The 60,948-nt window shown below is 42.8% G+C and overlaps 2 protein-coding genes across 4 annotated transcripts; both read left to right on the top strand.

The window, feature by feature from the left end:
- Nucleotides 1-1,496: 1,496 nt before the first annotated feature.
- Nucleotides 1,497-14,700, top strand: tmprss13a (transmembrane serine protease 13a). The gene is made up of 13 exons (XM_029714578.1): nt 1,497-1,631; nt 5,150-5,324; nt 6,820-6,933; nt 7,340-7,522; nt 7,731-7,857; nt 8,180-8,275; nt 8,538-8,581; nt 8,701-8,863; nt 9,545-9,723; nt 9,982-10,080; nt 10,545-10,687; nt 11,914-12,069; nt 13,488-14,700. The coding sequence occupies exons 1-13, from the start codon at nt 1,614-1,616 to the stop codon at nt 13,500-13,502; spliced, it is 1,512 nt and encodes a 503-aa protein (XP_029570438.1). The 5' UTR covers nt 1,497-1,613; the 3' UTR covers nt 13,503-14,700.
- Nucleotides 14,701-18,047: 3,347 nt separating this feature from the next.
- Nucleotides 18,048-46,323, top strand: fxyd6 (FXYD domain containing ion transport regulator 6). Of its 3 annotated transcripts, none has more exons than XM_029714576.1 (8): nt 18,048-19,871; nt 40,779-40,832; nt 43,942-43,962; nt 44,119-44,160; nt 44,271-44,363; nt 44,450-44,492; nt 44,589-44,638; nt 44,861-46,323. In XM_029714576.1, exons 2-8 carry the CDS (start codon nt 40,784-40,786, stop codon nt 44,914-44,916), a joined length of 354 nt encoding a protein of 117 aa, XP_029570436.1. In that variant the 5' UTR covers nt 18,048-19,871; nt 40,779-40,783; the 3' UTR covers nt 44,917-46,323. The 3 variants fall into 3 exon arrangements, with proteins under 3 accessions (XP_029570436.1, XP_029570435.1, XP_029570437.1); XM_029714575.1 differs by having other exon boundaries at nt 43,939-43,962; XM_029714577.1 differs by having other exon boundaries at nt 18,050-19,871; nt 43,939-43,962; nt 44,271-44,345.
- Nucleotides 46,324-60,948: the final 14,625 nt, after the last annotated feature.

The following is a 60,948-nucleotide window of genomic DNA, read 5'->3' as shown; positions in this document are numbered from 1 at the left end:
AAGTCTTAAAGTATTTGGTTTAAAATATACTTGTATCAAAAGTAAATGTAATTGCTGAAATATACTTAAGTATCAAAAGTAAAAGTAAAAGTATAAATAATTTCAAATTCCTTATTTTAAGCTAACCAGATGGCACCATTTTCCAGTTGTTTTAATTTACAGATAGCCAGGGGCACACTCCAACATTCAGACATAATTTACAAACAAAGAATGTGTGTTTAGTGAGTCCACCAGATCAGAGGCAGTAGGGATGACCAGAGTGTTCTGTTGATAAGTGCATGAATTGGACCATTTTCCTGTCCTGCTAAGCATTCAAAATGTAACGAGTACTTTTGTATGGAGTAAAAAGTACAATATTTTCTTAAGGGATGTAGTGAAGTAAAAGTACAAGTTGTCAAAAATATAAATAGTAATGTAAATTACAGGTACCCCCCAAAAAACGACTTAAGTAGCACTCTAAAGTGTTTTTACTTAAGTACTTTACACCACTAGGAGGAAGAGGTGTTTGAGGCCATGAAAATAAGCAGCATTCTATTGAGGCTTTCAATAATGAAACTAAGATCATTTGACTTTAAAGTGTGTGTGTGTGTGTGTGTGTGTGTGTGTGTGTGTGTGTGTGTGTGTGTGTGTGTGTGTGTGTGTGTGTGTGTGTGTGTGTGTGTGATTACGGGTGCTTGTCTGCATGCCTGTGCTTTCCCTAGTAGAAGGAATGCAGTCTGAGCTCATTTTTGTACACCGTGACATCACTAATTAAATATATTTTATCTGCACCCAAGGATGCACACAAACGCAGTTACACAAAAACCCTCACAAAATAAACACATTCTTCCCATAAGGAAGCTCTTGTTTTATGACAAAGCACTTTCTATAAATACTGTGGGCTCACAAAGGCATATTGAGTAAGACATCTAAAGTTCGTTAACTGCGCTGACACGGTGCCATTCTATTTGTTTCCCTAAGCGCTGTTCATTTCATGAACATCCCAGTGTTACCTGATTATGAAGATGAAGTATGTGTATGGGCAACACGATTTAGTTTTGTACATTTGTTTGAGTTTGATAGGTATTTCAACTCAATATTTCAATATAATGTCTACATATTTGATTGGATCAACTGCTATGTATTTGGAACAACTCTACATCACATGAGTTGTGACTACTGGCAGACAGAATTTTTCAAACTGAGGTCCTGAGAAAAAGATCTGCCACATAAATAAAATGTGGCTGTCTGAGAGGACGCCATTTTGGTCCCTGGCGCTGATTGCCCAGCTGGTGTCACCTGAGCCGGAATGGAGCAGGCCACACGGTGTGAATCAATCTTTGTCTCTCCTTGGCTACCTTGAAACCGGTCTGGCGGGTGGGAAAGTAGCGCACTGGGACACACCCATTTCAGTGAAGAGGAGATGAGAGAGGGAGGGTTGGATGGAGGGGGGCAGTCCCACCTGTGTGGCCTGGGTGGAGGGGTCCAGGGTTAGACAGTGAGAGGAAAGAAGGAGTGCCAAATGTGGCGTCAGCATGCTCTGATCACTGTTCTGTGACTGTTTGAGTGGCCCTGTGAAAAGCCCCTCCTACCAGGTCTCACCTCCACTCTTCTCACTGCTCCCCCAGCGTCCGATGGCAAAGCATGACCCTGTAAGTTCTTCCTTTATCCTCTCCTCCGTGTTCTCTGCTTCTCTGGTTCTCTATCTGTTTCCCATGGGCTAATTTCTGTCACCAGCTTCCAAAACAAGACTATTTTCTTTCTCATACACTGACCATACTGTACTCGTACTCTCACTTTCCTCTGTCAGAGTGGGTTATTTAACTAAAAGTGGCCTTTCCTTGTGTATTGCTGGATGCTCTCAAAAGTTGTACTCTTTGCCACATCATGGACAGATTGCAGGATATGTGAACCAATTTGTGTTGACATGTTACCAGGAGACCGAGGCACAGGGTCAAGCTGGTGTGTCGCTGGAGCCCCATATGATCTCATTGCGATCGCCTCTGTCTCCGATCTCTGTACTGTGTTGCTTCGCATGGTGTTTTGAATTGATGTTGAATCCTCCATGTGGGAAATATTATGTTGAAAGTCGGGGTTCTTCATCTAAATGGATAGTGGTTTTATGGCTCAAACTAGTCTATTCACCCAGTTTGTGGAACCAAAATACGGGGGCAGATTGTGAAATAAGACCTGTGGTGGTAATGAGCCCAATAGGCCTACTCTACCCTGCTACTGTGGAGTTCCATCTGTAACAGAGAGGATTTATCTGTCTTGATTAATGAATCAACAATCAATGTGGGCTGGTTTCATTTTACCTACAGATCTAGTATTGAGCTCAAAGGTACTCTTTGGAATTGAAGTTCAAAGTTACAGTATATAACAACTTCAATGTTTTATAAGTACAGTCTTCCCTTTGAAATGTAACTGAAACATAAAACCTGGAACAATGTCTATTGACCTATGTTGATTCAGTTGGGAATTCAGGCAAGCCGGCTCTTCCACCAACTGAATATAAAACTTGGGACAGCATTCTGGTTCGTTTGCGTTGGAGTTTGGTGCCTATGGTCATGAAACTGGAGCTGTTTACCAAAGAAAAGGTTTAGGTTATAAACTGGTATTATTACTGACTGTGCCCTGGAGGCTGCTCTCTGTCACCAAGACAGACAACCAGACAAACACTTCAATATGATCCACGTCTGCTGTAGACCTATAGGATCTAATGATCCTTGTGATCATCGCTACAGCCTAGGGCCTCTGAAATCACAACTCCACCTAAGAATCTTGCAATGTTGTGTAAATCTCCACCAATCCATAGCACATCCACTGTATATGTAGAGCAGAGCACACTTCTCATCTGTTGTGGTGTTGGGTACTAACTTCTGAACATGAAATAGGAAATAGCCTTATTCTTGTTACCGTGTTAGAACTGAGGGTATGGAAATCTACCGAGTGAGAAAGGGGAGTGCAGGAAGAACATGTTATTGTTACGTCTCAGGTGTCCTACGGGGCGGAGAAGGGCCACAGTCTGGTTTCAGTCAACAGATGAGGTAGGACTGCTGTGATTTGGGGAGGAGTGAGGAATTTGGGCCGAGGTCAGATCAGATGAAGTGAGAGAACAGTAATGACTGAAGTCCTGTCTAGCAACAGAGATGCATTGGCTGTCCAGATGTGCAAGGAGGAGGCTCAGCATAGGAGGAAGATGTAAATATGTGCTTGTGTAAACATGTCTTTGTCTTTGCAGCTGTTTGACCCAGTGGGTGAATAAACTTGGTTTGAGCTTTATCTAGTTGTCCGTTAGTTTTTATTCTGTTTATTTAGAACCAGAATCAGTGTGGAGGTAATTTATGTGTGTGCATGCGTGTTGTACAGGAAGCAGATTCTTTCCATGTCGGTCACTGCAACATAAACATCGCCATGCGCAGATCAGCCAAAGTCCCAACATCGGAACCAGTTAGGGAAGTTAAAAGCAATGTCATCCCTACAAGGAAACATGACTGGAATGCACCCCATCCCCCCTCCCCCGAATAAACACACAGCGTAAAGTGAAAAGGTGTCCATTTAGCGTCAAGGAAAAGAGAGACAGAACTCAAAGCCAGTGTTGAACCCTGGCTCTCTGTCACCCAGCCACAGGGGGAGGAAAGCACACTATCCGACTGACTGACCTGCACCTGTGTTTGATTGTGGGTTACAAATCACCTGTGTATGTGTGATACAACCTGGCAGCAGCCAGCCAGGGACAGGTGGACGACCACAACTTGATTTTGGAATTTGCTGTTCTGTTGTCTCCATGGCAGCCACCTTTCTTCTCCGTGGCAACAATAGAGACTCCTGGGGGGCAATGTGAGCTTGTCCTTGGCAACGTTGATTAGCTCTATTGTCTGAGATGCTTGAATGCGCTATGGGGAGCAGATGAATATAAAGCAGAAATGAGAGCATGATAAAGAATGGAGGAAATTAATAAGGGGCCAATTGGGAATCCCGGCACATTGTTGCCTAGAGACATGGGACCTTCCATTGTGCTTGAGTTGGTTATTCAGGTGTTGGGATCTCAAACTCGCTCGATGAGGATGATATGATTATGGCTGACAATGAGTTATATCTAACCTGTAGATACTAGAATGTGGTTGTTTTTCACCAATCATCAACCATCTGTAAGCCCTGTTCGCAATCAACATGTGTCCTCTTGGCAGCACCCCGTACACTGTTGTTTATGGAAGAATCGGGGTTCCTGCATGGAAGTTGTTTTACTGGGGATTATTAAAGGCCCAATGCAGCCGTTTAAAAAAAAATCTCAATATCAAATCATTTCTGGCAAACAATTCAGTGCCTTACTGTAATAGTTTTCCGTTAAAATAGTAAAAAAAGAAACAAAAATAGCTTTTTAGCAAAATACTTTCTCAAAAAATAATTTTGCTAAGATTGTCTAGGAGTGGTCTGAGTGGGGAGGAGAAAACTGAAAACTAGCTGTTATTGGCAGAACAGTTTTGAACTCTGTTATTGGTCTATTAAAAAGTCCAATCAGCATTTTTACCTCAATATCAAATCATTTCTGGCTAATAATTAAGTACCTTATTGTGATTGTTCTCAATTAAAATGATCAAAGGCAAACAAATAGCTTTTTAGCAAAGAGCAATTTCTCAAGCAAGATTTTTCCTAGGACTGTCTTGGAGTGGTCTGAGTGGGGAGGGGAAAACTGAAGAAAAGCTGTTATTGGTAGAGAGGTTTGGAACCCTCTTTCTTATTGGTCTATTAACTAATTTACCACCTAGTGATGTCACCAGGCAGTCCAAAACTCCACCCCAACAAAACAATGACATTTCAGACTGTCTTTTCCAACAGCTCTTACATTAAAAAGGCATTATCATATTTTGTACAATTTCAAAGTATTATTATATAAAACACAGGGAAATCACAGTTTTGACTGCACTGGACCATAAACCTATACCACCTAGCGATGTCATTTTGAAGGTCCTGTGTAGATTGTATTATCAACCACCAACTATCAGGAAATAAAACTGATCACTTTTTTTTTTACACTTTTACAATGTTAAATATATACAACATGATACAAAACACTGGGACTTTAAGTTCCCACATGGGTGTTTGATCCTGACTGCTTAACCTTTTGCTGCTTAACCTTTTGTCTTTTTCTCTGTGTTCTCCCCTGCAGTACGAGCTCCCTCCTCCATACTACTCTGTTGAGGTACAAACCGTCCCGCCCCTCCCGTCCTATGAAGAGGCATTCTATGGAGCGGGTCCAAGGCACACTCCTCCCAACCAGCTACACTACATCCCCCAGCACCCCCCACCAGTGGCTGCGCAACACATCTGCCAGCCCAGTATATGTGAGTAGTACTCTCTATCTACTGCCTGACTATCCCAGTTTTGTCCTAGTCCAGTTCCTTCCATTCCTTATTTGCTTTCAGGGGACTACAAACCACCAGTTAAAGTAGTGTAAAATAATAGAAGTTTCAACAGAATTGGTAGCAATACAAAAACATCCTTGAGAAGTGTGATTTTAACTCCCTAGTTATCTGTCTGCATTTGTCACGGTTGTCGTCTGTAATGGAGGAACAAGGCGCAGCGGAAGTGTGGATACTCATATTTTATTTCCCCAACAAAAGGAGTAAAGCATCCACCGGAAAACAAAAAAACCACGACAGCAACAGTTTGCAGGCTTAAAAAACACAGTGCAAAACAATTCCCCACAACCCCAAAAACAAACACACACACCTATATAGGACTTCCAATCAAAGGCAACTATACACACCTGCCTTCAATTGGAAGTCCCAATCATCAACCCAACATTTAACAAACACAAACCTGCCACGTCCTGACCCCAAAATTAAAACACTAGCTCCATCTGCTGGTCAGGACGTGACAGCATTATGTGGTGTCTATACACTGAGTGTACAGAACATTAGGAACACCTGCTCTGTCCGTGACGTAGACTGACCAGGTGAATCCAGGTGAAAGCTATGATCCTGTCACGCCCTGACCTGAGAGAGCTGTTTTTCTCTGTTTGGTTAGGTCAGGGTGTGACATGGGGTGGGCATTCTATGTCATTATATTTTTTTGTTTTGGCCGAGTATGGTTTCCAATCAGAGGCAGCTGTCTATCGTTGTCTCTGATTGGGAATCATACTTAGGTAGCCTCTTCACCACCTATGTTTGTGGGTAATTATTCTTTCTGTGAGTGTTTTGTGTGCGCCTCAGTTGCGTCACGGTCATTTCTGTTTATCCTGTTTATTGTTTTGTTCGGTTTCACGTAAAATAAAGGATGTGGAATTACCGGCACGCTGCGCCTTGGCTGATTTATGACAGGGAGTTTGAGGACAGTGAACGTGACAGATCCCTTATTGATTTCACTAGTTAAATCTACTTCAATCAGTGTAGATGAAGGGGAGGAGACAGGTTAAAGAAGGATTTTTAAGCCTTGAGACAATTGAGACAGATTGTGTATCTGTGCCATTCAGAGGGGGAATGGGCAAGACAGTAGGTGCCAGGCACACAGGCTTAAGTGTGTAAAGAACTGCAATCCTGCTGGGTTTTTCACGCTCAACAGTTTCCCGTGTGTATCAAGAATGGTCCACCACCCAAAGGACATCCAACCAACCTGACATAGCTATGAGAAGCATTGGAGTCAACATTGGCCAGTATCTCTGTGGAATGCTTTCGACACCTTGTAGAGTCCATGACCCAATGTGAAGGCAAAAAGGGAGTGCGACTCAATATTAGGAAGGTGTTCTTTATGTTTTTGCACACTCAGTGTCTGGTTTGTATATGGTCTCCTGGGGAAGATATATCTGTTTTGACGTGTATGTCGTGTGTGTTTTTCCAGCTCTTCCTGTCAACAAGAAGAAACACAAATGCTGCCACCGTAGTGCCAAGTGCTTTGGTGGGTCAGCAGGCATCGTTCTGCTGCTCCTCCTGGCCATTGCCATCTGGCTCGGAGGTAAGGCCAGGGTGGTCGTCATATTTATTCTTATGTTGTTACTCATGTATTTGTAAGCCTGTTTACTCATTTATTTGTAAGCTACTCTCTGATTCAGGAGGGGTCGGGTTCAATGCGGAAGACGCATTTCGGTTGAATGCATTCAGTCGTGCAACTCTACCCTTTCCCTTCTGTATTTGTACAGACATTGACAGTCTTCCTCTGCTACCACTTCCTCTGTCTCTCCTCTTCTCCCCACCCTTACACGTTCTCTGTGGCCCCCAACCTACCCCATCCAACCCTTCCTCCGCCTCTCTCGCTCTCTCTCTCTCTCTTATAGCTACATTATAGGCCTCGTGAAGGCTGTTTCAAATCAGCTGTGACCATGTTGCACATATTTCCTCTCTCTCTCTCTCTCTCTGGGTAGTGCGTTACGGTACCAGGTCGGCAACAGCGGCTGCCACCCTCGACCACCATGACAGTGAGGATGAGGGGCACCATGAGGATGAGAAGCAGTTGAGCGTGCCCGTTCATGACACCTGCTCCAACTCCACCGTCCAATGTGACGCTCTGCTGGACTGCCAACTGGGCACGGATGAGTCTAGCTGTGGTAAGCACACTCTCACACACAACACAACAGACAGACATACAGACTTGCGGGTAGGTGTACAGAAATGAAAGCCAGGTGTCTCGGTGTACACTCGACGTATGACAAGCAGAGAAACACAACCCTTTTCGTATCTTGTATGCCATCCCTCCTCTCTCTCTCTCTCTCTCTCTCTCTCTCTCTCTCTCTCTCTCTCCCTCTCTCTCTCCAGTGAGGTTTGGGGCGGACGGTGCTCTACAGGTCAGAACGTCTCAGGACGGTCGTTTTCTCCCAGTGTGTTACCAGGGATGGGACCAGAGCTACGCCAACCGAACCTGTGCCCAACTGGGCTTCAGAAAGTAAGACATCACCTTTTTTCACAACGGCCATTTCATAAGCTACCGTTAGAGAGCAATCACTTTCTCTCAGAACAGCCTTTTGTATACGCTACCTCTCAAAGCAACTACTTTCTCTCACAGGCATTTGCTCAGTGACGTCTAATTTCACCGCTGCCATTTTCATTATTTACTCTCAGATTGAATCTCTGCTCTCCTCTCTCTCTGGGGTTGGTGTGCCTGTGGCCAAATTGACTTTCTGGGAATGCTTCATGGGAGGGGAATTGATTTTCGTATTGCTTTGGCAGACAGAATCTAAATGTGTTTGTGTGTGTCGACCATGCAGGTCCTTTGCGACCAAGGCAGTGAAATCCCAGCAGTCCATTGCTCTAACCCTGAACAACAGATCGTCTTTACCCATCCAGGGCCAGGTCAATGTCAGGTAAGAGAACTTCTCTACAAACCTTAGAACATATGTATTTACTCATTTTAGTCCCAGTAATGTCGAGGGAATGATGGCGTTAAGTCATACACTGTCATTATCTGTCATGACTGGTTGGGATGTAATGGTATGTCATTATAGCTGCATTATAAGCCTCATGAAGGCTGTTTCAAATCAACTGTAACCATGCTGCACATATCCCAGTGTGGTTTAATGTTAGATCGTGAGTTCCTGACATGGTTGTGCTTGTGTTGCTGTGTAGCTCGTCCTGCCCTGACCAGAATACTGTCTCTCTGCAGTGTGTTGGTAAGGAGCTCTCAATCTGGTCATATTTCACCAGGCAGGTCTATATCAACCTTCTATTTGAATTTGACTTCTAGTTAAATTAGATACAAACATTTGATCACTTCTTCCCCTTTTCCGAGATTGTGGACGTCAACAGTTGTCCTCCCGGATCGTTGGGGGCAGTGTTGCCAAGCTGGGCCAATGGCCCTGGCAACTCTCTCTACACTTTGGTGGATCACACGTCTGTGGAGGGATCCTGGTGTCCCCTGACTTTGTGGTGACAGCTGCCCACTGCTTCCCCGGGTCAGTGACTAGAGGACAACAAGGCTCAGTTCCAAACGGATCCCTTGGTTCTAATTCTAAACACGCTATGTAGATCCTTGGTAACAGCTCCACAGCTTACCCTCTCCGCTGCGTTCATGTCTTGAACTCGTTGAGAATGCCAAGCTAGCTACTCCAACCGTAAACGGAAAGCACAGCGATAATGCTCGTAAACAGTGTAAAAAAACAACAACATATAAATGGATTGTTTTTGATAAGTGAAACAACAAGAAGTCCTTAGTCAGAGTTCAGCATGTCCGACAATACCGGAGTACTCGGGTGATGCTAGGGAGTATGACTTTTAATGACTCGTTAGAGGACAATTCAAATGGATTTGTTCCCACTCGGAAGCTTGTATTTCCGAGTTTCCGACAGGGTCATGAACGCACCATTAGCCTAAGGAGAATGTCAGTCCTTTTACTAACACATATCCATATAAAACACAGACTAGTAGTGAATCTGTGCAGCAACTTGCTCAGCGTGACTCAAGAATAAGCAGCATGACAACCCCTCATCAGCTCAACAACCCTCACTTTGACAACCAAACTCAATTATACACCTTATTACCATAATAATAACATAATCTGTGTCATAAACTACAGCCTTGGTTTGAGAAGTAAATTCATTATAATTTGATTGTATTTTTTTCCGTACCCATTGAAGGCCGCTCCCTCCGGTTCTTGATGCCAGTAAGTGGCGCGTGTACGGAGGAGTGGTGACACAAGACAAGCTTCCTTCTCCCTACCTCGTAGAGAAGATCATTGTGAATGAGAACTACAACAATGTAACCAACGACCAGGACATCGCCATACTGAAGCTGGCCTCACCAGTGGACTTCACTAGTGAGTACGGCTCTATTCCTTCTATATCAGGGAAACGCTAGGGAAACGCTAGCATCAATGTTGGTACAGCACTGTAAAAATGTTTGCCCTTTGAGCTCTAAATGCCTGGGATGCATCCACTCTCAGAATGGTAACCTCACATGGGTGCGTATGGGTGTGCGTACGTGTGTCATTTTTGTAACTATGTGTTACGAAAGTGTCTGAAGTCAGAATGCCCGCTCTGTTACTCTAACTTACTGTTTGTGTTGTTTTATTCAGATGCAGTTCAGCCTGCCTGTTTGCCAGCCTTTGACCAGACATTCCCCCATGGAACCAAATGCTGGACCTCGGGATTCGGAACAACAGATGAGGGGGCAGGTAGGAAGAGAGACAAGGGAGTGAGAAATGGACTATACGAAAGGAAATAGTGTTCATCTTACAGTGAAACAACAGGGACAGACTGGGACCAGAATTCGGACCGGGAATTTCTAACACACCGGCCCATTTCTATCATCAAGGCCCACACACCAGCCGTTTTTTTATCATTTTGCACAAGAAACAAAAACAATTTGGACAGGCCCACTGAGTTAAAAACGAACCCGCCCATCTGGCATTTTCCAGAATTGCCATATGGCCTGTCCGTCTCTATGATACAAAGAGAGTGATGTGGAGAACGGAAGCTACACCTGCATCATTCATCCAATCTTAGCGTCTTCTCATTGCAGAAAACACATGCTATATTCAGAAGAGCAACAGTTCACATAGTGCAACTAGCCATAGTGTCGCTAGCTGAAGTGTGTGTGTTTGGAGAATGACCGTGTACTGTATGTGTCCCTTCACAGCGAAACCCTCCAAGGACTTGATGGAGGTGGCCGTTGACATCATCGACGTGCGTGTGTGTAACAGCTCCAAAGTATACTCCGGCAGTGTGTCCAACAACATGCTGTGTGCCGGAGATCTCAACGGGGGCAGGGACTCCTGTCAGGTACATGTCTACGTATTGTAGTTGAATTCTTCTATTTACAGGGCTTGGGACTCATTTTATAAACATTGCGTACGTATAAAATATACCCCAAAACGTGCGTGCTGCAGTTTTACCACAAACGTTGGCTTTAATACAAACTGAACTCGGCGTGAGAATATGCTTATCTCCACGCAAACGTCAGTCCATGCCCACACACATTTTCTAGTGCTTGAAGTATTGTATTGCAAGCAGGCAAGTAAGTATTTTGTGCAAATAGGGGATATGATGACGCGCTTAATATATAAAAATATATATGTAAAAGGAAAATAAGATGCAGCCATTTGCCATTAGTGAGAAGAGGGAAAAATCTATGTTTTTTGTTTTTGGATTCTAAAATAATTAGACACATCTATTTCCTATTTACTTTATTATTATAACCATTGCAGAATAAATTCCTCACCTTTTTCTTTTAGAAACTGCCGTGGCCTAATTCCAATAGTTCCAAATTATACAGAAAATAGAAGGTGTTAGTCTTACCATAACAGTTAAATGGAGGGTGTTTTCCAGAGTTATAATGCTTGTTCACACGCGCAGTTTTACGTCAAGTCTGATTTATAACGGGAAACGTGTATGAACGGCGTACACCAAGTTTATAAATCTCAATATTTTTGGTGTGAAATTTACGCAACGGTTAGAAATGAGGCCCCTGGGGTGCTCTAGAGGTTTAAGCCGCTGCCTCTGGAGCACATGTACAATGTGCCGCTGTCAGCATGGGTTCCATTTCGGCCTACTACTCTTTCAGCACTCTTACTCCTGCCTTTCACCTCTATCTCTCCCTATTCCATTAACATACAAAAGACTTAAAAAATATGTTTTTTTTTTGGTTTTACAGAGCCATAGTTTGTCAAACTGACCTCCGTAAGGACACCAGACGTTCCATGACAGCAACATTCTAAATTCTTCCCAGAGTCTAACTAACTGTCTTAGAACGTTTGGTGCCAACATTACTCATTAAAATTCGGAACTTCGGTAATCCACAGCTGTCCTCTCCTGCTACTCACCAACTCTTGTCCTCATCTTAGACGCCTTTGGGCTGAGAAAATCGTCTCTCCCACTGCTCAAATTCCCTTCTACCTCATCTGCTATCCACGACATGAGAACATACAGTATATTGTAGCAGGTGCTTTCCACATCTTGGCCCCTCACTTCAACTGTTCATTCATCCATTCTCTCCTCTTCTCTCACAGGGAGACAGTGGTGGTCCTCTGGTGTGCCAAGCCAGTAACAACCTTTGGCAGCTGGTGGGCGTGACCAGCTGGGGCAGCGGCTGTGGGCAGAGTAACAGGCCGGGGGTCTACACCAAGGTGTCCAGCCTACTGCCCTGGATCTACAGCAAGATGCAGGTGAGATGAAGAGAAACTACCTGGATTGCTTGTGTTCCATCAAACCACACCATGCAATACACACCTAATACACAGCTCATCTTCCATTGACTTACACTACTTGACCAAAAGTATGTGGACACCTGCTCATCGAACATCTCATTCCAAAGTCATGGGAATTAATATGGAGTCCTCTGCTTTTATAAGAGCCTCCACTCTTCTGGGAAGGCTTTTCACTAGATGTTGGAACATTGCTGCGGGGACTTGCTTCCATTCAGTCACGAGCATTAGTGAGGTCAGGCAGTAATGTTGGGCGATTAGGCCTGGTTTGCAGTCGGCGTTTCAATTCATCCCAAAGGTGTTTGATGGGCTAGAGGTTAGGGCTCTGTGCAGGCCAGTCAAGTTCTTCCACACCGATCTCGACAAACCATTTCTGTATGGACCTCACGTTTTTCACGTGGGCATTGTCATGCTGAAACAGGAAAGGGCCTTCCCCAAACTGTTGCCACAAAGTTGGAAGCACAGAATCGCCCGGGAACAGTGGGTTAACAGCCTTGCTCAGGGACAAAATTACAGATTTTTACCTTGTCAGCTCAGTGATTCGATCCAGCAACCTTTTGTTTACTGGTCCAACACTCCTACCCGCCAGGCTACCTGCCGCCCCAACTAAGGGGCCTAGCTCGAACTATGAAAAACAGCCCCAGACCATTTTTCTTCCGCTACCAAACTTTACGGTTGGCACTATGCATTCGGGCAGGTAGCATGCTCCTGGCATCCGCCAAACCCAGATTCGTCCGTCAGACTGCCAGATGGTGAAGCGTAATTCATCACTCCAGAGAACGCGTTCCCACTGCTCCGGAGTCCAATGGGGATGAGCTTTACACCACTCCAGCCGACACTTGGCATTGCGCATGGTGATCTTAGGCTTGTGTGCGTCTGCTCGGCCATGGAAACACATTTCATGAAGCTCCTGACGAATAGTTATTGTGCTGACTTTGCTTCCAGAGGCAATTTGGAACTCGATAGTGAGTGTTGCAACCAAGGACAGGCGATTTTACGCACTACGCGCTTCAGAACTCACCGGTCCCGTTCTGTGAGCTTGTGTGGCCTACCACTTCGCGGCTGAGCCGTTGTTGCGCCGAGAGGTTTCCACTTCACAGTAACAGCACTTACAGTTGACTGGGGCATCTATAGCAGTTTAGAAATTTGACGAACTGATTTGTTGGAAGGGTGGCATCCTATGACGGTGCAACGTTGAAAGTCACTGAGCTCTTCAGTAAGGCCATTCTACTGCCAGTGTTTGTCTATGTCTGTGTGCTCGATTATATACACCCGTCAGAAACGGGTGTGGCTGAAATAGCCGAATCCACTAATTTGAAGTGGTATCTACATACGTTTGTATGTATAGCGTATGTTAACTCTCATTGTTCCCTCTGCAGCTGGAAAGTCCGTGATGCCACTTCCTTTCCAGTGAGCTCGCCGCATCCTGTCCCCAAAGACCGCTGGCGGCCTTCTTTGTCCTTCCCCTCTGAACATCGCACCATGAAGTCCTCTCAGAATGATACTAGATTGACAGATCAAGATGGATAGATCGAAGGGTCGACAGATGAAAAGATGGCCACTAGCTAAGGGAGTAGCAGGAAAGGCATACTGCACTTTAACACAAGACCATGGTTCATGTGTTCTTCTGTTCCTTTACTGTACCTTCTAAAATCACAGAATGCATTGTGTTTACGGTAGTTATGCCCAATGGATACTATAATATGTGAACCTAGGCCAATCCATTCTGGGCTCTGATTCCACTGTTGTTTGAATGATTTTAAATCCTATCTGTTTTTCTAATCTTACAGTAAGGATATTTATGATATTTACCTGAGATAGGAGGTTCTAAGATGGCTGGCCTTTCTCTTTTCTAAGTCTATGCAACCCTCATATCCACTCACGCCTCCCATCTCTTCTATGTTTAATTGTTTTTTTAAATCTAATATTTTGGGGGAGACTGCATGCTTATTTCTGTTGCATCTATAAGGAATGTAGAGATGCAATGTGCTTTGTGATTCATCTCCAGAAATGATTTCGTGTTAATTATGTGAAACTCATAGGAAAGAAAGGAGTATAACTACTGTAAGGGACTGTACATTGTTTATAATGAGGGATACCTGAAGAAAATCAGACCTCTCTGAAATTAAAATGGATGGCCCTCCCTTTAGTAAAATATATATTTACCCGACCCTCCCTGAACGCTTGAAAATAAACAAGTGACCCACCCCTATACCCAAAATAATAATGAATGACTTGAGACAAGCGGATACTTTTTTAATACCACAACAGAGCATGACAACGAATGAGCGCATGCTGCAGCACCGGAGACGTTTTGATTTCTATACAGGCTATTGTTAAAAAAAGAGTATAGTCTAAGTTTGAAACAGTGATAAAGTTGTCTATCAACTGTAAAAACGTAGTGCAACAGAACCAGTTACAACTGAAGTATCTGATCAGCAATGAATTCAAGAAAAATACATTTGTTGTTTAACACAGCAGCCACATATCATCAGGTATGGCCTATAAACACTTGTAACATGGCATTGTTGTTACAGAATAGATTTGTGTTGACTCTGGCATAGGAATATAAACTCAGCAAAAAAAGAAACATCCTCACTGTCAACTGTGTTTATTTTCAGCAAACTTAACATGTGTAAATATTTGTATGAACATAACAAGATTCAACAACTGAGACATAAACTGAACAAGTTCCTCAGACAGAAATTGAATAATGTGTCCCTGAACAAAGGGGGGTCAAAATCAAAAGTAACAGTCGGTATCTGGTGTGGCCACCAGCTGTATTAAGTACTGCAGTGCATCTCCTCCTCATGGACTGCACCAGATTTGCCAGTTCTTGCTGTGAGATCTTACCCCACTCTTCCACTAAGGCACCTGCAAGTTTCCGGACATTTCAGGGGGAATGGCCCTAGCCCTCACCCTCCCATCCAATAGGTCCCAGAGGTGCTCAATGGGATTGAGATCCGGGCTCTTCGCTGGCCATGGCAGAACACTGACATTCCTGTCTTGCAGGAAATCACCCACAGAACGAGCAATATGGCTGGTGGCATTGTCATGCTGGAGGGTCATATAAGGATGAGCCTGCAGGAAGGCTACCACATGAGGGAGGAGGATGTCTTCCCTGTAACGCACAGTGTTGAGATTGCCTGCAATAACAACAAGCTCAGTGCAATGATGCTGTGACACACCGCCCCAGACCATGACGGACATTCCACCTCCAAATCGATCCCGCTCCAGAGTACAGGCCTTGGTGTAACGCTCATTCCTTTGACGATAAACGCGAATCCGACCATCGCCCCTGGTGAGACAAAACCGTGACTCGTCAGTGAAGAGCACTTTTTGCCAGTCCTGTCTGGTCCAGCGACGGTGGGTTTATGCCCATAGGCGACGTTGTTGCCGGTGATGTCTGGCGAGGACCTGCCTTACAACAGGCCTACAAGCCCTCAGTCCATCCTCTCTCAGCCTATTGCGGACAGTCTGAGCACTGATGGAGGGATTGTGCGTTCCTGGTGTAACTCGGGCAGTTGTTGTTGCCATCCTGTACCTGTCCCGCAGGTGTGATGTTCGGATGTACGATCCTGTGCAGGTGTTTTTACACGTGGTCTGCCACTGCAAGGATGATCAGCTGTCCGTCCTGTCTTCCTGTAGGCGTCTCACAGTTCGGACATTGCAATTTATTGCCCTGGCCACATCTGCAGTCCTCATGCCTCCTTACAGCATGCCTAAGGCACGTTCACACAGATGAGCAGGGACCCTGGGCATCTTTCTTTTGGTGTTTTTCAGAGTCAGTAGAAATGCCTCTTTAGTGTCCTGAGTTTTCATTCCTGTGACCTTAATTGCCTATTGCCTCTGTAAGCGGTTAGTGTCTTAATGACCGTTCCACAGGTGCATGTTCATTAATTGTTTACGGTTCATTGAACAAGCATGGGAAACAGTGTTTAAACTCTTTACAATGAAGATCTGTGAAGTTATTTGGATTTTTACGAATTATCTTTGAAAGACAGGGTCCTGAAAAAGGGATGTTTATTTTTTTTGCTGAGTTTATGAGCATTTGCTAGGCTAAATGAATGGAGGCATGCATAGCTCACCGCATGATCCTCAAACGTGTTTCTTAAAGTGAATTCAAAGGCACTTTACAATGACTGTAATGCCAGAGAAGCCGCTGTTTGGAGGACCACAATTACCTCGACTAACCGGTACCCCGGCACGTTGACTCTGTACCGGTACCCCCTGTATATCTCCTCGCTATTGTTATTTTACTGCTGCTCTTTAATTATTTGTTACTTTTATTTAATTTTTTATGTATTTTTCTTAAAACTGCATTGTTGGTTAAGGGCTTGTAAGTAAGCATATCACTGAAAGGTCTACCAGTTGAATTCGGCGCATGTAACAAATAACATTGATTTGATTTGATATTGGCACTGGTGTGTCAAGGGCTGGCAAACCGTGCCAATAAGTCCTCCAAACACCGGCTTCTGGGGCATTATCATTTTACAAACATATTAAAATAATGATTGAAATATTTTCATAAAAAACATTATTTTTATTAATTTTAATTAAAATAATGATTGACATATTTTCATAAAAAACGTTATTTTTATTAATTTATTCATACTATTTCATCCTTCCACAAGATATAGGCCCGACACAAATCTAGGGTTGCTAACCAAGCTGGCTGGTCGTTCGTCCTATCGCTTCGGTTGCCAGAGACGCTACCCAGTCGCTACCAAGTCTTTTTGTTCTGTATCTATGGACGCGACCCAGTCGTTCATTCTAAATGTTCCATTGCCATACTTCCTGGCAACGTTCTCATCCCTTGCTTGCTAGCTAGCCAACTACGGCTAACTTACAGCCAGAATAACAGCAAAGTAGATGCATTTGCATTTGTTTAAGCTGTCTTGTGGAAATTCTACACATGGACAATCTTAAATTAATCATTGTTTATTAACAGTTAACTGGAGAGGTTCCAACAAACTTGATCCACCATAGTTCATGTCTGTCAGGAGCTCTATCAGGGAAGTCCTGTTAGATCTATTATATACTGCTTACAGATACGTTACATGATTTAGCTTATTCATCATTCATAGTTAATTCATCATTAATGTTTGATTCATGCATGTGATCGACTAATACTGATTCATGCATGTGACAGACCAATACTTCACAAGGCTTCATCTCTCCAAGCTGAGACCTTGAAACTGAGATATCCTTTTGTTCTCAAAACAAGGTTCTGGGCTTACTGCCAAATTGCAGTTACTGATAGTGAGGATTCGTTCAATCAGTCACTTGCATAAACACAGAAATGTATTATTAGAAAAGCACAAACTTAACATTTTCTATTACAGCTGTTTTCTAGTGAGATTTGGATACATCCACAACAATGAGCTAATGAGGCGTGATTTTGCCTGGCTTAGAAAATGTCCTCACTCGTCAGGGCACTTGTTCAGAGGAGCTAGCCAACAACACAGCTAACACAATCACTTCAAACTGAAGCTGGAAAGACTGCAAACTAGCTGTGTTTAATTTTGTTTTACCTTTTTTCAATTGACATTTTTTTGTATATATCCATAAAAATTATGCAAGTTGATTCATGATTTCGACTGGCTGAGAAACGCTGACTGCCTGTCTGTCTCGTCCCGACTCTCCGCTGTTAAACTAAATGTTAGCCTAAAAGAAATGTAAGATAATGTCTAGATGCTTTTTATAGTGGACATCAGGTTTATAAATTGCCTGGCTGGGCTGATGAGACAGTAGATTGCGCAGTCAGATGGAACAGAGTAAATAGGCATTTTAACGTCATAGATTTAGCCGGTGATAACTTGTGGAATAGACACCATCTGGAATGCGGATTTAACCAATCAGCATTCAGGATTAGACCCACTTGTTGTATAAAGCTTAAGGCATTTTCATTTCATTATTATTTAATTCTAAGTATGTTTTATTTTTGTAAAATCTTAAGCTAACAAGGTTACCACTGGCTAAATCTATGACGTTAAAAAGGCCTATGCTTTTAGCCATATTCTTTAACCAAAGCCAAATTACCCTCTCATACCCCCTCAATTCGAGCCCTGGTTTTAACTTAATACACCACGATCTTCGCTGACACTGGGATATTTAAGGAGTGCATGGTGACTGAAGGAATTGGCTGACAAAATCCAAATATATGCATAGTAGACTATAGTTTTGTCTGTCAAACAGGTAGGCCTACCTCTTATTCTTTGAATAGGAAGAAATAGGCTCCAACACAAAGCTCTCTTGTAAAATTAAATTGAAGACTGTTTAAATTAATTAGGACTTCTCGAAGCCTTTGACTCAACTCCTGAAGTGCCACCATACACAGCACTGTCATTGGTTAGGCATAACAAAAGGGTTTACATCCAGCTAGGTCACTGGTGATAGAAGTCAGTATTCGACATTCATCCATGTCTGAGGATGTCAGGAGATGACATGGAAACCAGACACTAGGGGCAACATTAAGCGGTGTTACCTTCAAGTAGGTAAGCATCTGCCTCTGGTTGCATGTTCTAATCCAGCGATAAAAAGCTGTTTTTGAGATTTTTGTTTTAAGCCTATTCCAAACCTTAACCCTTACTTTAACCATTTAGGGGTTAATGCCTAACTTTAAGATTTTGGAATAAATCTTATTTTATTTTAACCCTAACCTTAAAAATGTGGAGTTAGTGCCTATACCTAACCTTAATCACTTTGAAATGTAACGTTTGGAACATCTTCAAAATGTGAAGTTTGACCAGCATGGATTAACGTCTAATGGCTGATGTGAAACTGTGAGAGCTTGTTGTTCCATCAGTAAGAGCAGGGCAGGCTGGTGCTCATGATAGGAAAGGCGTGTCCATTGCCATGTGTATTGCAGCTTAGTTCTATATACACCATCCCAAGAGTGCAAAAACTCAGGAAGTACATTTTCTTAGAAATATAACTTTGTCCTGTGCTTCTCCGAGCACGCTTTTCTTATGGCTTATAGTATAGGCTATGGATAATTTTATTGAGATCACACTAGGCGCGCTTGATATTGCACACCCAGCAAAGAATCCGGGATGAGGGGCATCATCGGGCACACATCGAAATACTACAATAAGCAACTAATTCTCAAACCCTGAGCAATACCACATTTATTTTATTACAAATCACATGACCCTCCCCTGGACTAAATTAAATAAATACTAAACCCTCCCCCTGACTGAAATTGAATAAACATGACCCTCCCCCATTTTCTTCCAGGTAACAATTGTGTACATTTCCACTGCTCCCTAATGTAAATCTCTCTGTCTCTCTCTCCAGTCTCTAAATATTGATGGTTTAACACGGTAGCCTACATCTAAAACACAATCAGTGTATATTTGTAACCGGTTGGGTACACCATTCACCGACCGGGAGACGCGCGCAAAGCTACGGGTAGATGGCTAGATGCTCACGAACATCATCAGTGGTCGTGTGTGTGAGGAAGAGAGAGTGAGAGACAGACAGACATAAAGTGATAGACATCAAGAGACAATTTGGAATCAATAAAAACAGAAGAAACATTGAGATTCTTCAACAAAGACTTTGGCAAACTACGTTCATGTTTTGCATTCTTAGAGCGCGACTCGACCAAGAACCCTTCGTGGACTGCAATTGAACAGTGAGAAGGCACAGATTATACAAATTGGAACAATAATAACGCTTTGAGAGAAGAAGCTGATCATTGTCGTTGATTGGATTGTGGTCAATCAATTTGTAGCTTAAAGTCAAGATAATAGAAACAGGTAAGAAGATAAATTGGGAATGTTTGTTTTTCGACATAATTCTAAAGGGGCGTGTGCGTTTTTATATCTACAGTGTGTTGTTATTGTCTGCCTAGTTGGAGCTACATTTTTGGAATGTGGTTTCTGGTTTCTTATATAATCAATCGAGTGCTAGGGGGAAAAATGCATTGTTTCTTAGATGTGAGTTTTACTGTGAGTAGGGTGTATTTGCTAATCAATAATATAGGCAACATTTAATTTCCTGAAATATTGATGTGAATCATTTATTAAGAAAACTTAAACTTCTCGCAATGTGTATAGGCCTATGCATGCCTAATATAAATTGCATGATGGATATAAAAAAAAATATTCACCCAATGCATTTTATTTTACTTCGCAAAAATAACGTCTGTACGAGCATCATATTTGTTCAAATAGGCCTTAACTATGTTGTGTCGAGAGTTCTTTTTGGATGCCATCTATTCTAGTGCCATGAGGGTGTGTCCTTTTCACAGTGGCAGTGTATGATGTTAGATTAGCCAAATCGTCTCGTGCAGTGCTGCAGAGCAGACACAAAACATGCAACAGTTTGTATAATTAGTCCTAGGCTAAGTAGATCTAAATGGTATGTAGAACGAATTATTTGAAGCGCTTGAATACTCCTCTGTCTTCCACAATACTGGCAAGTCTAGTGGTAAAGCCACAGGTTAGGATCAGAGAAAGTGGCAGACTCGCGGAGCTCGCGCCAGACAGTGTCCATGATGAGCTAGACTTTCTCGGCTATGCACATTCTAAAACATATTTAAGCACAGTTATGCAAACTACGGCTGTGTCGTAATTTAGGTAACACCAGAGACATACTAGGCAATGTTATAATATACCAACTGATACAATTATTCGGGAATTATTGTCCCTCCATGTCTCCATTTGGGCAGGGACAGAGAGCGGTCGGGTGAGCGAAAAAAAGCTTATCTGCAAATGATGGATGTGGTACAGTAAGTAGGCTACAATTATAAAAACGGAGGCACTTGTGTTAATCTGGTTGTCATGAGCTGTTAGGTCATTCCACCAAACGAGTACCTTTTGGGTAGTGTAACTTAGTATATTAAAAATATTTATTTCACCTTATTTTAACGTTCTTTCATGAATAACAGGTTCGATTTAATAAAAATGTTTTAGCATCTCAAGAGGTTAAATTGAAAAATGACTATAGTAAGTGCCTATTAAGTGCCAACAGGGTTGAGCATAACATGGTTGACTAACGGGATTGATGATTTCATTCGAAATCAGCCATAAATCCCCTTGCGACAGGGGGAATGGAAGCATGTTGTGTGCAACAGGGAGGGGCAGTTGAATGCAAGCTTCACAAAAACGTTCATGTTAGCCGGTCTTTCTGGGTAATAGGGTTCATTTGTTATGGTAGACCCGCATACTTTCCCACCACAAAACACCAGGAAAAGGCTAAAAGGAGTAGAACCAGATCACCTGCTTTAACACTATGATTTGACTATTAGATGTTCAATGTTTCTTTAGAAAAAAATATTTTGAAAAGGAATAGTTTCACCATTTTAAAACGAGAGTTCAGTTCACGTAGCAGGGTAGATCTTAGAATAAAGGACGAGCATTTCATGAGATTGGATGGATCACTAATCACATTAAGTAAATTATAATCTTCAGAAATGACTTTGTCAAAACAACAAAATAACTAGGGCTTTACAATGATGGGGAAGACTCGGATAAATTTGAGAGTTAAGTGGGTTAAAATCTCCCTACAAGTCAGAGGGTGCACCAAGGAACGTATCAAAATGCAGAATTTTGGCACTTTAGCAAGTATTTTTCCCGAATTAAAATCAGATTTATAGAATTCTCCGTGTGGTCTGTATTAATTAAAGCGCACTTAATGTAATAGATTTTTCAAATTAAATATTGGTGCACAATTTCTACTGAAAATATGAAACGGCACTCTTTTAGTTGAACGACCCTGTTGTATAAAGGCTTATGTTCAGCGTGAACACGCATGAATGAACATTTTGAATCTCATCACTGCGCACTACCTCTTTCTCCTCTCCTCATGTACTAGTGTTTCTTGACGCTACCATTTCCAGCCCACCTCCCTCCCCTCGGCACACATTCCTCACCGACAGTATTTGGTACTTCTAATAGGAGTCACCTGATGGAAACAGTTGCCATAGCAATACCCCGGCACCGTGACAGGAGGCACGTCCAATGTCTTGTTGTCATGGAGATTTACCATCATCATGATGGCAAAGATGTTAAGCCAAAAGCCATGAGTCTTGCTCCAGAAAGGATCTTGATGACCTGTATTTTGTCCTAATTCAGGATTTGCTTGTTCTGTTTGAGCAAGTTGTAATAAAGCGATAGATGAGACACACACACACACACACACACACATCTGAGAGCTAATCAGAGGCAGTTGCATTGTGAAGAGCTACAGGTAACTGCCAAAATAAAGGAAACACTTGAGTAAATTAGGTTCTGGCAGCTCTGTTATGGTGTGGAGTGCTTTTTCCTGGCATGGTTTTAGGTTCTCTCAACCCCTTAGAAGGGCAAGGCAAATGTCAATAAATACACAGCCATTTTGGGTGATCACTTTCAACCAATGGTGAAACATTTATATCCTGATCGGGGTCTCTTCCAGGATAATGATGGCTATGCCCCATAGGATGACAATGCCCCCCCCCCCATCCACAGGGCACGAGTGGTCACTGAATGGTTTCATGAGCATGAAAACGTTGTAAACCACATGCCATGGCCATCTCAGTCACCAGATCTCTACCGAATTGAACACTTATGGGAGATGATGGAGCAGCGCCTGAGACTGCGTTTTCCACCACCATCAACAAAACCCCAAATTATGGAATTTCTCGTGGAAGAATGGTGTCGCATCCCTCCAATAGAGTTCCAGACACTTGTAGAATCTATACCAAGGCGCATTGAAGCTGTTCCAGGGGGCCATGGTAGCCCAGCACCCTATTTAGGCACTTTATGTTGGTGTTTCCTTTATTTCCTCCGTTACATGTATCTTTCATCAGCAGAGAGGCACTCTAAAATCATATTGTCAGTAATAGTGGGGTTTGTCTCAGGTAATAGCAGCTGTTGTTGTAGATAGATTCTCATCTGCACTCTCCAAATGCCAATCAACACCTGACCTACCTCCCAAACGCCTAGATATGGGAGCTTTTACATGAGCCTGGGTGTCCCAGAGAGATAGCGGTTAGTGTCAAACTGGCAAAGAAATATCCACAATGGGTAAGATCAAGAGAGAAAACAAGCTCCACTGATCAGATCACAACAGTCCCAGATATCATTTCACATACCCATATCTACACACAGAAAATGTTTTGGTCCTAGGTATAAGCCTTTTGAGTTCCATATAGAACCCTTAACCCAGAGGGTTCTACATGTAACCCTAAAGAGTTCTACCTGGAACCAAAAAGGGTTCTATCTGGAACCAGAAAGGGTTCTCCTATAGGGAGAGCTGAATAACCCTTTTGAGTGTTTGATCATGGCCTACACTCGCAAACAAAGGTGTGAGTGTTCAGGTGTGAAAAGATTCAGACAGAGAAGGAAGATAAACAATGGGTCACAACACACAACAGCATTTCCACTATGATGTTTATTTCTATGTTTTTCCCTCCCAGTCTGTTTTCTCCCATATGCTTAATTCATAATTCATGTCTTGGGCTTGAGTCATAGCTCCGTCCCTGGGTTTGTTGCTTCTACAGAGGGTACCGCTGCTTCTACTTCATTTTCTGCCTGCCCTTCCCCTTCTCCCTCAGACAAAGGGAAGTGCTGGCAGCACCATGGGACTGAATCACGGCACCGACAAACAACGGGGTGACAAAAGTGGTTTAAGGAGAGGCATAGAGGCCAGTGCAACGGGTGGCACTTCTCATTTCTAGCGAGGGAGGTGAACTTGAGGGTCTGTGTCACTAGCACTGGCCTGGCTGGCAGTGCCATTCCCCAACAGCAGTTTTCCCATGGGATTCTGAGAGATACGGCCAACTTGGCAACCTGATCTGAGAGGTTGAACTGGTTGCATTGCACTTCTCCACTGCGTGGAATTTCAGACTATTAACATTGTGTTTTTCTTGCCAACTGGTCCTGGTCGTTAGACAGTAGACAGCCGGTCAATCCTCACTCTGTCAGTTAGGGCTAGGTGATCTATAGAATTAATTCAATTAATTGTAATTCATGTTTTAGCGCAATTCCAAATGCCTATATCGCAAGAATCACGTAATTAAAAAAAATATATATATATATATGAGTTTTTATGTCCGCTTGTTCTCATGTTGTCTTTTTGGTCTTATCTCCTTTTCTCCTTCTGTGTTGTATGCACCTTCCCATGTACACACACACACACACACACACACACATACACACACACACACACACACACACACACACACACACACACACACACGCACCAAGCCCCTCCTTTTGCTACTCACAACAACGAAGATGAGAGATTACTTCTTCCTCACTGACAAGCAGTTTCAACTCGTTATTTGCATTTGAGGTTTGGTCCAACAGAATCGGCCATATGGACACCAAAACACATTGAGACAATATTTTACCATAATATAGGAGAAGATAACCTTTCTAATGAGACCCTTTTTATGTCTCAACTCCTCAAATTGTGCGCAGAGCAGACTACTGAAATAGGAGTATCAATGAACATTGATTCTGGTAAATGTAGCCTAACATGCTGACCCACACTGCTCGCGTTATGTGTACGGAGCATTGCAAAATACATTTACACGTGTTATTCAACTAGCGTCTGCGTAGCCAGGCACTAAAATAGAACTTGGTTTTATTTGTAATGCTTAGCATGCTGCAAGTCCTGCCTCTCCCATCTCCTCATTGGTTTTACCCACGTGGGTGATTGAAAGATGAACTGAGGTCCACACTCCAGTTCGGTTGGTGGTGGTAATGCACCTTAAAGTTGTTTGCCAACCACCATATAAAGTCCAAAGAAGAAGACTGAAGGAGGACAGGTTACTAGATTACTCAGTTTACCCTTTTATCTGTGGATTAATTGTCGGAGTAGAGGACCTTGTGCATTTCAGGTAAAATAACAACTCAATGTTTATATCCCAGGACAAATTAGCTAGCAGCAGCAGGCTAGCTAGCTAAATTATCATAAATGTTTAATGCTTTTCGACCTGTCCCCAAATTAAGATAGTTGGTTTATATTTCGTTTTGATATTTCCACCTGCGTGTGCTGATCGCATCTCATGTGGATGGACGAAATCAACATGTGCATGCTGAGGCACGCGCGCACCCGGTCTAGTCAGCATGTAAGTATAATTTCAAAAGCCCTGAATTCATTAGATTATTGCTGACTCTTTGAAATGAAGTGTATTTGACCTTGAATTGTGAAACAATGTTTATTTAGAGAAAACATTAAAAAAAGAGATATACAGTTAAAGTCAGAAGTTTACATACACTTAGATTGGAGTCATTAAAACTCGTTTTTCAACCAGTCCACAAATTTATTGTAACAAACTATAGTTTTGGCAAGTCAGTGAGGACATCTACTTTGTGCATGACACAAGTAATTTTCCCAACAATGTTTTGTAGACAGATTATTTCACTTATTTCACTGTATCACAATTCCAGTGGGTCAGATGTTTACATGCAATAAATTGACTGTGCCTTTAAACAGCTTGGAAAATTCCAGAAAATTATGTCATGGCTTTAGAAGCTTCTGATAGGCTAATTAACATCATTTGAGTCAATTGGAGGTGTACCTGTGGATGTAGTTCAATGCCTACCTTCAAACTCTGTACCTCTTTGCTTGACATCATGGGAAAATTAAAAGAAATCAGCCAAGACCTCAGAAAACAAATTGTAGACCTCCACAAGTTTGGTTCATCCTTGGGAGCAATTTCCAAACGCCTGAAGGTACCACGTTCATCTGTACAAACAATAGTACGCAAGTATAAACACCATGGGACCACACAGCCGTCATACCGCTCAGGAAGGAGACGCGTTCTGTCTTTTAGAGATGGACGTACTTTTGTGCGAAAAGTGCAAATCAATCCCAGAACAACAGCAAAGTATCTTGTGAATATAAGTAAAACAAGTCGACATAACCTGAAAGGCCGCTCTGCAAGGAGGAAGCCACTGCTCCAAAACCGCCATAAAACAAAGCCAGACTACGGTTTGCAAATGCACATGGGGACAAAGATCGTACTTTTTGGAGAAATGTCCTCTGGTCTGATGAAACAAAAATAGAACTGTTTGGCCATAATGACCATTGTTATGTTTGGAGGAAAAAGGGGGAGGCTGGCAAGCCGAAGAACACCATCCCAACCGTGAAGCACGGGGGTGGCAGCATCATGTTGTGGGGGTGCTTTGCTGCAGGAGGGACTGGTGCACTTCACAAAATAGATGGCATCATGAGGAGGAAAATTATGTGGATATATTGAAGCAACATCTCAGACATCAGTCAGGAAGTTAAAGCTTGGTCGCAAATGGGTCTTCTAAATGGACAATGACCCCAAGCATACTTCCAAAGTTGTGGCAAAATGGCTTACGGACAACAAAGTCAAGGTATTGGAGTGGCCATCACAACGCCCTGACCTCAATCCCATAGACAATTTGTGGGCAGAACTGAAAAGGCGTGTGCAAGCAAGGAGGCCTACAAACCTGACTCAGTTACACCAGCTCTATCAGGAGGAATTGGCCGAAATTTACCCAACTTATTGTGGGAAGCTTGTGGAAGGCTACCTGAAACGTTTGACCCAAGTTAAACTATTTAAAGGCAATGCTACCAAATACTAATTGAGTGTATGTTAACTTCTGACCCACTGGGAATGTGATAAAAAAAATAAAAGCTGAAATAAATCATTCTTCTACTATTATTCTGACATTTTACATTCTTGAAATAAAGTGGTGATCCTAACTGACCTAAGACAGTGAATCTTTACTAAGATTACATGTCAGGAATTGTGAAAAACTGAGTTTAAATGTATTTGGCTAAGTTGTATGTAAACTTCCGACTTAGACTGTAGATTGTGAATCGGCCATAAAAAATTGAGGTATGATTTTTCGGCCTGATCACAGAGCCCTACTGTCAGTATAAAGATACTACTCTGAGGTAAACACTACGAAATGGACCTCGTGGGTTGTATTTGCTATCATGCCCCAGCCTCCTCCCTCGCCCTATTCGCTGTCATCCTTTTCCTATCCCTCCTTTTCGGCCTGTTAAATCGAAAACGTTAAAGCTTGTACTGTACTCCTCTGTCCTGTGTTTTTTTGTGTCTAGTATACAATGCATTCGGAAAGTATTCAGACCCCTTGACATTTTCCACATTTTGTTACATTACAGCCTTACTCTAAAATTGATAAAATAAAAAAATCCTCATCAATCTACACACAATTCCCCACAATGACAAAGCAAAAATAGGTTTTTAGAAATTTTGGCAAATCTAAAAAATGATGTAAAACCTTATTTACGTAAGTATTCCGACCCTTTTATTTGAGAATCGAAATTGAGCTCAAGTGTATCCTGTTTCTATTGATCATCCTTGAGATGTTTCTACAACTTGATTGGAGTCTCCCTGTGGTTAATTCAATTGATTGGACAGTTCGCAGTGCATCTCATAGCAAAAACCAAGCCACGAGGTCGAGATCAGAGATAGGATTGTGTCTAGGCACAGATCTGGTGAAGGGTACCAAAAACGTTCTGCAGCATTGAAGGTCCCCAAGAACACAGTGGCCTCCATCATTCTTAAATGGAAGAAGTTTGGAACCACCAAGACTCTTCCTAGAGCTGGCCGCCCGGCCAAACTGAGCAATCGGGGTAGAAGGGCCTTGGTCAGGGATGTGACCAAGAACCTGATGGTCACTCTAACAGAGCTCCAGAGTTCCTCTGTGGAGATGGGAGAACCTTCCAGAAGTGCAATCATCTCTGCAGCACTCCATCTAGCAGGCCTTGATGGTAGAGTGGCCAGACTGAAGCCACTCCTCATTTAAAACCTTTTTGGGCTAGGTGGGACACTAGCGCCCCATCTCGACAACATCCGGTGAAATTGCAGAGCGCGAAATTCAAAATACAAAGATCGTAATATTAAACATTTATGAAAATACAAGTGTCATACATCAAAAGCTTAACTTCTTGTAATCCAGCCGCTTTGTCAGATTTCAAAAATACTTTATGGCAAAAGCATACCATGCAATTATCTGAGGGCAGCGCCCCGCATACAAAAGCATTAAAAAAAAATCCAAACCAGCAGAGGCGTCACCAATGTCAGAAATAGCGATAAAATAAATCACTTACCTTTGAAGATCTTCCTCTGTTTGCAATCCCAATGCTCTCAGCTACACAACAAATGGTCGTATTGTTCGATAAAGTCCTTTATATCCCCAAAAAGTCAGTTCATTTGCGCATTTGATTCAGTAATCCACCCATTCCACTCGTTCAACATGCATACAAAGGAATCCCAAAAGTTACCAATAAACTTCGTCCAAACAAGTCAATCAATGTTTCTAATCAATCCTCCGGTACCCTAATATGTTAATAAACTACAAAATTTAAGACGGAATGTAGTATGTTCAATACTGGAGATAAATAACGAAGTGTGCTCCCTCAATCAATTCGCGCCACAAGACTACAGTCCAAAATGAGAGCCATCTTGAAAAACTACAATTACAAACTCATTTTTCAAAAAACAAGCTTCAAACCCTTTCTAAAGACTGTCGACATCTAGTGGAAGCCATAGGAACTGCAATCTGGGAGGATTTCCTTTGAATATCCCATAGACAAGCATTTCAATTGGTGGTGACCTCAACCAAAAAAAAACTTCTGGATGGATTCTCCTCGTGTTTTCACCTGCCATATCAGTTCTGTTTTACTCACATACATTATTTTAACAGTTTAAGACACTTCAGAGTGTTTTCCATCCAATGCTACCAATTATATGCATATCCTAGCTTCTGGGCCTGAGTAACAGGCAGTTTACTTTGGGCACGTCAGTCATCTGAACTTCCGAATACTGCCCCCTAGCCTTAAGAAGGCTAAAGACTCTCAGACAGGCTTCCAGTTGAGCAATGTAGAAAGAAGTCACACAAGGTTTCTTCTCCGACAAATTTAGCCTAAATTCATACTTTTCATAACCTCAAAAGCCTAATTTTAATTACCCAGTAATAGGGTGCACCTAAGTTAGCATTAGCAAACCAGCCACATGGTTTGCAAAATCGACGGAAAAAACTTCACATTCCAACAAATCAACCTCAGCTAAAACTGGCGGCTGCACTGGCTCCAATTCAGGCAACTGTGGAAACCCTCCGGGGTTCTGTGGCATCTCACACTACCAAACTGGCCAAAGTTGAGGCCGGGCTCTCCAGCCACAGCGACCAACTCACTACACTGGAAACCAGGCTTGACGATGTGGCTGCCGCCAACAAGTCTCTGAAGCTACAAGTGGAAGATTTGATTTCACGTTCAAAACGCCAGAATATCTGCGTGTTTGGACTGCCGGAGGATTCTGAGACAGGATATCCAACCCAGTTCATGGCGGAGCTGTTCAAGGAAGTTTTGAATGATGAGGCTTTTCCCAATCTCCCTGAACTTGATAGAGCCCACCGCAGCCTTGCACCGAAAGCTCGCCCAGGTGGCCGACCACGTCCCATCATAGTGCAGTTCCATCGATACAAAGAAAAGGAGCTTGTCCTTCGGTGGGCAAGGGAACATGGCGAAATCACTTTCCAAGGCCACAAGATCAAGTTCTACCAGGATTTCAGTTCTAGCCTGGTGAAGAAATGGTCCGCATTCAATGACATCAAGTCCACTATGTTCAAGAAGGGAATCCGCTTTGGGCTGATTTATCCTGCCCGACTCCGTGTCACCTTTAACGGCGAGGTCCATTTTTTTGAAAATCCTGAAGCAGCTGAGTCCTACCGACAGCACATACATTGAATGCCTGAAATACATTGAATGCCTGAATTGGGATGATTTCTTCCTGTATTATGTGAGTAACGTTAGTTCTAGTGACCGTGCGGACAACAGGCTACATATGTCTATGACCATCTATTGATCCGTTTCTCGTGAAATAATCCTATGCTAAAGCTTGTTGGCTATAGTAGGTATGTTTGAAGCAGCACATAACTCCTTTCTGTTGTTGACAATGGCATACTATACTGTCTCACTGCTCTTTAAACTTTCATTTGATCTTGTTTAGTTTCTTAATCAAAGACAATCGCTGGTAAAAGCACAGCATTTTGATATCTTTCATTTTACTAAGGCTTTGAACTTGCTGCTCCACTAATGGCAATATATAGCCTACATTGTAGTTTGGCAGCCTTTAGGTCATTTTGGATACTTGCTAGTTAGACACAGATCCTGTCCACCAATATCTGTGTATATACATATATATTTCATTGGGGTCTGCATGATATATACCATTTTTTATTGTATTTTTTACTCTTTATTTTTATGGACACTGAACTACCGTGGTTTACTTTGGCCATGATTGGTGAGGTTGGTCACTGATGGTCCTCAGTTACATTCACTTTATCTTGGACTCCACTACGACATTGGAGTCTAATACCATCGGTGCTCTCTTCCAATTGTACTCTTGTTTAATTGTTGCACTAGCTGAAGAGTTTAGACCCACGGTTCATTTGCGTAATTGTACATATCCAAAATGCTAATTGTCCATTTGTATAATTTTATTGAATTATTCCCTCCTATCGACGTTTAACAATTTACCAATACAGGGGCTGACCCTTTTCATAGCCTACTGGTTAATTTCAAAGGTTTCTCATTACTCAGCCCTGTGGCGACACCTAGTGGACTACACACATTTTTTGGCCATTGAAATGCCACCAATCGCTGTTAACATTTTAATAACTGAAGCTGAAGGTTATACTCATTGTTTAAAGTGTGACCGAAACCCAAAATGTACACTTGCCTATTGACATATTTTATTTTTTAATTTCAATGGCGTATGTAACTTCTTTCCTAGGTCGGTTTGACATCACTGCACATGTAGGGTAATCAACGGATGCTGAGTAACAGAGAATTCCTGCTGCTCGTCTCATTCATAAGGACGAGTTTAGGATTTGTATTTTTCCTTTTTTCTTTGAAGGGTGTTGTACTATCATTTTTATTTTTGTGTATGTTGGGGGTGGTGGTGGGGGAGGGGGGGTTACGTTGGCATTATCCAAAGATTCTTGTGCTCTGCTTTTTTGGGGGGATTTTATAAAAAATGTATTCAGATGTTTTGCTCATGCTGCTCCTCTATCAATCTCTCTTTTCCTCTTTTTTTCATTTGACTTCTCTTATAAGGATTAATGTCTAGTTCAACAACAAGTCAGGATTGTACTTTAGGGCTTCCAGTCAGACTGGTGACATGGAACATTCGCGATTGTGGGTGGAAAATGAAGTGCTCCAGAGTATTTTCACATCTAAAGAGCCTGAATACTGATATCGCATTTCTTCAAGAAACGCACCTACGTGTTAACGACCATACTAGATTGCGTAAAGCATGGGTTGGTCAGGTTTTTCATTCTAATTTTAACGGCAAAGCCAGGGGAACAGCACTAGTGATTCACAAACGAGTACAGTTTTCACCCTCACAGATCATTTCAGATCTTGGAGGATGTTATACAATAGTTAGTGGCACCCTCTTCCAAACCCCTGAAGTACTTGCGAATGTTTACGCCCCTAACTGGGATGTGACTAGATTTATGACATCTCTTTTAGCCTCTCTCCCTAATCTTGACACCCACCACCTCATCTTCAGCGGAGACCTTAACTGTGTTATTGAACCAAGATTTGACCGGTCTAATCCCAGAACACTTACTCCTTCCGGGATGGCAAAAGCTCTTTCTACATTCATGACCCAAATGGGTTGTGTTGATCCATGGCGCTTCCTCCAGCCGGTCACAAAAGACTTCTTCTACTTTTCTCATGTTCATCAAGCCTACTCACGCATAGACTACTTTTTTTTAGATAGAGCCCTTCTCCCCTCAGTTAAAACTACAGTATATTCTGCGTTGGTGATTTTGGACCATTCCCCCCACATTTTGGACTTAGCACTTACTCTGAATGCAAAAAAACTGTTGAATTGTAGATTTAACATGGCCCCATTGTCTAACAAAGAATTCTGTGACTTTATTTTGACCAACATAGATGTATTCATTCAAACGAATAAAAATGATGACACCTCCCCTTCTCTTCTTCGGGAGACTTTCAAAGCTGTATTATGGGGAAAGATCATTTCTTACAAAGCTCATTATGTCAAACAAAGAAAACTGAAACATCAGGAACTGGTGGACTCAATTCGGGCAATAGACCGGCAATATTCAACTTCACCATCCCCTGAATTATACGCAGAGGCTGAAACTTCAAACTCAATTTAATCCGCTTTCCACTGATAAAGCAGAGTTTCTGTTGCAACGAACTTAGTACTACGAATATGATGACAAGACCAGCCGCCTTTTGGCACACCAACTTAAACGCCAGTCAGCATCTCATCTTATCTCTCAGGTATATGACTCCTCCCATAATCTTACAAGTGATCCCTCTAATATTAATTCAACTTTCGTGTCATTTTATTCTAACCTCTACAAATCCGAACCCCCATCAGATAATACGGCTATGAACAACTTTTTATATAACTTGGATATCCCATCCATTGATATGGACATGAGTAAAGTTCTGGATAACACTCTGCATCTTAATGAGATAACAAAGGGTCTAAAGTTAATGCAAAGTGACAAGGCCCCAGACCCTGATGGCTTCCCCGTCGATTTTTACAAGAAATTCTCAGACAAACTCGCCACATTACAATTAGATATGTTCACCGACTTGTTATCCCAGGGCTCGCTCCCCCCGACGCTAACCCAAGCCTCTATCTCTCTTAAGAAAGATAAAGATCCGGCAAAATGTGGTGGATATAGGCCCATTTCACTTTTGAATGCTGATGTTAAATTATTAGCTAAGGTTCTAGCGTGCCAGTTGGAACCTTGCCTTCAGGATGTCATATCTGATGATCAAACGGGTTTCATCAAAGGGCGACAACTGTTTTCCAATGTACGACGGCTTTTGAACATTATACTCTCTCCTATCTCTCCAGACCCTGAAATTATTGTTTCTCTTGACGTGGAGAAGGCTTTCGACCGGGTGGAGTGGGATTATTTATTTAATATTTTGGGATGATTTGGTTTTGGGTCCAATTTCATCTCATGGATACGTCTGCTCTATTCTGCTCCGACGGCTAGCGTACACACCAACTCTCCACATTCAAAATACTTCCCCCTCTCCAGAGGGACCCGTCAAGGGTGCCCTATGTCCCCACTCCTTTTTGCTCTTGCGATAGAACCGCTTTCCTTGGCCTTAAAATGATCACCATCATTCACTGGAATCCACCGAGCTGGTGAAGAGCACAAAGTGACACTGTATGCAGATTATCTACTATTATATATCACTAACCATGTGAACTCTGTCGATAACATAATGCATATTTTAAACACATTTGGATCATTTTCAGGTCACAAATTGAACATTCAGAAAAGTTAATAATTTCTGATCAACCCTGCTGCCAAGCAAATTCCCCTTGGAGCCCTGGCTTTCCATCTTTCGCCCTCTGGTTTTTCCTATTTGGGTGTGAATATAACACACTCCCTGGCTACCCTCCATAAAACTAACTTTGCAAGCCTAGTCACACGAGTTAAAGCAGACTTACAACGCTGGGATAGTCTGCCTCTCTCATTAGCTGGCAGAATCCAATCTGTTAAAATGAATATTTTACCTAGGTTTCTATACCTTTCCAATGTCTTCCAATCTTTCTGCCGAAATCATTTTTTTACCAAGTTGGATAGGCTCATCAGTCATTTTATCTGGGCAGGAAAATCAGCTAGGATACGTAGAGTAATACTTCAAAGAAGGAGACAATATGGAGGATTGGCACTTCCAAATTTACTGCTTTACTATTGGGCAGACAATATTCAAAAGATTTTGGTCTGGTGTAATGCTCCAGCTACCAACTGGTGCTCATTAGATGCGCAATCCTGCCAATCATCATCTCTTTCTGGTCTTGCTTGTGCCCCACTGTCCTTGTGTCCTTCAGAGTATACGGGAAAACCCATTGTGTGCTCTACTTTGAAGATCTGGAGATAATTTTGTCAACATTTTAGACTTTCTGCCCCTTCTCTTCTAGCCCTATCTTTATCAACCACCTATTTTTACCCTCCAAACTCCACCAGGGTTTTGTTTTGTGGCGTGAGAGAGGTTTGGTTTGTCTCAAAGATGTATTTTTAGATGGGAAGTTTGTCAGTTTTAATGATCTCGTAGCTAAATCTAATCTAGCTCATTCTAATCTTTTGTGCCTTTTTCGAGCCCGTAACTTTGTTTGCTCTCATTTTCCCACCTTTCCTCAACTACCTCCCAAGACGTTGCTAGAGGAGATTTTGTCCCTCCCGTGGAATCGGCAAGGTCTGATTTCTAGATTATATGACATTATGCTGTCCTCTAAACCCTCTCCAATTAACAAAATCAAGACAGAGTGGGGTAGTGAACTTGAACTTGACCTTGCAGATGACTGGTGGGAGGAGGCCCTTCTTAGGGTTAACTCCACATCCTCGTGGCTCGGTTAAGTTTAATTCAGTTCAAAGTCTTTCACAGAATTCACCAAACCAAATAAATACTTAGTAAATTCCTCCCAGACACGAATGACACATGATAGATGTTCATTTACTCCGGCAGACCACACCCATGTGATTTATTCGTGTTCTAAGCTGTCTGAGTATTGGTCATCCTTTTTTAATACTCTCTCTAAAAGTCTAGATATTGACCTGCAGCCTTGTCCTCTAATGGCAATGTTTGGAGTTCCATCTTTGTTGCATAGTCTCATTAAAAGGGAAGTTGACGTTGTAGCGTTTGCCTCCCTTATAGCCTACCGCCAGATCTAACTTAACTGGAAATCCTTCAAACCTCCCACTGCATCATCCTGGTTGAAAGATCTAATGTCTTTTCTACACCTAGAAAAAATGTAATACACTCTAAGTGGATGTACTGATAACATTTTCTTGAGATGGCAGCCTTTAATTTCCTTTTTTGAACAGTTGCCTTCTATTGATCAGGAGTAAGAATTTTAGCCAACGGGATACAGGAGGGTGTGGGAAGGAAGGGATAGTATGTTGTGATATTTTTTATTTTTGTGTATGTATGTGTTCAATTTGTATTTTGGATTTCTTTATATGTCCAATAAAACATTTAAAAAATAAAACAAAAAAAAGACTCCCAGACCATGAGAAACATGATTCTCTGGTCTGAGGAAACCAAGATTGAACTCTTTGGCCTGAATGCCAAGCGTCACATCTGGAGGAAACCTATCACCATCCCTACGGTGAAGCATGGTGGTGGCAGCATCATGCTGTGGGGATGTTTTTTAGCGACTGGGATCGAGGCAAAGATGAACGGAGCAAAATACAGAGAGATCCTTGACGAAAACCTCCAGAGTGCTCAGGACCTCAGACTGAGGCGAAGGTTCACCTTCCAACAGGACCATTTTTTGATTTTTTATTTAACTAGGCAATGACCCTAGGCACACAGCCAAGAAAACGCAGGAGTGGCTTCGGGACAAGTGTCTGAATGTCCTTGAGTGGCCCAGCAGGAGCCCGGACTTCAACCAGATCGAACATCTTTGGAGAGACCTGAAAATAGCTGTGCAGCGACGCTCCCCATCCAACCTGACAGAGCTTGAGAGGATCTGCAGAAAATAATAGGAGTAACTCCCCAAATACAGGTGTGCCAAGCTTGTAGCATCATACCCAAGAAGACTTGAGGCTGTAATCATTGCCAAAGGTGCTTCAACAAAGTACTGAGTAAAGGGTTTGAATACTTATGTAAATGTTATTTCAGTTTTTTATATTTATTCATTTGCCAAAAAAATGTCAACCTGTTTTGATTTCTCATAATGAGGTATTGTGTGTAGATTGAAAAAACCCCCAGAATTAATACATTTTAGAATAAGGCCGTAACATAACAGAATGTGAAAAAAGTCAAAGGGGTCTGAATACTTTGTGAATGCACTGTAGTGTAGACTAGTAGAAGTCCCCATAGAGGTCATCCAAGGTGTCACTTAGCCTTTAGTCTTTACCGTCGCTGTGTTAATGAACTATCAGTACCATTAACAAGGTAGCAATGTGCAAGAGTTCTAAGTGGGCTCCTCTTCCTCTCTCTCTCTTTATATCTCTATGCCTCCATCTACCATCCATCCCTCTATAACTTTCTCTATATAATAAAGGGAACAATAAAATAACACATCCTAGATCTGAATGAATGAAATAATCTTATGAAATACTTTTTTCTTTACATAGTTGAATGTGCTGACAACAAAATAACACAAAAATCATCAATGGAAATCCAATTTATCAACCCATGGAGGTCTGGATTTGGAGTCACACTCAAAATTAAAGTGGAAAACCACACTACAGGCTGATCCAACTTTAATGTAATGTCCTTAAAACAAGTCAAAATGAGGCTCAGTAGTGTGTGTGGCCTCCACGTGCCTGTATGACCTCCCTACAACGCCTGGGCATGCTCCTGATGAGGTGGCAGATGGTCTCCTGAGGGATCTCCTCCCAGACCTGAACTAAAGCATCCGCCAACTCCTGGACAGTCTGTGGAGCAGCGTGGCGTTGGTGGATGGAGCGAGACATGATGTCCCAGATGTGCTCAATTGGATTCAGGTCTGGGGAACGGGCGGGCCAGTCCATAGCATCAATGCCTTCCTCTTGCAGGAACTGCTGACACACTCCAGCCACATGAGGTCTAGCATTGTCTTGCATTAGGAGGAACCCAGGGCCAACCGCACCAGCATATGGTCTCACAAGGGGTCTGAGGATCTCATCTCGGTACCTAATGGCAGTCAGGCTACCTCTGGCGAGCACATGGAGGGCTGTGCGGCCCCCCAAAGAAATGCCACCCCACACCATGACTGACCCACCGCCTAACCGGTCATGCTGGAGGATGTTGCAGGCAGCAGAACGTTCTCCACGGCATCTCCAGACTCTGTCACGTCTGTCACGTGCTCAGTGTGAACCTGCTTTCATCTGTGAAGAGCACAGGGTGCCAGTGGCGAATTTGCCAATCTTGGTGTTCTCTGGCAAATGCCAAAAGTCCTGCACGGTGTTGGGCTGTAAGCACAACCCCCACCTGTGGACGTCGGGCCCTCATACCACCCTCATGGAGTCTGCTTCTGACCGTTTGAGCAGACACATGCACATTTGTGGCCTGCTGGAGGTCATTTTGCAGGGCTCTGGCAGTGCTCCTCCTGCTCCTCCTTGCACAAAGGCGGAGGTAGCGGTCCTGCTGCTGGGTTGTTGCCCTCCTACGGCCTCCTCCACGTCTCCTGATGTACTGGCCTGTCTCCTGGTAGCGCCTCCATGCTCTGGACACTACGCTGACAGACACAGCAAACCTTCTTGCCACAGCTCGCATTGATGTGCCATCCTGGATGAGCTGCACTACCTGAGCCACTTGTGTGGGTTGTAGACTCCGTCTCATGCTACCACTAGAGTGAAAGCACCGCCAGCATTCAAAAGTGACCAAAACATCAGCCAGGAAGCATAGGAACTGAGAAGTGGTCTGTGGTCCCCACCTGCAGAACCACTCCTTTATTGGGGGTGTCTTGCTAATTGCCTATAATTTCCACCTGTTGTCTATTCCATTTGCACAACAGCATGTGAAATGTATTGTCAATCAGTGTTGCTTCCTAACTGGACAGTTTGATTTCACAGAAGTGTGATTGACTTGGAGTTACATTGTGTTGTTTAAGTGTTCCCTTTATTTATTTGAGCAGTGTATATACCAGATGGGTAAAAAGGACAGGATATGATGATTGAATAAGGAAGAGGATAAGAATGCTGTATTGAACAACGAGAGGATGTAAAGTTCACGGCCAAAAGTCACAGAGCGGAGCTTCAACGGTGTCAGGATCTTCTTTATTGAGGTTGTAGCAGCGGTTAAGACTCAATCGCCACGCAGATTAACCCTTTCCTCTCTCTTAGAAGACCTCTGGCCACATCTGTAGATGTCTATTAGCCTTCACAACACATCATCATCCACACTGTAGACGTCCTCCCTGCCTGTGTATCTCCTGCTAATGAATAGCCCAGGGCTATAGGGTCGGGACGGGCGGTGACTGACTGAATGAGAGGATCATGAGTACAACACTGTCCTATTTAGTGCAGCTAGGGAGGGTGGTGGGAGTAGACGCAACATCACAGAGCCAGACATAACAACCCACTTATGTCTGCTCCATAGTGACTGGCGGTTGAGTGCTATTGTCCCAGTCATAACCCAGAACCTGTCTGGATATAGACAACAGCAGGCATATAAAGCACACATACTGTAACCGGGTAGAATAGTGATAACATGCAACCAGGTAAAACATGCAGCTAGTTTACAGACAAAAAATTCATCCACATAATTGTGTACAGAGACTTTCTGTGCTAGACTGAGAGGTCAGTTTGGCTTTTACATGCAATGCTCTTAATGCCATGAATGACATGTAAAATCTGTAGCTCTGTGAATATTTGCCCGGATTCAACATGACAACATAATGTGTGCTGTGAGGCCACTCTCCCAGTTCAATTAGGCCATTTGTTGCTCAATTACTATCAAGTGCCCTATCATCGAGCAAATGACCTGCCTCCTGAACATGATTCATCCTAAGAAACTTCAACGTTTGGCCATGGGGCTGGGCTCGCCACCTAAAGCTGTTTCAAGGGCAAGGTCACACCTCTTATCCTTAAAGATCGGACCCTTTTTTAAAAAAAAATTAATTTTTACCTAAAATGACATACCCAAATCTAACTGCTTGTAGCTCAGGACCTGAAGCAAGGAAATGCATATTCTTGATACCATTTGAAAGGAAACACTTTGAAGTTTGTGGAAATGTGAAATTAATGTAGGAGAATATAACACATTAGATCTGGTAAAAGATAACAACACAAAGAAATAAACATGCATATTTTTTTTCATCGTCTTTGAAATGCAAAGAAAGACCATAATGTACTATTCCAGGTTAGGCACAATTTAGATTTCGGCCATTAGATGGAAGCAGTGCATGTGCCAAGTTTTAGACTGATCCAATGAACCATTGTATTTCTGTTCAAAATGTTGTATCAAGACTGCCCAAATTTGCCTAATTGGTTTATTAATACATTTTCAAGTTCATAACTGTGCACTCTCCTCAAACAATAACATGGTATTTTTTTCACTGTAATAGCTACTGTAAATTGGACAGTGCAGTTAGAGTAACAAGAATGTAAGCTTTCTGCCCGTGTCAGATATGTCTATGTCCTGGGAAATGTTCATGTTACTTAAATCATAATGCTAATCACATTAGCGCAAGTTAGATTAACCGTCCCGTGGGGGGGACACAGCTCCCGTAGAGGTTTTAAAGGGAGTTTGGAGCTGTACACAGCACACAAACAGCATCTGGACTGTGATGCTAAGCGACTATGCTAATGACTTAGGTCCTGTCTAGCCAAATGTATTCTCTCCCCCACAATCTGCATTTTGGTATCAGTAAAGGATTTGCTCCATGGGAAGTGGGGCACATAACTTGGAGGAGATAGATGGATAGAGAGACAGGAAAATCTGGGAGAGGAAAAGCAATGGAGGGATTGTTGTCATCTCTTTGCCTCGAGGGCTAATTTCTTTCCATGAAAAGCCTGAATCCAAGTAATCTACTGCAGTATTGTAACCTGTCTTTTGTCTGTAATTATCTCATCTTCAACCCATCACTCTAATTTCTCCGGGCAGCTTGGAAACTTTTACATCTAGTATCTATTCCCATCAAGATGTCTGTGTAGTACTGGTTTGAGAATGTAACTGAAAATGAGACACTTGATTGGTATTGATCCATTCATTTTTTTACCCACTCTTTCTGCAGGTATCACAGCTGCCTGATTAATGCCATTATCTATCTACCAGTGGATGTTTCACGCCAATAGAAATAAAACATTCCTCTGCAGAGCACCCATTTGGAGTAATTTCTAAGAGAGAACCGTACAGCCTTGAGATGAGTGGACTTCCAGTAGCAGCTCAAAGTCTGAAGGAGAGAGAATCATTCTCTTATGAGATTCTCTTATGATTTCCTACAACATAATTCAGAATGATGATGGTCTTTATTGGCTCATGTTTGAACTACAGTATGTCACATACAGAGCTTGGATAGGGCTCTTGACAGGTTACAGTATTCACATCCAGTTGTGCAATGGCACTGGCCTTGTGGATTATTAGTTGAATGGATCGCCTCAGTTATCTCCCGTCCTCCTCCTCCCCTATTCTATTCTTCCAACCCTTGCTCCCTGTTTCAGTTCATTTCCTAAATTCCCATCAGCAAACGCTGTCTGGCCCATTGCGCAAGTTTGTGTGTAAAATTAGAGGTATCCACCATTTTAAGCTTGTGGTACTTGGAACCTGAAAGACCAATACTGGACTAAAGAGAACATTTCTCTGAGATTGCACAGTCGCCATCTCTTGACTTGTAATGAGGGCAATTAGTGGGCGCTGCCTGTGTGTGGTCCTCTGTGACGTTGTGGTTTTGTGTATATGTGTGTGCGTATGTGACATATGGGGAAGTAGGCCAATTCACTGTGGCCTCCATAGGGAACTAGGAACAATCCAAGAGTGTCCATTCCAATATTCTATACATGTGATGTTATGTAAGAGGAATAAAGGTTAGTAGGGTTACGCAACAGATTGGTTCAATACAAGAGAGATGATTGGGGAGGGGGGGGCATTTTCCAACCTTACCTACTGTATGTGTCTGTGTGAACATGTGTGTCTTGGTGTGTATGTGTGTGGCATGTCACCCACTAACACGGTTCTCTCTCTCTCGCTCTGTTTCTCTCTCTCTCTCTCTCTCTCTCTTTCTGCAGTTACCATGGAAACTATTCTGTTCTTCCTCTTTTCACTCCTGGTGTACGTGGCTGGTAAGTGCCCCCTCCTCCCCTCAGCCACTACCAACACCACTACCACTAACACCAGCACAACGACCGCACTATCCACAGGGAGGCAGGAGATACAGGGGATGGCCGTGGCATGACATGGCAGGCATGGGGTTTTGACTGAACATTAGTGGACTGACTTAATATGGAGCCTGAGCCTTCCTTTGCATGTGTAGTACAGTGTGTGTGTGTGTGTTATGTATATCCCAAGTATAATGTAATATACTGTGTATCACAAGTATATTTAGGCCATGACACACATACAGTAATTGTTTAACTCTGCCACAGGTCATAGGTTCAATACATCAGTTGAGAGCACAACTGAGCCATCCATGTTTTTTATTCTTCTACACCTCTCTTCCTTTCACATTCTTTTCCACCTCCCTCTTTTCCTGCCTTCCTGTCTTTTTTCCTGACCCCCATTCTGTATCTTCTCCATTCTTTCATCTGTGTTTTGTTCACACTGTCTGTTCTGGTTTCTCTTTCTTTCTTTCTTCCTTTCTTCTTTTGTCTCCAGACTATACATCTCTCCTTTTCCCTCTTCCCTTTCTCCATCTCCAGATGTACATTTTCCTCTATCAATCTCCCTCCCACTATAATTCAGTGTTTTTCATACACGCACTCCCCATTCTGTGTGACTCCCTGTCTGTCGATATGAATACACATGCTGAGTAGAGTACACACACACACACACACACACACACACACACACACACAATCTTGTACAGCTAACCTTGTGGGGACACACGATTCAGTCCCATTCAAAATCCTATTTTCCCTAATTCCTAAACCTAACCCTAACCTGTACTCTTACCCTAACCCTAACCTTAACCCTAACCTTAACCCAAAAACCTAACCTTAACCCGAAAACCTAACCTTAACTCTAACCCTAACCCTAGCTCCTAACCCTAACTCTAAAACTAACCCTAGCTCCTAACCCTAACTCTAAAACTAACCCTAGCTCCTAACCCTTAACCCTAAACCCCCTAGAAATAGCATTTAACCTTGTGGGGAATAACAAAACATCCCCAGTTGGTCAAATGTTGTTCCGCTTGGTCCCCACAAGAATAGTTAAACACGTCCCCACACACACACACACACAATGGGGGAGTGGAGCAGAAAGAAGGTCTGTGGTTTGTGCAATGGGCCGGACAGTGTTTGCTGATGGGAATTTAGGAAATTAATTGACACAGTGAGTGAGGGTTGGAAGAATAGAATAGGGGAGGAGGAGGACGGGAGATAACTGAGGCGATCCATTCAACTAATAATCCACAAGGCCAGTGCCATTGCACAACTGGATGTGAATACTGTAACCTGTCAAGAGCCCTATCCAAGCTCTGTATGTGACATACTGTAGTTCAAACATGAGCCAATAAGAATTCTGAATTACAGTGCATTCAGAAAGTATTCAGACCTCTTGACTTTTCACACATTTTCTTACGCTACAGCCTTATTCGAAAATGCATTCAATTGTATTTTTTTCTCATCAAACTACACACAGTACCGCAAATGTATAAAAATAATAAAAACTGAAATATGGCATTTACATAAGTATTCAGACCCTTTACTCAGTACTTTGTTGAAGCACCTTTGGCAGCGATTACAGCTTTGGCAGCCTCGAGACATTCAGAGACTTGTCGTTGTCTTGTCACCCCAGTCTGAGGTCCTGAGTGCTCTGGAGACGGTTTTCATCAAGGATCTTGCTGTACTTTTATCTGTTCATCTTTCCCTTGATCCTGACCAGTCTCCCAGTCCTTGCCGCTGAAAAACATCCCAACAGCATGATGCTGCCACCACAATGCTTCACCGTAGGGTGGGTGCCAGGTTTCTCCAGACGTGATGCTTGGCTTTCAGGCCAAAGAGTTCAATCTTGGTGTCATCAGACCAGAGAATCTTGTTTCTCATGGTCTGAGAGTCCTTTAGGTGCCTTTTGGCAAACTCCAAGTGGGCTGTCATGTGCCTTTTACTGAGGAGTGGCTTCCGTCTGGCCATTCTACCATAAATGCCTGATTGGTGGAGTGCTGCAGAGATGGTTGTCCTTCCTTCTGGAAGGTTCTCCCATCTCCACAAATTCTGGAGCTCTGTCAGAGTGACCATTGGGTTCTTGGTCACCTCGCTGACCAAGGCCCTTCTCCCCGATTGCTCAGATTGGCCGGGAGGCCAGCTCTAGACAGAGTCTTGGTGGTTCCAAACTTCTTCCTTTTAAGAATGATGGAGGCCACTGTGTTCTTGAGGTCCTTCAATGCTGCAGAATGTTTCTGGTATCCTTCTACAGATCTGTGCATCAAGACAATCCTGTCTCGGAGCTCTTCCTTCAAACTCATGGCTTGGGTTTTGCTCTGAGAACTGTGGGACCTTTCGAAACACGTCCAGTCAATTGAATTTACCACAAGTGGACTCCAATCAAGTTGTAGAAACATCTCAAGGATGATCAATGGAAAAAGAATGCACCTGAGCTCAATTTCGAGTCTCATATCAAAGGGTCTGAATCCTTCTGTAAACAAGGTATCTTTTTTTCTGAAAACTTGTTTTTGCTCTGTCATTATGGGGTATTGTGTGTAGATTGATGAGGGAAAACATTTATGTAATCCATTTTAGAATAAGGCTGTAATGTAACAAAATGTGGAAAAAGTCAAGGGGTCTGAATACTTTTCAAATGCACTGTATGTTCTAAATGTTGGGTTCTAATTATTAGAGTAAGAACTCGATGGACACTGTGAAAGCTTAAACCAAGTTTATTCTTCCCAAAGGATCGAACAGCTGAATCGACAAAAACATATTCACCCAGGCACTGATATTTAACCCTTTCTCCTACGCTAAGTTTCCTCCACATCTGAACAGCCAATGTATCTCTGTTGCTAGACAGAATGTTAGTGATATCTATTGTTCCTCACTTCATCTGACCTGACCTCTGCCCTAATGCGATTACTCCTCCCCAATTCACGGCTGTCATGGTGACTGGTACCAGACTGTGTCTCTTCTCCTCCCAGAGGATCCCTCCCATATGATCCCTGATGGCTAACAATAACATATCCTGACATAATCTCTCTCTCTCTCTCTCTCTCTCTCTCTCTCTCTCTCTCTCTCTCAGCAGTAGCAGACCCAAGTGCCGAGGGTGAGTAGCCTGTGTGTAATCAATGTGTTTAGCCATGTTAACCCCAGCCCCGTTATACTCTTTAGTATGTACAGCATTGAAAACTGCTATGATTGTTAGATGTCTGATCTGGCTAGTATCGCATTGCCTTGCCTTTCCCTGTGCCTGTATTTTCAGATGGTAAAAAGGAGAAGAAAGAGGTGGACCCATTTGTCTATGGTAAGTAGACCACTGTTAGTGCATCTTAATGCTCTTCCCCCTTCAACTGACAGTGTTCCGATAGCCAAGAAAGAAGACTTTCTTAAGTAGACGTCTGTGTCTCTGTGTAGACTATCATAGTCTGCGGATCTGTGGACTGGTCTTTGGCGTGGTACTCTTCGCGCTGGGCATCCTCCTCATCCTTAGTAAGTCTTCATACTTCAGTAAGTCTACCTACGCAACACATGTACTTTATGGTCCTTCGATTGTTGATTTTAAGATCGTGATGATGGTTTGTTGTCGGTTCTAGGCCGAAAATGTCGCTGCAGTTCCAATCAGGAGAAGAAGCCCAAGTAAGTCAGAAATTGTTCCTGATCCGTAGACTGCATTTCTGCTCTGTTATTTTTGGGCTGTGTTCTCCATCTCTGGTCACTCTGGTTCTGTTGCAGGGCCCCTGGAGACGAAGAGGCTAAGGCAGAGACCCTGATCGTGTCCAAGGGTGAGAGAACTGTCACTGCCCACGCACCCCTTACACACACACCTTAGAACACCCTTGACACCAGTCCATAGTCGAGTTCAACCTTTGGGAATGATTTTTCGTAGTCGATGCCTAGGTTCCCCCTATGTTACGGCCACTGTTTGAAATGACTACCCCAACCTCACTGGCTTTTCATGAAGTCATGTGAGTTTCCTTGATTCCTCCTCTTCTAACCAATCACAGCTAAGGAGCCAGAGCCAGAGCCAGAGCCAGAGCCTGAAGCTAAGGCTGAGAACTGAGTCAGCCCAACCAGACTGACCCCCACCTGACCGAATCAACCATTTCTGCCACTGAACCACTACCTAGCGACCAACACAATAACCGTGACGATGATGACGACGGCAACAAAGATGATGATGCTGAAAAAAATAATGATGACGAATGAAGATGATCATGAAGAATGAAGATGATGCAAAACGAATACTGTGCGACCACTGGGTAGAGGATAGGAGTGTGTAGAGGCGGATGGGGGGGATAATGCAGATGTAAATAGACCTCTAACCTATTGTTCCGTGTTCTGTGCCCGTATACGTGTCTCGGTGATCTCGTGTGTACCTGTGCCTTTCTGCGACACTCTGTCTCCAGTTTGTTGTCTTAGCCAGTGACACCTTTCAACAGATCGTCTTTACCCCAGTTCTTAATAATAAGAGATTTGTCAAGAAATGTTCTTCTTGTTTGTGTTTAGCTTAAATTCTGTGTTTCTATCGTCTTTAGATTCTAGAGGTTACTGTTTGCTATATTTTTGTTGTTGTTGTTATCACCACCACTCTTGTAACAATTGTCCTCAATGCTGTTTTTCACATAGTAGATTCCATACTATATATACATGCATATATATTAGTATAAATAGTCTATACACAGTACACAGTTATAGCTATATATATTTAAATATATGTGTGCCTGTGTGGATACATGAGTTTGGGTGTGTGTGTATGTGTGTGTGTCTGAGAGGTTGTGTGTATTTGACTGTGTTGCGCCTTACACATGAGAATCCAACTGCCACAGTTTGCTTACCAAGCACAAGAATGCATCAGAGTTAACTAGGAGCTCACCAACAGTACTTACTGTAGTAAAGTGAGCTCCTACATCAGCTGTATCACTGCCTTGTCCTAGAAAAACCGTCCAATCTAGTCTCCTCCTCTGCCATTGGCTGAGCCGGGCGATACCGCCCTCAGAGGCAGGGTAGGATTGGCCGGTTCCCACACCAGTGCCGCAAATCTGTGTCCTCTATCGTTTATTTGAGAAGTTACAGTAGCTGATTGCAAAATCAGTCTCTCAACCAATGGCGTTTCGCTGTTTTGTATTGTATGATTGATTATGCATTTAGTTAATGAGAGAGCGGGCCTGTGTGTGAGTGATAGAGAGTGTGTGTAGATACTAAGTGTGCCAGAGTCATAGTTTTAGATGCCAAATTAGCTTAAGAAAATAAAAAGGAAAATATAATTTGCTCTGTATCAGATGTCAGGTAAAGCTTATGTTACGCAGTCCGATATATGGAGTCTTATGCGGAGTATCATTGTTACAACAACAAAAAAACACACTGTCACGACAATAAGTAACTACTCTGTTCATTCTGTGCATGAGGTTGTATTGTATAGCTGCATTTTGTGCTTTTAGCATAGAAATAAAGTGTCTATCACCAATAACCTTCACGTATTTGTTCATTTATACAGTTTTAACTGTGATGTTATGTTATGGTTTACTTGTATAGTTGACTTATATGGAGAAAAATAGCCACCAACCACTGCTTCACCTGTGATTCTGGTCCTAATTGTGGTAAGCTACAAAGTCACACTACCAAGAACTACAATGCAATGCAATAAACCTGCCAATTTCCAAACTCAAAGTCACTCAAGGTTGTATGAGTGCTACTTCAAAGGTAAGGTACAAAATGGTGTGCATTTCCTCCTAGGTTAGTCACAGTAATGTGAACACCGTGCCTCAATGATTCCAAAGGTTACCATCTCACACTATTTATCGGGTCTGAAGGCCACGCTTTATCGGCCCGTAAACATGCAAATGGCTGGCTGATGGGGTAGGGCAAGCCGGCAGGCTGAATTATGGGGGAGGGAATGGGGTAGACGGGGCAGGAGGTGAATGGAGTGCAGCTGCCTACAGAGACAGAAGGAGACACCTGAGAGGATCTCACACAGCCAGGGGAGCCTTCCAGCACCACGGGTGAGTCCAACCTGGTTCTACCGAACGCTATGACTAGAGATTGATAGACCGTTGGTACTTCAAACACGTAATAAGAGCACTTGTTGGATAAATGTATACCTACTGAATTATTGCTTATTTAACTCAAGGAACTCATAAGCAATCACAGCCAGCTAATCATGTATAGTTGGGAAATACTGTGTAAGGGTTGGGAAAAGGGCCAGCTTTTCATAAATCATCAGATTTTGATCCCAATCTTTATAATATCAATAACATGGTGTATTACTCTTCTATACACACATATTGATCAGTGGAAGGGAAAACTGTACTGGTCTATAATTACACTGAATAATATTATCGAACTAGCAATAAGCCTTTATTGATGTTGACTTTCTCAGGGTGTTCTACAAATCACATTAAATTTGACTTGTCCCATGCGCTGAATACAACGGGTGTGAACTTGACCGTGAAATACCATATTGAGTACATTTTACATTGATTAAAAGCAGAAGCATTCTTGTCTCATATGAATGCCTTTTAGAGGGTGATTGCAGGGGGTGTCAAGGTTAATGAATTAAGCTGACATTTAGGCAATAAATAACTTTTCTATATGCTAAAGTATGTCATCCATTCATTGAAAAATCACACACAGAATACTGAAACACATACAGTAAATCAAATCAAATCACATTTATTTATATAGCCCTTCTTACATCAGCTGATATCTCAAAGTGCTGTACAGAAACCCAGCCTAAAACCCCAAACAGTAAGCAATGCAGGTGTAGAAGCACGGTGGCTAAGAAAAACTCCCTAGAAAGGCCAAAACCTAGGAAGAAACCTAGAGAGGAACGAGGCTATGAGGGGTGGCCAGTCCTCTTCCGGCTGTGCCGGGTGGAGATTATAACAGAACATGGCCAAGATGTTCAAATGTTCATAAATGACCAGCATGGTCAAATAATAGTAATCACAGTGAACAGGTCAGGGTTCCATAGCTGCAGGCAGAACAGTTGAAACTGGAGCAGCAGCACGGCCAGGTGGCTGGGGACAACAAGGAGTCATCATGCCAGGTAGTCCTGAGAGAGAGAGAGAAAGAAAGAAAGAGAGAATTAGAGAGAGCATACTTAAATTCCCACAGGACACCAGATAAGACAGGAGAAATACTCCAGATATAACAGACTGACCCTAGCCCGCCGACACATAAACTACTGCAGCATAAATACTGGAGGCTGAGACAGAAGGGGTCAGGAGACACTGTGGCCCCATCCGATGATACCCCCGGACAGGGCCAAACAGGCAGGATATAACCCCACCCACTTTGCCAAAGCACAGCCCCCACACCACTAGAGGGATATCTTCAACCACCAACTTACCATGCTGAGACAAGGCCGAGTATAGCCCACAAAGATCTCCGCCACGGCACAACCAGTCAAAAGTTTGGATACAACAACTCATTCTGGGGTTTTTCTTAATTTTTACTATTTTCTACATTGCAGAATAATAGTGAAGACATCAAAACTATGGAATAACACATACGGAATCATGTAGTAACCAAAAAAGTGTTAAACAAATCAAAATATATTTTATTTTTGAGATTCTTCAAAGTAGCCCCCCCTTTGCCTTGATGACAGCTTTGCACACTCTTGGCATTCTCTCAACCAGCTTCATGAGGTAGTCACCTGGAATGCATTTCAATTAACAGGTGTGCCTTGTTAAAAGTTAATCTGTGGAATTTCTTTCCTTCTTAATGTGTTTGAGCCAATCAGTTGTGTTGTGACAAGGTAGGGATGGTATACAGAAAATAGCCCTATTTGGTAAAAAAACAAGTCCATATTATGGCAAGAAGAGCTCAAATAAGCAAAGAGAAATGACAGTCCATCCTTACTTTAAGACACGAAGGTCAGTCAATCCATAAAATGTCAAGAACTTTGAAAATTTCTTCAAGTTTAGTCGCAAAAACCACAAAGCTCTTTGATGAAACTGGCTCCCATGAGGACCACGACAGGAAAGGAAGACTCAGAGTTACCTCTGCTGTAGAGGATAAGTTCATTAGAGTTAACTGCAGCCCAAATAAATGCTTCACAGAGTTCAAGTAAAAGACACGTCTCAACATCAACTGTTCAGAGGAGACTGCGTGAATCAGGCCTTTATGGTTGAATTGCTGCAAAGAAACCACTACTAAAGGACACCAATAAGAAGAAGAGACTTGCTTGTGCCAAGAAACACAAGCAATGGACATTAGACAAATGGAAATCTGTCCTTTGGTTTGATGAGTCCAAATTTGAGATTTTTGGATGCAGAGTAGGTGAACGAATGATCTCCGCATGTGTGGTTCCCACCGTGATTCATGGAGAAGGAGGTATGATGGTGTGGGGGTGCTTTGCTGATTTATTGTGATTAATTTAGAATTCAAGGCACACTGAACCAGCATGGCTACCACAGCATTCTGCAGTGATACTCCATCCCATCTGGTTTGCGCTTAGTGGGACTATCGTTTGTTTTTCAACAGGACAATGACCCAAAACACACCTCCAGGCTGTGTAAGGGCTATTTGACCAAGGAGAGTGATGGAGTGCTGTGTCAGATGACCTGGCCTCCACAATCAGCCGACCTCAGCCCAATTGAGATGGTTTGGGATGAGTTGTACCACGGAGTGAAGGAAAAGCAGTTTACTACATGATTCCATATGTGTTATTTCATCGTTTTAATGTCTTCACTATTATTCTACAATGTAGAAAATAGTAAAAATAAAAATAAAAGCCTTGAATGAGTAGGTGTGTCCAAACCTTTTGACTGGTACTGAATGTCTACACACACGCAAATACACTCTCACATCTTTCACAGCTCGTACTTACACACATGTGAGACTAGCCAAACAAAACTGACTCAGGGATGTTTTAATCTCACAATCCATGCAATTAATGATTAAAGGCATAGAGATTTAGATCAAATGAACAGAACAGAGTACTGATTGTGTGTGTGTGTGTGTGTGTGTGTGTGTGTGTGTGTGTGTGTGTGTGTGTGTGTGTGTGTGTGTGTGTGTGTGTGTGTGTGTGTGTGTGTGTGTGTGTGTGTGTGTGTGTGTGTGTGTGTGTGTAAATCGATATCTCTACTACCGTCTCTAGGAAATAGTCAGATATATGAAGATTAAGAACCAGTTAAAGCAGTTTGTTTGGACATCTAGTGTTCCTTATCCTGTCAACGGACTTTCATAAAAACTGAACAAAAACATTCAAAACCATTCCCCAGATTTATTAAAACCAGATTATTGAAATGTAATCTGTCTGAATCCATAACCACATGAGACAATGGGTTTCAGAACTAACAGAATGCCTGTTCTCATTGGTAGTGCTACTGAGATAAATTATTTGCTAACTAGACAAACTAAAATATGTTACATTTTAACCACTTTTGCCCTGTCAGCAACACCGGTGTCAAACAAAAAACAGATTTTCTAAGCATACCATACTACAATGAATGACTAGGGATCCAACAAATGTTATTGTAGGTATGGATACAGCTTTTGTATATCTCTTACTCATTTCCTTCATCCTAACAGACACTCACACAGACCAGCCACCATGTCCGCCGCTGGAGGTACGTTTTACACTGCTGAATTTCAATTACCGGTCATAGACACAGTTTTTTGCCCAGAGGTCTAAAGTTTTGACTCACTATGTTATATTATAGTTCATGGGGATTGACCATAATACATTTCATTTGTCCTGGAGATGGAGATCATACCCATAGGTATCCCCTCTAGTCCTGGTTTTCTCTTATACCATGGGTTTATCAGGCAATAGCAACAACCTGTGGCCTGATCATGTTTCATGTACATCATTAGCCAGTCAGGTAACGGGCAGAAAGCCACAGGGAATCATTTTCTAGCTCGTTGTTCTAGCTACATAGTAAACGTTGATTTGCTAGGCTATAGCTATAGAGACCGACACAAGCTAGCTAGCTTCGCAGTGCACTGTGAGACATACAGTACAAATCCCAAAGCACCTTCACGTAGTCAAACAAACCACTCTCAGTCACCACTACTTCCCGTTGACTGAGTGAGACACAACAAATTAGCCTGCTCCTTATCTATGGAGCGGTCAATACAAAACAGGTACCATGGATCATCAAAACATATAGGCATGACCTGCTCTGGGAGATTTACATTGACTTTCTGTGGGTCAGGTTTACTTTTGAGTCAGTCATGTATTATTAGAAACCGGGACATTCGAGCCCTGGATGCTGATTGGCTGAAAACCATGGTACTGTATATTAGACAATATGGTGTATGTTTGTTTATGTACATTGCATGGGGATCATTAAACTGCATGGCATTTGAAATTGGGCCACAGAAAATCCACAACCATAAACATAGACAGGAGCCTCCTGCGTAGGCAGCCATTGACGCTTACCCAGATCTACCCCTCTCATGGGACAACAGTATGTTTCTTTGTCTACTCTATTTCTGTCACTCCTGTGAGTGAACCGGTCTGTAGAGTGAACCGGTCTGTAGAGTGAACCGGTCTGTAGAGTGTACCGGTCTGTAGAGTGTACCGGTCTGTAGAGTGTACCGGTCTGTAGAGTGAACCGGTCTGTAGAGTCAACCGGTCTGTAGAGTGTACCGGTCTGTAGAGTGTACCGGTCTGTAGAGTGTACCGGTCTGTAGAGTGAACCGGTCTGTAGAGTCAACCGGTCTGTAGAGTGTACCGGTCTGTAGAGTGTACCGGTCTGTAGAGTGAACCGGTCTGTAGAGTGAACCGGTCTGTAGAGTGTACCGGTCTGTAGAGTGTACCGGTCTGTAGAGTGAACCGGTCTGTAGAGTGAACCGGTCTGTAGAGTGTACCGGTCTGTAGAGTGTACCGGTCTGTAGAGTGAACCGGTCTGTAGAGTCAACCGGTCTGTAGAGTGTACCGGTCTGTAGAGTGTACCGGTCTGTAGAGTGAACCGGTCTGTAGAGTGAACCGGTCTGTAGAGTGAACCGGTCTGTAGAGTGTACCGGTCTGTAGAGTGTACCGGTCTGTAGAGTCAACCGGTCTGTAGAGTGTACCGGTCTGTAGAGTGTACCGGTCTGTAGAGTGAACCGGTCTGTAGAGTGAACCGGTCTGTAGAGTGAACCGGTCTGTAGAGTGTACCGGTCTGTAGAGTGTACCGGTCTGTAGAGTGAACCGGTCTGTAGAGTCAACCGGTCTGTAGAGTGAACCGGTCTGTAGAGTGAACCGGTCTGTAGAGTGAACCGGTCTGTAGAGTGAACCGGTCTGTAGAGTGTACCGGTCTGTAGAGTGTACCGGTCTGTAGAGTGTACCGGTCTGTAGAGTGTGGATATCCTCTTGGAACATAACTCATGTGTTCTCTGCTCTCGCCTCAGCTCCTGAGTACGACCCTGATGCAGAATTTGTGTACGGTAAGAGACAACAAAATGGTACTGCAGGAAAGGATTATCTGATAGATAGTAATTTGGTAATTTGATAACGCCTAATGGCAAGGAGAGAATGAGTGAGCTAGAGAGAAAGAGAGAGCGACAGAGAAAGGGAGAGAGAGAGGGGGAAAGAGAGAGCTGTTGCCACAAGAAAAGGGCAACCAGAGAAGAACAAACACCATTGTAAATACAACCCATATTTATTTTTATTTATTTTCCCTTTTGTACTTTAACTATTTGCACATAATAATCACCTTCTTTTTTTACTTTTTGTGAGTGTAATATTTATTGTAAAAAACTTTTGTTTCTTATCTATTTCATTTGCTTTGGCAATGTAAACACATGTTTCCCATGCCAATAAAGCTCTTAAATTGAATTGAATTGAAATTGAGAGAGAGAGAGAGAGAGAGAGACAGAGACAGTGACAAGAACAGAGACAGAGACAGAGACAGAGACAGTGACAAGAACAGAGACAGAGACAGAGACAGGGACAGAGACAGAGACAGAGACAGAGAGAGAGAGAGAGAGAGAGACAGAGAGAGAGAGAGAGAGAGAGAGACAGAGAGAGAGTGACAAGAACAGAGACAGAGACAGAGACAGGGACAGAGACAGAGAGAGAGAGAGAGAGAGAGAGAGAGAGAGAGAGAGAGAGAGAGAGAGAGAGAGACAGACAGAGACAGTGACAAGGACAGAGACAGAGACAGAGAGAGAGAGAGAGAGAGAGAGAGAGAGATGTTGCCATGACTGAGCTTGTGATGAGTGTGTCCTCTGTGTTGTAGACTACCAGACTCTTCGTATTGGAGGTCTGACCTTTGTTGCGGTCATCATGATCCTGTCTGTTCTCCTGCTGGCCAGTGAGTTCCCAGACCAGACTGTGTGTGCGTGTGTGTGTGTGTGTGTGTGTGTGTGTGTGTGTGTGTGTGTGTGTGCGTGCGTGCGTGCGTGCGCATGTGCACTCTCTCCAACCTGACTGACATCTAACAACCCCATTTTAAACCAATTGAATGATAGTGTTCTCTATTGCCTTGCTGTCTGTTAGGGGCATGGAGAGTGCTGTAATAGACAGTATCATCAGTACTCACTGATTGTCTTTCTCTCTCATCCCCTAGGCAACAAAATCCGCCAGTGTGGAAAGCCCAGGGTGAGTGTCCTGATATCAGACAATGGAATACAAAGATGAGATACAGGCTACATCTTGAATGAGAGGCAGTCCACATCCCTCCGTCATTGGTCAAGAATTGAAAATGTGGTTATTGTTGATGCCACAGTGATCCATTGAGCATGTTGCTCTCAGGGAAAGCAGTTATGAAGCAGTATTTAAGTGACATCTGCTGGTCATTTTGAGACATAGAGTAAGGGGTCTGGAAGACTTACTTGACTGAAGCGCTCCTATAAGGAGCATAGGCCATGGATGAATGCCATCTATCTCACTCGGTTTGGGCCAGGTTTTTCCAGGTCACACCAGTTGTGGCAGCTCTTAATCATTTCTCCCTGAACGTCTATCTTCCAAGTGTTTCTTGGGTACTGGAAGAATGCGAGATTATTTATGAATGAGGAATGATGGTCCACAATGTACATAGTTCTAATGAATCAGTTGTACATATTACTATACGTAATAGTATGAGTATTTTAGGCTTTCATTCACATTCAAACCAAAATCCATTAGTTAAATTCTTGACTATGTTACATCTATCTACTACACCTGAAGGGACGAATATAAATGGCATTGTAACGGTCACTATTTTACAAGTCACTATTTTTACAAGAGAATATTCTGTGAATTCTATTGTTAATGTCCTGCCCTTCTGCTATGTGTGTTCCAGCAAAGAAAGATTGAAGAGGTTCACCTACCGTAGGACGGCTGGGCACTTGTATGTTGTTGACTGTATTGTGTGAGACTGCGTTCCTTTTGTATTGATAAACTGTAGACCCACTGTAGCTGTCCTGTGTTTATTACAAAGTAAGTTGAAGATTAACCTGTGTAAATTTGACAAAGTGTTACACTGGGTTGCAGATAGCCTATCAGTTACCAAAAGGTCACTAGTTTGAATCCCGGAGGTGACAAATCTGTCCATGTGCTCTTGAGCAAGGCACTTAACCCTAATGGCTTCGGTAAGTCGCTCTGGATAAGAGCATCTGCTGAAATGTAAATTAGTCACTGAGATCATGTAATTCTGTGGTATTAGGCCTTTACTGGCCAAGTAGTACTGTAGCCTCTATGTTAGCAGATGCCTACAATGAACCACTGCCAAGAGGTCTGGATATTAATGGCTCAGAAAGTTAAGTGCCCAGTAACCGTAAACGTGATGGTTCAAACCCTGCTGTCCGCTCTCAATCAAAATCAAAAATCAAATCAAATTTATTTATATAGCCCTTCGTACATCAGCTGAAATCTCAAAGTGCTGTACAGAAACCCAGCCTAAAACCCCAAACAGCAAGCAATGCATGTGAAAGAAGCACGGTGGCTGGGAAAAACTCCCTAGGAAAAACTCCTGAGAAAGGCCAAAAACCTAGGAAGAAACCTAGAGAGGAACCAGGCTATGAGGGGTGGCCAGTCCTCTTCTGGCTGTGCCGGGTGGATATTATAACAGAACATAGTCAAGATGTTAAAATGTTCGTAAATGACCAGCATGGTCAAATAATAATAATCATAGTAATTGTCGAGGGTGCAACAAGCACGTCCGGTGAACAGGTCAGGGTTCCGTAGCCGCAGGCAGAACAGTTGAAACTGGAGCAGCAGCATGGCCAGGTGGACTGGGGACAGCAAGGAGTCATCATGCCAGGTAGTCCTAGGGCTCAGGTCCTCCGAGAGAAAGAAAGAAAGAGAGAATTAGAGAGAGCATATTTACATTCACACAGGACACCGGATAAGACAAGAGAATACTCCAGATGTAACAGACTGACCCTAGCCCCCCGACACATAAACTACTGCAGCATAAATACTGGAGGCTGAGACAGGAGGGATCAGAAGACACTGTGGCCCCATCCGATGATACCCCCGGACAGGGCCAAACAGGCAGGATATAACCCCACCCACTTTGCCAAAGCACAGCCCCCCACACCACTAGAGGGATATCTACAACCACCAACTTACCGTCCGAAGACAAGGCCGAGTATAGCCCACAAAGATGTCCGCCACGGCACAACCCAAGGGGGGGGCGCCAACCCAGACAGGAAGACCACGTCAGTGGCTCAACCTACTCAAGTGACGCACCCCTCCCATGGACGGCATGGAAGAACACCAGTAAGTCAGTGACTCAGCCCCTGTAAAAGGGTTAGAGGCAGAGAATCCCAGTGGGAAGAGGGGAACCGACAAGGCAGAGACAGCAAGGGCGGTTCGTTGCTCCAGCCTTTCCGTTCACCTTCACACTCCTGGGCCAGACTACACTTAATCATAGGACCTACTGAAGAGATAAGTCTTCAGTAAAGACTTAAAGGTTGAGACTGAGTCTGCGTCTCTCACATGGGTAGGCAGACCATTCCATAAAAATGGAGCTCTATAGGAGAAAGCCCTACCTCCAGCCGTTTGCTTAGAAATTCTAGGGACAATTAGGAGGCCTGCGTCTTGTGACCGTAGCGTACGTGTAGGTATGTACGGCAGGACCAAATCGGAAAGATAGGTAGGAGCAAGCCCATGTAATGCTTTGTAGGTTAGCAGTAAAACCTTGAAATCAGCCCTTGCCTTAACAGGAAGCTAGTGTATGGAAGCTAGCACTGGAGTAATATGATCAAATTTTTTGGTTCTAGTCAGGATTCTAGCAGCCGTATTTAGCACTAACTGAAGTTTGTTTAGTGCTTTATCCGGGTAGCCGGAAAGTAGAGCATTGCAGTAGTCGAGCCTAGAAGTAACAAAAGCATGGATTACTACTACTCAATCATTTCAGTAGTGAATTAATACCGTATGTGGCCACGAGATGGAAGCAAAACATTATTTGGCCGTGACCATTATGCTGCGAGCAAACCTGAAAAACATCCAAGGGTATATTCATTAGTTGGATTCCGTTGCAAAATGTTTCGCCTGTTTAATCCGAAAGCTGTTGAGTTCCGTTTAGTTCTTAAACGGAAATTGTAGTTCAGCCAAGTCCCTCTTAAAAAAAATATCCGGGTGGAAGAAGTTGGATTGAACCCCACAGGCTTCATTCCACGTTGGAGCATGGAAGAATTGTTCGTTTATACACGTGCAGCTTGTGCCAAACACTTCGCAGACTATTCGGATTGGAATGGCAACGAGTGGAAACCATACATTTAAAAGGAACTACAACTTTCGTTTTTTTAAGAACTCAACAGCTTTTACGTTGAAGAGCGTTCAGAGTAAACGGTTTCTGTTGCAAAACGTTTTGCAACGGGAACCCAACTAATGAATACACCACATTTTAATAGACTAGTAGGCTTAGTCTACTCACCTCTTTCTTTGTCCCTTTTGTGCAGCTCCTGCAGGACCTCCTCTAGGTCAAAGGGCTCAGCAGTGTCATTTTGTAAACACCGTCCTCACCCCCACAACAGCTACACTGTAGTAGGGTGTGAATACACACACACATACACACATACACAGAGACTAAATTACCTATCATCATCCTGTTGTGATCATAATCTTTCTCACTCTTTTACATTTTCTTGATCACCATCTCTCTCTCACACACACACGCACATGCATGCACGCAGGCAGGCACACACTCACACACACACACACCTACCTACCTATAGGCTAAATGGGTGAATATCCTATGGACGTTTATCAAAACAGCCAAAATTTTTAGCTTATAGTTCTCTGAACTATCAAAAATCATCCTATCTTTAATGTGTTATCCTTTCCATGAATTCCCATGATCTTGCAACCTTGTAAAATAGCCTAGATAGGGACCACCTCTACCTATATTTCATTTCACCTATTTTATAGTCACATAATTATTAGCCTAAGCTAAAAGAATGGACGTTATTGTACAGTTTTCAATGTAACTGACCGTAGGCCATGCCTAGGCTATAGATGAGGCCTAGGCTACGTGAAAGGTGTTGCACCCAATGACTGTGCACAGTATATGACTGTATGCACCACATGCTGTTGTTTTTACTGAGATATTGAACTCGTTTTGAAGTGCATCATCTTGCTATAGGCTACAGGCAGCGTTGGATGATTATATCGTGCTGACGATGACAAAGTGCATTAATCATGGCGCCAGGGCCGCGCTTGACTAATTATCCCAGAATAAATAAGTTGTTACAGCCAGGGACAGTAGCTGTCAGTGGAAAGTCCACAACACCACGACGGCAAACATCTTCCTTCCCGAAACAAGGTTATTTAGCCTAGGCAACTGCGTAATATATTCCTCCATCTCAATCTTTGTTTCAGACTTCTAGAACAACAAAGAGGAAGAGGCAGTGAGTCGAAGCATCGTCTCTGCTTTAGTTTTCGAAATGATTGGGAGGAGCTGTATTTTACATATTCATTTATTCTGAGCACATTTCCATTTGTTGGCAATGTCAATTCTTGCTAATAAAATCGAGCACACCGCCATGCAATCTCCATAGACAAACATTTGCAGTAGAATGGCCTTCCTGAAGAGTTCAGTGACTTTCAACGTGGCCGCATTATAGGATGGCACCTTTCCAACAAGTCAGTTCATCAAATTTAGAGCTGCTAGAGCTGCCCGGTCATCTGTAAGTGCTACTATTCTGAAGTGGAAACATCTAGGAGCAACAATGGCTCAGCCGCGAAGTGTTAGGCAACACAAGCTCACAGAACGAGAACATCTGTCCTCGGTTGCAACACTCACTACCGAGTTCCAAGCTGCCTCTGGAAGCAACGTCAGCACAATAACTATTTGTAGGGAGCTTCATGAAATGGGTTTGAATGGCCGAGCAGCCGCACACAAGCCTAAGATCACCATGCTCCAGCTGGAGGGGTGTAAAGCTTGCCGCCATTGGATTCTGGACGAGTAGAAACGCTTTCTCTGGAGTGATGAATCACGCTTCACCATCTGGCAGTCCGACGGACAAATTTGGGTTTGGTGGATGCCAGAAAAACGCTACCTGTCCGAATGCATAGTGCCAAATGTAAAGTTTGGTGGAGGAGGAATAATGGTGTGGGGCTGTTTTGCATGGTTCGGGCTAGGCCCCTTAGTTCCAGTGAAGGAAAATCTTAATGCTACAGCATACAATGACATTCTAAACGATTCTGTGCTTCCAACTTTGTGGCAACAGTTTGGGGAAGGCTCTTTCCTGCACAGAGCCCTGACCACAAACCCATCGAACACCTTTGAGATGAATTGGAACTCAGACTGTGAGCCAGGCCTAATTGCCCAACATCATTGCCCAACTTCACTAATGCTCTTGTGGCTGAATGGAAGCAAGTCCCCGCAGCAATGTTCCAACATCTAGTGGAAAGCCTTCCCAGAAGAGTGGAGGCTGTTATAGCAACAAAGGGGGGACCAACTCCATATTAATGCCCATGATTTTGGAATGAGATGTTTGACGAGCAGGTGTCCACATACTTCTGGTCATGTAGTGTACTGACTTTTATGTTCACTAGCTAGACAGGCAAACACTGCCAAGTACTAAACAGAAAACAAATCAAAACTCGTGTACAATCCAGGTACCATCTATGCTGATATCATCTGCCAATCACATTCTCCGTACCTAAGGCACTAAACACAGCTGGTGACAGCTTGAGAGAGATCTCAGTCTGGCAAACTGCTATGGGTAAAGTCTTTTTTTATATTTGTAATCTATTTAGTAATAGAAACATGACACCATCAATGAAAGCTGTAAAATAACTCCCAACTTTACATAAAACGCGCAACCTTAGCAACATAGATAGCTAGCTACAAGAAGTAGACCTGTTACTAACTAGCAGGAGCAGATGGCTTTATAACTAGCATTTCATTCCGGGACAAGGAGCTTTAGCTATCATTATTCCAAGTAATAATTTAAGACTTCAAAAATCTATTGTAAACCTAATACAATCATCAAGGCAGGACTCACTCATTTCATTCATACTGACAAATAAGAAATGCAACATTATCCCTGTCAATAGGCATAGTTGGAGTAGGATGCGGAGCACCATGCCTATATCCTTTTCCTTGCAGCCTGGTTCATTGGTTCTGTCGGTGACAATCATACCCATAACATGATGCTGCCACCACAATACTTGAAAATACAGAGGATCAACAACATTGCTTTCCCTCCAAATTACTGTTCTGTATGACAAAGAGAAAAGAAGGAAGCTTGTGTTAAACAAAATCCACTCCAAATCATCGATTCTGTTTTCAACAAGGCCGTTAAGTAATACTGCAAGACAGCACGGCAAATAAATGAACTTTTTGGCCTACATTAAAAACTACAGGCTTGGGTCAAATACAATACAACACAGAGTAAAATCCTCTGTATTAACAAGTATTGTGGTAGCAGAATCATGTTATTGGTAAGCTTGTCACTGACAGGGACTAGGGAGTTTCGCTGGATCAAAATAAATATGAAAGGAGCAGGGCCCAGTTAGAGGAAGTTAGAGGAAAACCCACCTCAGTCTTTTGGTCCAGTCTCAGTCATGACTTAAATCTGCTTAAAAAAAACTATTTTTGCATATTTACATTTACATTTTAGTCATTTAGCAGACGCTCTTATCCAGAGCGACTTACAGTAGTGAATACATACATTTCATTTTCATTTCATGCATTTAAAAAAATATATGTTCGTACTGGCCCCCCGTGGGAATCGAACCCACAACCCTGGCGTTGCACACACCATGCTGGCGTTGCAAACACCATGCTCTATCAACTGAGCCACAGGGAAGGCTTGTGTATGGTTTTTGTTTCTTTTTTCAAAATACTTGCTGGATTATCTGATTTCCATGTGGTTTTGGGTGATGACATGAACACAACACTCAACCCGACAATGGATAAATCTAACAAATCGGGTACTGCACCACCACCCACAATAGCATTGTGAAATATGGTCTCTGATTTTACACTAGCAGATATATGGGGCGTGCATAACCCACAGCTGAAGAATATACTTTTTACTTCGCTAGACTGATCATTTTCAAGGATAGATTACATATCACTTTCATCACAGTTAGTGCATCTAGTTCAGAAGGTGAAAATTGTACATATGTCTATGTCTGATCATAATGCAAATGTATGCAAATTGCCTATAACCAATGCTCCAAATTGTGCCACAAGGTGGAGATTTAATCACACACGCTGATTTACATGAATTTATCCTCCGCAACAAAGAGTCTGTGAATGACAATATATTCCTGTGGGATGCCATTCAAGGGTTCATTATAAACAATACAATAGCATTTGCTTCTGGTTTGAACAAGTCTCAACTAAAAGAAATAACCAAACTGGGGTCCACTCTATCCTCACTAACTCATCAACAGCAGAACAGTTTCTCCGCCTAGAAAGAGGGAGAATTTTTTATCATAATATCTGAGTTAAATTCCTCACTCAGATTAAGAGCAGAATATCTCATTCATAGAGTCAGACAAACTGACTATCTGGACAGTAATATACCTAGCTTCCTCTTAGCTAATAAATTACACAATAAGGATAGGCCCTCTATGGAAAGACTAGACTCTCACAAACACAATGGTGTTTTTTTTGCTCCCTGATCTGGCAACTTCTGTCTGTAGCGTCCAAACCTTTTGGGCTACACAATAATATAACCCCTCTGTGCAAATGTGAGACTCTCACAAACATGTAAA

The sequence above is a fragment of the Salmo trutta genome, chromosome 26 (genome assembly GCF_901001165.1).
Source record: "Salmo trutta chromosome 26, fSalTru1.1, whole genome shotgun sequence".
Classification (NCBI taxonomy): domain Eukaryota; kingdom Metazoa; phylum Chordata; class Actinopteri; order Salmoniformes; family Salmonidae; genus Salmo; species Salmo trutta.
This window is presented reverse-complemented; position numbering and strand designations above follow the sequence as displayed.

Coding starts and splice junctions, on each gene's coding strand:
- fxyd6 (XM_029714575.1), top strand. CDS start 40,784: ATGGAAACTATTCTGTTCTTCCTCTTTTCACTCCTGGTGTACGTGGCT. Junction 40,833..43,938: donor ACTCCTGGTGTACGTGGCTG/GTAAGTGCCCCC, acceptor TCTCTCTCTCAG/CAGTAGCAGACCCAAGTGCC. Junction 44,639..44,860: donor GACCCTGATCGTGTCCAAGG/GTGAGAGAACTG, acceptor AACCAATCACAG/CTAAGGAGCCAGAGCCAGAG.
- tmprss13a (XM_029714578.1), top strand. Junction 8,864..9,544: donor GCTGCCCACTGCTTCCCCGG/GTCAGTGACTAG, acceptor TACCCATTGAAG/GCCGCTCCCTCCGGTTCTTG. Junction 10,688..11,913: donor GGGGCAGGGACTCCTGTCAG/GTACATGTCTAC, acceptor CTTCTCTCACAG/GGAGACAGTGGTGGTCCTCT.